Source organism: Ovis aries, chromosome 6 (genome assembly GCF_016772045.2).
Source record: "Ovis aries strain OAR_USU_Benz2616 breed Rambouillet chromosome 6, ARS-UI_Ramb_v3.0, whole genome shotgun sequence".
NCBI lineage: Eukaryota > Metazoa > Chordata > Mammalia > Artiodactyla > Bovidae > Ovis > Ovis aries.
In genome coordinates this window covers 55,223,900-55,295,988 of record NC_056059.1, presented here as the reverse complement: position 1 = coordinate 55,295,988, position 72,089 = coordinate 55,223,900, and positions in this window count along the sequence as shown.

Genomic DNA, 72,089 nt, shown 5'->3' with positions numbered 1-72,089 from the left:
AGGCTCCTCCATCCATGCAGTTTTCTAGGCAAGAGTGCTGGAATGGGTTGCCATTTCCTTTTGCAAGGGATTTTCTTGACCCAGGGATCAAATGCAGGCAGATGCTTTACCATCTGAATACAGCGAGCAAATATTAATACTTTTGTATAGTTCATTTAACTTTAAGCTCTTTATATAAAGGCAATATACTCCAACACTGAATTCCCATTTTATTGTCTCAATTACCAAATATTTATTAAACACTTAATGTGTGCAAGGAACTCCCTAAGCTCTAGCTATACTGTAGGTAACCAAATAGACAAGAATTCGTGCTCTTGTATAATACACATTTTAGTGGGAGAAAATGTGTTATAAGCAAACAAGTTGTAAATATGTACCATAAGATGTGTAGAATCCTGCAAAGGGATATAGAACAGGAGAACAAAGATGGCTAGAAACTATTTGCAGTTTAAAAATCAAATAATTATGGTAGGTTTCAAAAGACAACAAGGACATTTGAGCAAAAAATCTGAAGGTGAGGCAGTAAACAGTGAGACAGGGAAAGTACTTTCCAGATGGAGAAAAGAGCCAGTAGACTGGATATGTGTGTAAGAGAAGACAAGAAATCAAGGTGATTTAAACATTTTGTTCCTATGCAACTATAAGAATGGAATTTCCAATTATTTTAAGAAGAGAGAGAGTGAGAAAAGAGAAAATTATAAGGAGAACATAGGAACATCTAGGGACCATTGGTTTTAGAGATTAATACTGCTGCTGCTGCTGCTGCTAAGTCGCTTCAGTTATGTCCGACTCTGTGCTACCCCATAGACAGCAGCCCACCAGGCTCCCCCGCCCCTGGGATTCTCTAGGCAAGAACACTGGAGTGGGTTGCCATTTCCTTTTGCAATGCATGAAAGTGAAAAGTGAAAGTGAAGTCGCTCAGTCGTATCTGACTCTATTAGTAAATATTAAACAATATAAATATTAGATAACTATTAAATATGGGTAGAGATATTGAGAAAGTAGCTAACACAAAAGGCAGAGCTCAGGGGAAGTGCTAGGCTAGAGATAAAAGTTTTAGAGTGACATGTATAGCTATAGGTAGCTACTTTTTAAAAAAATTTTAAAAACTGATCCTAAGTATCTCATTTTTACCTTGCTTTTTTACCTAAATATTTCAAATTCCTTAAGATTTAAGGTATGCATTTTCTCCTCTTGGAAGCCAGATCAATCTGAAATAAGTTTTTCTTCAAAATCTATTACATGTACATCCATTATTTTAATGTTTATTGCTCTTTATTATAATTAACTGAATTTAGCATCTTCACTCTGGTAAATTGAGAACTCCCAAACTGAAGAATTTGCATCTCATTTCTCTTTTCAGGTCCAGGTCCTAAGGAAGATTTTCAATTTAAGACTGAATAGTGCTATATAATCAGGGAACATTTTCATGTGCATTAATTAAACACTTTATTATTAAGAAAATCATACAGAGCTGGTGAAAAGAGGCTGGACTTTATATATACAGATGAAAGGAGTTAGCCAGGTTGCCTGAAGAGCATGAAATTCTAAAGAATATTGAGCAACTAATTTGCAATTCACAAAACAATTATTTTATGACTCAATGGAAGATGCCCTGGATTTATTACCACCATGGATTGACTACAATGGTGGTAATATATCAATACTTTGAGAAATGGCTGATGTTGCTTAAATTAGGGTGTGGATGCTGTTGCATCAAGTGAAAAAGTCTATATACTTGCAGAGAATGAGAATCTGGGAATTAATATGGATGGCAGTTGAGATAATATTTACTTTGGGATGCTGCAGAATAACAACTGACAAAGGACCGATTTTTATGGAAATACTAAAAATTGTGAAAAGAAAGTTAAAGTAAGGAATACAGTGAAAAAGAGGGAGCTATAGATATGAAGAGAATGACCAGAAGAAAGCTGTACCATAAGAAAGAGAGAGCTTCAAGGAGAAAGAAATAGCTTAATATGAAAATTTTCAAAGAGAGATGAATTACATAAAGAACATTATTTACTGAATTTGACAGTAAGTTCATTATTGGAATGTTTAGAAAAAATATTTTAGTAATAATAAACTTAGGAGTGAATGGAAAGATTAAGAAAAGGATTTAAAAATGATATACCATTATAAAGCTTTGAGGTGAAGGAAATGATATATCACCTGAGGGCAAAAGGGCTTACTCAGGCTTTCTGGGTTTTGTTTACTTGATGATGGGAGCAATATGAGCAGTTTTATTTTCCAAAGGGTCAGCCCTGGGATTTCTTTGGAGGGAATGATGCTGAAGCTGAAACTCCAGTACTTTGGTCACCTCATGCGAAGAGTTGACTCATTGGAAAAGACTCTGATGCTTGGAGGGATTGGGGGCAGGAGGAGAAGGGGACAATAGAGGATGAGATGGCTGGATGGCCTCACCGACTAGAAGGACATGAGTTTGGGTAAATTCTGGGAGTTGGTGATGGACAGGGAGGCCTGGCGTGCTGCGATTCATGGGGTTGCAAAGAGTCGGACATGACTAAGTGACTGAACTGAACTGAAGATCACTCAGAATACTTTACCATGGTTTAAAATGCTCTATCTGTTATAAAGAGATAGTGATAAAAATAAAAATGTTCACAAGCTCTGGGCTTCCTCTGGGAAATGAGTTTCTCATTTTTGCTTTTACTGTAGGTTGAGTAAATTTCAAAATTTGATATTTCTAAAATAATTGTCTCTGTCTCTCTGGGTACCTGGAATGATAGCTGTTTGAATTAATGGGGCATCTGCTTTATATTTAATTCTATGTATCTCTTTTCAGGACTCCCTAGATGAAACCTGCACTTTTTTTATATTCTAAGGCTGATATTAATTCAACAAAACAGTTCCTGAACTTAAAACAAGTCTTCTCCGAAATGTCTTAACAACAAGAATCTGTAATCCATAGTTAGGTCCCGAATAAACTATTAAGAAGAGTGTAATCAGTCAAACTAATTACGCCACTGTAGCCAAGGGCTCCTCCAAAGTAGTACCTGTTTAGTTGTCTGTGCTCAATCCCTCCAGCTACTTTTGAGCATTTCTGTTACAATAGCTTAAACAAATCTGTTCTCACAAATACTTATGTTACAGTGTTCTAAGAGTTCACATACACACAAAAAGTCATCTGTCTGCTTTGAAATTAAAATATGAAGCTTATGTAAATGTAATAGCCCAAATAATTATATGACATAAAGATCATTCTATTAACAAGAAAATCATCTTTTAATTATATAAAATCCATCTATTTGGACTAAATGAACAATACAATCAAACACATATTTTTTGTGAATGTGTGTGTACAACACATCGTGGCATAACTTACACTAGTTTCTAAGGGGCCAGTGCTAGAAACCAGAGGGCTCTTCCTTTGCTGAGTGCAGTGATGGCTGTGAATATGCAAGTATTTAAAAGATACTGAAGCAGAGCAAATTTGCTCTGTGTAACAAATCCAGGAGAACAACTGGCTTTGCAGTGGGAGAATTCAAGAGGAGTAATAGAACCACTGAAACTCTGGACACTGAACTGAGAAGAGGTCAAAATACAGAGAGAAACTTGATTTGCAATGCAGACATGAGAATTCATACTGGCAATGTGGCCTGGAGAAGTGGAGATTGAAATGCTGAGCACTTGGAAAAGAGGAAGTGGTGGAGGCCCATTTATTGGTGCAGATAATACTATGACAGATTTGGAATATGTAGAAAATAGTACAGGCATATAGATACCTTCATAGATTTGTCTGAAAGCAAGCATTCAATTCAAATTAGACCTTAAAAAAAAAAAAAAGACAATGGACAACTTAGAGGAACACAGCTAGACTTCATTGTCAATTTGTCTATATGGGGCATATTTTTTTTTGTTCTGTTAGTGGAACATACCTGATGTTAACATGGAAGTCAGGGCAAGTTTGACATATTCAGTGTGTCAAAATTTCCTACCTGACTTAGCATCTTTTAGTAACAGCTGAACATTTAAGAATGCTCATGATATGTCAAGAATGTCTACAAGAATTTCAAGAGTGTAGTAATCAAGGCCTGCCTTCTTCTAGCTCTTTATCTTGAATTATTATTCTTCTTTCTATGTTAGACTCTGGAAATGAATACAGGTTCAGATATATTTCAGTCATCTAATAAATCGCTTAATGGTTTCACACTACTCCATACTTCTTATGTCCTAATGTTTGATTTTGTCTTCTTATTAGACTGTATGAACCATGAGTGATACTTCTATCTCACTAGCATCTCAATAACTACCAAAATATCTACAATTATAACAAGTGCTTAATAAATATCTGTAGGTGAAATGGATAAAGAATTGCATTTGATACCCACAAAAATTTTTGGTAGGAAATTCCATTTTTCTACAATAACCAAAAGATGCTTTTGTTTTTTTCTAAGATTTAAAGGGGGCTTCCCTGGTGGCTCAGATGGTAAAGAATCTGCCCACGATGCAGGAGACCCAGGTTCAATCCATGGGTAACGAAGATCCCTTAGAGGAGAAAATGATAACCCACTCCAGTATTCCTGCCTGGAGAACTCCATGGACAGAGGAGCCTTGAGGGCTACAGTCCATGAGATCACAAAGAGTCAGAGACAACTGAATAACTAACACACACACACAATATTTAAAGACAGTCCTAAGCCTTACTCTATTTAAATATTTTGCTTAAGCATTTTACTTCACAAAATAATGAACTTTCATGATATTAATAAATAATTAGCTTTAATTGAGAACAAGTTCTGTTTTAAACTATATATTAATACAATCTCTAGCTCTATATGCTCTCTAGAACTCTCTCAAGTTCTATATATGTCCTCATGCCAATGATACATATGAGATACTGGATGTATTAATAGATAGGTAAACTACATAAGATCACTTCTTTACTCAGTTTCTTTATCTGCTAAAATACCATGTCAGAGAATTAAATGAATTTTTTACACATATAAAATGCTTATTGCAGAGAATTTCACATCGCAAACACTGACTTCACTTTGGTGGATGGACTGAACACTAAACATGCAATCATGCTAAACAATTTAAATGGTCTGGAAAAAAGGAGTAAGGTCTCATGTCAGCATTGACCAAATAACCCATCCTAGCATTACCAAACCACTCTTGGATCCACTCACTTGACATGCAGAAAAGTCAATCTACTGACTCAAGTTTACAACAAAGGAAATTAGTGTTTATAGCAAGGTACCAAGCAAGGAGAACTGTCATCTTGTGCTCAAGAGTTCTGAACTCCCCAATGGCATTCAGGAAAAGGTTTTTAATGACAGTGTGAGGGAAAGGTATCAGGGTGTTTAATCAGCTTGTGCTTAATTTTCAGATTGGTTGATGGGGAGGTAACAGTGGGAAAGATTGAAGGTGGGAGAAGAAGGGGAAAACATTGGATGAGATGGTTGGATGGCATTACAGACTTGATAGACATGAGTTTGAGTAAGCTCCAGGAGTTGGTGATGGACGGGGGAGCCTGGTGTACTGCAGTCCATGGGGTTTGAAATAGTTAGACAAGACTGAGCAACTGAACTGAACTGAGGTAACAGTGATATTTCAAGTATCTCGATCATCAACCTTCTGGTTCTCACCGGACTGAGGTCAGTGTGCCTGTGGTCAGCAGTTTCATCTGGTGGGAGTGTTGTTTTTGTGTAAACTGACGTATGTGCATCACACAATGTTATCTAGGCTTTTCAGGGAAGGACTAACGACGACCTTGTGACTCTGCTGTGTGATTTATGTGTTGCTTAAATTGATACCACTTCTCCTTCCCAACTGCAGTTCTTTGCCTCTGCATGTTCTCATTCCTCTAATCATTAATCCTTGAGGCAGCCATTTTGAAACTTCAGGAAATTGAAATTTTCCTTTAGTGAGAGGTTGGAAACATGAAATAGTCTGTTACCAGAAAGCCTATTGGGGAGTTGCTGGGTTGGTAGTTTTGAGATAAAGGTGGCAAGAAACAACATCTATAGCATAAGGAATGAGTCCTAGAAAGCTAGCCTGTGTCTGATGTGAGATGAAATGTGGTGCCTTCACGGTAAAAACAGAACAAGACTTCATAACAGACAAGAATAAATTCTCTAGGAATCCTTGAGCAATGGATGACCTAAGTTCAACCCATTTCAGAAAAGTATTCAATCAAGAATTGACCTCTCCCTTGAGTGTACACCAAAATAAAACTTTGAGGTTAAAAGAAAAATGGAGATACAGACAAATGCAAGTAACATCTCATCTTAAAACTCTCTAGATAATTGACCTTCCATACATAGTTACAGCTATATCAATTTATTTTCCTCTTTCAGTTTTAAAATGTACCATATAAGCCAGAAATGAGAACAAAACGATACAATATTAAAAGAGTAAACAGAGACAAAGCTAGTGACAAATTACTTTTACTTTCATTTTTGTTTATAAATATCTTTCCCATCATCTAAAGAAATTAAGATCTGTTGATTATATTCTGTCCTGGGAAAAACAGTTTTATAAATTCAGTCAACATTGATAAATACACTGATGCTCATACCTGCCATTTCATAAAGAATAATATATTACTAAGTTATTATCATGTTAGAGTAAATTGGAAACTAGTCATAAAGTAACTCATTAGATAAAGAATGTTAGTTCACTTATTAGCTGGAAATTACAAGGTTACTGGAATAATTTCAAATTTATACACAGTAACGGAAACTCTTCTAGCCATTTCAATTTTATCTATGCCTTTAGAAATTGTTATCAGATCCAGGGATTAGATCTGATAGAGTGCCTGAAGACAACAGACAGAGGTTCATGACATTGTAGAGGAGGCACTGATCAAGACCATCCCAAAGGGGGGAAAAAATGCAAAAAGGCAAGATGGTTGTCTGAGGCAGCCTTACAAAGAGCTGTGAAAAGAAGAGAAGCAAAAGGCAAAGGAGAAAAGGAAAGACACCCATTTGAACAAAGAGTTCCAAAGAATAGCAAGGAGAGATGAGAAAGCCTTCCTCAATGATCAAGCAAAGAAATAGACGAAAACAGTAGAATGGGAAAGACTAGAGATCTCTTGAAGAAAATTAGAGATACCAAGGGAACATTTCATGCAAAGATGGGCTCAATAAAGAACAGAAATGGTATGGACCTAACAGAAGCAGAGCTATTAAGAAGAGGTGGCAAAAATACACAGAAGAACTGTACAAAAAAGATCATGACACAGATAACCATGATAGTGTGATCACTCACCTAGAGCCAGACATCCTGGAATGCAAAGGCAAATGGACCTTAGGAAGCATCACTACGAACAAAGCTAGTGGAAGTGATGGAATTCCAGTTGAGCTATTTCAAATCTTGAAAGATGATACTGTGAAAGTACTGCACTCAATATGCCAGCAAATTTGGAAAACTCATCAGTGGCTACATTACTGGAAAATGTCAGTTTTCATTCCAATCCCAAAGAAAGGCAATGCCAAAGAATATTCAAACTACCATGCAATTGCACTCATCTCACACACTAGCAGAGTAATGCTCAAAATTCTCTAAGCCAGGCTTCAATAGTATGTGAGCCATGAACTTTCAGGTATTCAAGCTAGATTTAGAAAGGGCAGAGGAATCAGAGATCAAAATGCCAACATCGGTTGGATCATTGAGAAAGCAAAAGAGTTCCAAAAAATATCTACTTCCGCATTATTGACTATGCCAAAACGTTTGACTGTGTGTATCACAAGAAACTGTGGAAAATTCTTAAAGAGATGGGAATACCAGACCACCTGACCTGCCTCCTGAGAAATCTGTTTGCAGGTGAAGAAGAAACAGTTAGAACTGGATATGGAACAATAGACTGGTTCTAAATCAAGGAAAGGAGTACATCAAGGTTGTATACTGTCACCCTGCTTATTTAGCTTATATGCAGAGTACATCATGAGAAACACTGGGCTGGATGAAGCACAAGCTGGAATCAAGATTGTAGGGAGAAATATCAATCACCTCAGATATGCAGATGACACCACCCTTATGGCAGAAAGTGATGAAGAACTAAAGAGCTTCTAAATGAAAGTGAAAGAGGATTCATTCCACACTGTTCAGGAAACTATAGGAGCACTTTGATTTCTGAGTCCAACAATCCTTTAAACTATTTAATTTTGAAGAACTGCAAACTAATTATATATGTGACTAATCAGATTTTTGTAGTTTCTTCTCTGATGTGACAAGAATAGAACCAGCAGCTCATGCTCCTGTAGAGATTTCCCTTTATTCTAATCTTCAATTGCATATGAACTATTAAAGTGTTCAATTGCATCTGAAGAGCCCACATAACAAATTTCAGGCACTAAATAAATAACCTGTGGTGAATAAAAATAACTAAATGTAATTAGGTATTTATTAAAAGGGAAATCAACTTGTTAGACCAGCAAATTGACAGTCACTCTGTAAATGATGAAAGTGAAAGAGGAGAGTGAAAAAGTTGGCTTAAAGCTCAACATTCAGAAAACGAAGATCATGGCATGCGGTCCCATCACTTCATGGGAAATAGATGGGGACAAAGTAGAAACAGTGTCAGACTTTATTTTTGGGGGCTCCAAAATCACTGCAGACGATGACTGTAGCCATGAAATTAAAAGACACTTACACCTTGGAAGAAAAGTTATGACCAACCTAGAGAGTGTATTCAAAAGCAGAGACATTACTTTGCTGAATAAGGTCTGTCTAGTCAAGGTTATGGTTTTCCAGTGGTCATGTATGGATGTGAGAGTTGGACTGTGAAGAAGGCTGGGCACCAAAGAATTGATGCTTTTGAACTGTGGTGTTGGAGAAGACTCTTGAGAGTCCCTTGGACTTCAAGGAGATCCAAACAGTCCATTCTGAAGGAGATCAACCCTGGGATTTCTTTGGAAGGAATGATGCTAAAAGCTGAAGCTCCAGTACTTTGGCCACCTCATGCGAAGAGTTGACTCATTGGAAAAGACTCTGATGCTGGGAGGGATTGGAGGCAGGAGGAGAAGGGGACGACCGAGGATGAGATGGCTGGATGGCATCATGGACTCAATGGACGTGAGTCTGAGTGAACTCTGGGAGATGGTGATGAACAGGGAGGCCTGGCGTGCTGCGATTCATGGAGTCGCAAAGACTCTGACACGACCGAGTGATCGAACTGAACTGAACTGTAAATGATTCACTCTTTGATAAACCTTATGTAATATATCAAAGAGAATGAATAAATACTATTTCTTATGTCAACTTAGTCAACTTACTTCTCCTGAGACCTCGAGAAAAGACAAATTTAAGTATGATATTTTTGTTTTACATTCCATATGGAAAAAAAAAAAAAAAACTGGTTTGAAAGAAAATAGCCACAGACTTTGTAATAACAGTTTAAAAGTGAAAAATGAAAGAGAAAGTCACTCAGTCATGTCCAGTTCTTTGTGACCCCATGAACTGTTACAGTCCATGAAATTCTCCAGGCCAGAATACTAGAGTTGGTAGACTTTCCTTTCTCCAGGGGATCTTCCCAATCCATAGATTGAACCCAGGTCTCCCACACTGCAGGAAGATTTGCTACCAAGCAAGCCACAGGGGAAGCCACAGTAACAGTTTAAACTTTACCAAATGTCATTATTACTATTTTTAAGTATAATCCCTAAAAATGTTATTATATCAAAATAAAATATGAAGCTTGGTAAAGGATTAAAAATGTATCTAATAACACAAGAACATTTATGTACTCTAAATAGATGTCACTCATGAGATAAAAGATACAGGGAGGGAGGAGGGAGGTGGGGTTCAGGATGAGGAACACATGTATACCTGTGGCGGATACATGTTGATGTATGGCAAAATCAATACAATATTGTAAAGTAATTAACCTTCAATTAAAATAAATAAATTTATATTAAAAAAAAAAAGAAAGTGAAAGAGGAGAGTGAAAAAGTTGGCTTAAATCTCAACATTCAGAAAACTAAGCACCCAGTCCCATCACTTCATGGCAAATAGATGGGGAAACAGTGGAAACAGTGGCAGACTTCATTTTGAGCGGGTTCCAAAATAACTGCAGATAGTTACTTCAGCCATGAAGTTAAAAGACACTTGCTCCTTGGAAGAAAAGTTATGACCAACTTAGACAGCATATTAAAAAGCAGAGACACTACTTTGCCAACAAAGGTCTGCCTAGTCAAAGCTATGGTTTTTCCAGTAGTCATGTATGGATGGGAGAGTTGGACTATAAAGAAAGCTGAGTGCCAAAGAATTGATGCTTTAGTACTGTGGTGTTGGAGAAGACTCTTGAGAGTCCCTTGGACTGTAAGGAGATCCAACCAGCCCATTCTAAAGGAAATCAGTCCTGAATATTTATTGGAAGGACTGATGCTGAGTCTGAAACTCCAATGCTTTGGCCACCTGATGTGAAGAACTAACTCATTGGAAAAGACCCTTATGCTGGGAAAGATTGAAGGCAGGAAGAGAAGTGGACAACAGAGGATGAGATGGTTGGATGACATCACCAACACAATGGATATGAATTTGAGTAAGCTCCAGGAGTTGGTGACGGACAGGAAAGCCTGGAGTGTTGCATTCCATGGGGTCACAAAGAATTGGACAGAACTGAGCAACTGAACTTAACAGATCCAGGTCCAAGTCAAAAACTCCTTTTTGTAAACACTCACTTAAATACATGGATAAAAATTATAATGTTTTATAATCAATGCTGTTAGGTAGGTAGAATAGGGAAAATGGTGGTGGCTACAAGACAAGGAAGGGAAAGGCCCACGAAAATGAAACAAAAGAAGGTCCAAGGACCAGAGTGAAGACTTCAGGTAGAACAAACAGCACTCCTGGCTAAGCCTAATTTGCATAGGGTAGGCCCAGGTGGAGGGGAAAACATATAAAAGGAGGAGCCAAAGCACTTTCTTGCTCTCTTTCTCTCCCACGTGCGTGCGCTCTTTCTCTCTCTCTCCCTCTCTCCCTCCCCCATGCACTCCTCCACTCTTTTCTGTTCAAGTCTTTGGGTTGGCATGCCCTCACGCTTTGAGGATGCATTCTCCTGCTATCTTCTAAATAAAATAAAGCTGTAACACTGATTTGCCTAAGAGCTATAACACGGTTTGTCCAAGACCCGAGAGCTGTGAAGGGCTGTCGCTTTAATGTCCGTCGCTCCAAATCTTTGTTGTGATGAGACAAAGAACTGAGGAACATACACCAGCATGACAATACTATAATATAAATATCTGAACCAAGATAAAACAATCATAACTCTTATTGTTGAATTAAACTATAATTTTAGAAATAGACTGCAATTTTAGTTTAATGTGTAACAAGTTGTGGCACAAATCAATTTATTCTAGTAACTTTCAGTCATCTATTTATTTATAGAAGTTGTGATATTGATAGGTAATGGTGAATGGCATCAGATTCTTGATCTCCGATGATTTATCTTCAGGACCAGGGATCAGGCTTGATCACTCAAGAGCTTCTGTTTGGCAGAATTTTATTAAAGTATGAAAAGGGACAGAGAAACCTTCTGACACGGACATCAGAAGGGGGACAGAGAGTGCCCTTCTCGCTAGTGTTAGCAAGGGAGTTATATACTTTTTAAATTGGTTATTACAATAAACCAAAAGAATATCTTAAGTTTGTGAAAATTTTACCAGACCCAGTTTCACAATTTACATTTTAGGATAACAGTATTAGAGTTTAACAATAGAAAGATCCTACAGCACCCAATCCCATAATACACATTCTAAGATATCAGGATTAGTCAGAAGGTTTTTCAGGAAGGAGAAATTGTCCTCAAGCAGGATACAGTGTTGCTATATAATGCCTAGTACAGAGTTTAAACTGAGTTGTTTGTTGTGTAATCATCAGTTCTGGGTTTAAAGAAAAAAAACGTTTTGTGTGATTAAGACTAAGGAATGTAGAGGGGGAAAAAAAAGTTTGTCCTTTCCTCTCCTTGAGAATTCCAGATGCTTATCTCCTCCTTGAGAGCCTCAGACCCCTTTCGCCTCCTTGGGGACCCTGGACTTATCAACCTGCCTAGGAATTGACCCTCTCAATATGACACTTTTGTGTATACAACTATCAAGATGCCCTAATATGATAAAGAACAATATTAGTCCCTTCAAAGATTTCTCCATTAAATAACGTTAGTGACCGAGTTATTTGGTAGACCCCAAAGGACACTGAAGTCACTGCCTATCATCTTAGTCTTCCCTTTGCCCTCCATGCTTTCACTCCTCTCTCATGATCCTTTTCCCTCCACCATTACTCAGGACCTTCTAACCTGAACACTGTTTACATGCCTACAGTGAGGGTGAAGACCATGCAAACCGGATGGGGAGGAAGCTAGGAGAGAATGAGAGGCATGTGGAAATACACTGAGCTAATTGCTGGACCCAGGAGTTTGACTCTTTTTAACCTGATTCTATCAAGGGAGTGAGATAGATGCATGCCTTGCACAGACCGATTCAGTAAAAGATTCCACACACAGAGGCAGTTGTTAGCTGAGCATCTGTTGTGAAACCAGAGTAAAACAAAGAAGAAAGAAGGGGTAGGTACTGGAAACTTTAAGCAGTCATTACTGAAAGACTGAGTCAAAATTCAAGGGCTCTCCTTGAAGCTAACTGTTCAGGGCACAGAAGGGAGCAAGCCGGTGAAGGGGAGGTGGTGAGCTGGAGGGAAGTTCCTTGGTTTTGCAGGAAGAGGGGGAGAGAGAGGAGGGTCATCAAGGTATGTTGAGGTGTGTACCTGTTAACATGAATGTGCTGCTACTGCTGCTAAGTCGCTTCAGTTGTGTCCGACTCTGTGAGACTCCATAGATGGCAGCCAATTAGGCTCCTCTGTCCCTGGGATTCTCCAGGCAAGAATACTGGAGTGGGTTGCCATTTTCTTCTCCAATGCATGAAAGTGAAAAGTGAAAGTGAAGTCGCTCAGTCATGCCCCACTCTTAGCGACCCCATGGACTGCAGCCTACCAGGTTCCTCTGTCCATGGGATTTTCCAGGCAAGAGCACTGGAGTGGGGAGCCATTGCCTTCTCCGGATAACAGGAATACAATGTATTGTTTCCCCTTCCACAGATCTTATCACAATGAATCACAAGGGCCTGCACTCATCCTTGCCAACACCACAAAAGGACAATTTTCCAATAAGGAAAGAACTTCAAACTTACCTAATGAATGAAGGCTCTGCACACATACACCGTGCATAATAAGTGTTCAATATCCTTGGGTCCTCTGCAGTCAGGGTCTGAGCATTTCTTTGTATTTGTGTGTGAGCATATGCACAATAAACCTTCCTCAGCTCTGTGGAACAGCCTTCCTGTCCATCCAAGAGCTTTTCAAGCTAGAGACATCTCTTCATATCTGGAATCCTTAAAATATCTGCAACATCCTTCGCCCTATACCCCACACCTCACAACATCCATATATTTCAAAATCTGTGCTCCAATTTTCAAACTAGAATTTTAGAACAAGTTCTGTGTCCTAGATGACTCTGGAAATAGTAAATAATTTTAATGTATTGTAATTATTATATATTATTCACCAACCCATTTCACACATTGTGTTTCAATATTTTAATGTTCGCTGAATCTGTGATTGTGCAAGTTGCCTCTATGTAAGCCACATATTAATTACACTTTGTTTGGCATGTGTTCAGTGCTCTTATTTGCTTTCAGCTTTAAATTAATATTAAAGTGGTTATTAAAAGCCACCCCTCAGTAGTTTACTCCATTAAAGTCATGTACTCCAACAAAGTCATGTTGTAATTTAAGATGGTGCTATTGAAGATACTGGATACCTTCTACTTTGTGTTTGCTTTGTCAGCAGAGTTTGACTAAAGTACACTACTATCCTTGCTAAATTTTGTCTCAAATAACTGAAAACATGTGTGTCTAAAAGGTGACTAGAATTAACTTTATCCCTTAGAAACATTTTAACTTAGTTGGTTTTTAAGACCCTTGTCTAGGAGGATATGATAAGTTATTTTGTCTAAGCCATCATTGTTGTGATGCGTGCATGCATGCTCAGTTCTGTCCAACTCTTTGTGACCCCACAGACGTAGCCCATGAGGCTCCTCTGTCTATGGAATTTTTCAGGCAAGAATATTGGAGTGGGTTGTCATTTCCTACTCCAGGGGATCTTCACAACCCAGGGATCAAACCTGTGTCTGACTGCTATTACAGACATTTGGTTTCCAGTTGGAATATATTGATGGATTTTCACAGTTCTTTCATATAAGATTTTTTATCACTATTATCTATATCATCACTTACCATTGAATGAAAGAGAATTTGAACTCTTCTGAGATTTGAAAATGTTAAAACACTAACTATGTTTTATAACTGTGTTAGGGGATATGGGAAAAATAAAAAAAAAGGCATAGAAATTCAACTTATTGATTCTAGTTTACCAACAAATGAATTTGGGTACTAAGAATAACTGAACATATAAATTTATAAATTATACATTTTAAAAAGGTCAAACAGAATTATATGCTGTCATGAATGATAGGCTCTAAATATCAGACTTTAGGAGTTGGTCATAATTTGAAATTTGATGTTTTCATTATATGAAAATGTTAAATAGTTATGTGTACATTTCTGTGTTCCAAAGTGTAAAGTTAAATTATTCTAACTCTGTGAACAAAAGTTATATTCTGAGATTTACTGATGAAAAGCACGTTGATCCTAATAAGAAATCTTATTAAAAAAATCTCTTAATTATGTTAACAAGTGAAAGAGATGAAGCTGAAAAGTTAATGAAGAGACTTCAAAGGGCCTTTCCAAAACTGTGAAGTTTTTATTTTATCCTGAGGAAAATATGGAGTCAGTAATGACTTTTAGCTCTCACATCATTAGCATCTCTGCCAAATGTCACTTCCTCAGAGATGTATTCCTGACCACTTGATACCAAAATGAAAGATCCTCTAATTTTTTCTTATATTCTTTTTTATTCATTGGCACTAACTACCATTAATTTATTTATCTAATATTTTGGCCACCTTATGCAAAGAGCTGACTCATTGGAAAAGACCCTGATGCTGGGAAAGTTTGAAGGCAGGAGGAAAAGGGAATGATGGAGGACAAGATGGTTGGAGGGCATCACCGACTTGAAGGACGTGAGTTTGAGCAAGCTCCGGGAGATGGTGAATGATAGGGAAGCCTGGCATGCTGCAGTCACAGGGTCGCAAAGAGTTGGACATGATTGAGCAACTGAACAACAAATATTTTAGATATTTGCTTAATGTCCAACTTTCCCATTTTCTTGTTAGAATTTAAGCTTCATATAAGTAAAGACTATATTTTCTTATTTCTGTTGCTATTGTCATTCACTGCTGCATTTGCAGAGCTTACGATACTACCTGGAAATAGGCATGTTGAAATGAGTACTGGTATAATGAACACATGAATTGTATATAATCAGTAATAGCTCAACTGTCTGAAAAATACATGGATTACTTCAATTTACCTACTAGAAAGTAGGTAAAATGTGAAAGTAAAGACACAGTAGTCACAAAGAAGCCTAAAAATGCATAAAGTATCTAATACAAATAATTTATGAGTAGTGTGGAAGATCTATATCTTTCTCATAGGGCTTATTACATATGATTCTAATTCAAATAGTGATCATATTTCTAGCCCTGCATCAAGTTACAAAAGCAGAATATTGGAGAAATAGGAAGGTGGTATACTTTGCAGTGAGTGCAGTCTTTTGAAACTCAGGATCACATTACTCCTTATTCTAGGTTGTATAGTGTTCCCCCCAAACTTCATGTCCACCTAGAACTTGTGAATGTGATCTTATTTGAAAATAGGGTGTTAGCAGATGTAATCAAGTTAAGACGAGATTGCCGGGGTCCAGCCCTGGTGGATCCAGGGAATTCAAAGGTGGGGACGGCATCAGCGTCCTTAGAAAAATACATATTTAATTACAGATATATAGAGAGATTAGAAACGGATAGTGTAGTAGGAAAATTAGTGGAGAAAAAGAGGCTGAATAACTTGGTTTACATGGAATAGCATCCATGCTCCAGATGGGAATTCAGCCAGAGAAACAGGGAGCAAGAAAGAAGTGACATGGGGGAATCAGTCTTTCCGGAAACTGATCCCATTTCTTTATTTTTGGGTTTGCTTATATACCTTTTGTTACACATAGGGATGAATACAGAGTCATGCGGGGGTCAGCAGTCCTGACCTTTATCAAAATCAGGTGCTTCACACAAATGTATAGAAAAAAGGTCTTAGGGATTTTACATCTTCTGACCATGAGACCTGCTGACATTTTATGATCCTTTCTTTCTGGTAACCAAAAAACTTATTTTTTCCAAGGGTGTTTTTTCTTAAACCAGGCACCACCCTCCAAGTAAAGTTGCATTCCTATAGGGTGAGGGTGTAGTGAGTTACAGTCAAGAAAGGAATTTATTTAACCCAAGGTTAACATGATTAATCTTAAAGGTTAATACTTATTTCTCCTATATGATTAAAGGTTAATACTTATTTCTCCTATATGTCTGTTAATTATATTCATTATAAGGGCAGGGAACATGGAAATTTAGCAGCAAACATCAGCCCAACAAATGAAAATCCTTTCAACAATGCTCCCCTTAAGAGCTATTTAGTCTTAAGATAGTGATAAAGTTACATTTTTACAAAGCAAGGACACAGTGATTTATAACAATGTACAGTGATCTATTACAAAAGAGAAAATTCATTAACTCAAAAAGTCTAGCATTGCTAACCTTAAAAAACTACTATATTTCCTTTTCTATATTCCAAATACATTGATTAATATATTCCCAGGTGCCTAAGGATATGGAGGCCTGGTGGCAATCATTGACTCAATAATAAGAAAAGCCCTATGCTAATTAAGACTTTCAAAATACTCCAAAATCCTCTGTGCTGTTTATGGTTGAGAGGTAGTAAACAATCATGTGTGTAGTGGCAGGAGTATGGATAATCCTGTCACACAAGCTAGTCTGTCAGCAGAGAGGTTTGACTTAAGACACCCTTGTCACACCTAGGGCAGGGAATTAGCAGCAATTATTGGCACAACAAATGAAAAACCCTTCACCAATATAATTCCTAACCAACCAGCTATACTAATAATTTCCAACTCCCCAGAAGAATTTGCCTTTAGTAAGTCTAAAACATCTCGTGCCTCTCAGATTGGGAGGCTGTAAACAATCACATGTGGCTGGACGAACCTATACAGGTGGGCTAGATAACCTTCAAAGGAGTCCGTAAGCTGAAACACTCTTGTCATACCCATGAATTTTTATTGACTTGGAGCTGCATGTTAACTCCTTCTCCGAGAGAACTGGTGGGGAACAGCCCCCCCATAAAGTCAGAGGTGTAGGCGAGAGCATGAAACAGTAAAGTAGATAGACTCTGATTTTGGGGGTAGATGCTCGGGAACAGGGGGTTTCCTGAGGCTTGATCACGCCTTTGCGTATGTCAAGCCTCCTTCCTCATGACCTTTGCCATGGGCGGAGTTCCTCACGCTGGCCCCTGGAAGGAGATCATATTAGATTAGACGGGACATAAAGCCACTGATTCATATTCTTACAATGAGAGGGCTGTTTGGAGACATAGAGCCACAAAGAGAAAAGATAACTTTGTGAAGACAAAGGTATGAAATGGAGTGAGACAGTTTTCAGGAGTTGTAAGGAAGGTCAAGAATTGCAAGCACCCACCAAAAGCCAGGAGGATGCAAGGAAAGATACGTTGCTAGAGTCTTTAGAGGGATTATGGGTCTGCTGACATCTTGATATCAGACTTCTAAACTTTAGAGCTGTTAGGGAATAGTTTTGTCATTTTAAGCTACCTGAGTGCTAAGAGTGCTAATCATTTCAGTCATGTCCAACTGTGCAATCTCATGGCCTGTAGTCCATGAGGCTCCTCTGCCCATGGAATTTTCTAGGCAAGAATACTAGAGTGGGTTGTCATTCCCTTCTACAAGGGATCTTCCTGACCCAGGGATTGAACTGCATGTCTTATGTCTCTGCACTGGCAGGCAGATTCTCTACCCCTAGTGCCACCTGGGAAGTTCACCTAGTTCATGTAATTTGTTACAATGGTCATAGGAAATTAATACATCCACTTCCTTGGAATGCTTCAGAGGCTTACAGTTGTATGAGCAATAGCAGTAAAGAGTGTGATATACATATCATATATACTTAACAAATGTTTGCTGAACATGGAATATTCTCAAAGGGAAAGAGTTGACTGGCTATATTAAGATTATTCAAGTCAGTAGGAGAGATCTGGGAATTCTGTAGAGAGAGATTCAAATTGCCCTCAGTGTCTATGTTTGTGAAATATATGTCAATATTCTTGAGTTTGGTTATAGAATACCAAACTAAAGTGAGCTAAAATAATGAAAGCCATAATCGTTTATATAAGATGTTCTTCCCATTGGATAGTACTGCCAGAGTTGGGTGGCTCAGTGTTATTAAAGCAGTTCAAATTCTATAAAATTCCACTGGCTTTTACCTTTATTGTGGCAAGATGGACACAGTAATTCTGAATATCACATCTTCATTTAAGTTATCCACAGGGTAGATTCTAGGCTTATGTTTGTGCATGTGTGCCTGTGTGTGTGTGTTTGAAGAAACATGTTCCATAATCTACCCAGAACAAATTCTCACTCAGTTCTTTATAACTAGCATTTTATCACATGCCTATAAGAATCTGCCTGCAATATAGGAGACCTAGGTTCGATCCCTTGGTTGGGAATATTCCCTGGAGACAGGAATGGATACCTGCTCCAGTATTCTTGCCTGGGGAATCCCATGATCAGAGAAGCCTGGCAGGCTACAGTCCATGGGGTCACAAAGAGTCAGACACAACTGAGTGACTCTCATTCACTCATTCATGTCTTAACTACTTGTTTGCAAGAGGGAGGAACTAGGTATAGCTTAAACCCATCAATATTTCCTCCATGAGGCTAAGCTGGAGGGCACTGTCCTCTTCTCTCTTAAAGGTCAGTTTCAACTGTATGGTGGTGAACAATCTGGGTTCATCAACATAAACCCAAGAAAGATTTTGCATATAGCTGTTAAGTAGAAAACAATGGTGTCTACCACAGAGTTTGAATGTGGTAGCCTTGTGGTACCACAAGACTGTGGCAAGACATGAATGTCTTGATAACATGATGTTCAACATCTCAGTTTCTTCATCTTTCTTATTATAATAATTAAACTCTTCCTAGAAAGTTAATCAACATTTCTGACTTCTGGAAAACAGAGACTGTCTTCAGAATCCTTTCTGTACAATAATGAAAAGTTTAAAACTTAGGGTATAACATATATGGTTGCATAAATAAGAATGCTGGGTGGCTAGTGATTTTTATTCCCTTCATTCTAGAAAAATGGCCAACAAATAATAGGTTTCAACTCCAACAAACATTAACCCATTTTTTTTTCCTTTTCTTAAAGGAGTTTGATTAAAATATGTACACATGTTGCCAAATGTGGATTATTTCTTAGCTCTAACAGCAATGTTATATAATTATTTTGATCTTATAACCACTAATAGGATAAGAGAGGTACTTAAATAAAATTAAAGTTATTGGAAAACAGATTATAAATTCACTAAGCTAATAAACATTTATTAAAGTAAAAACAAGTACTTAAAACTGTGTTCAAGCAAGATGCATATGTGGATATAACAGCTTAATATCTGAACCACTGATCTGGTAGGAATGGCAAGATCTCTGCTTCCTAACCTGGCTCAATCCAGGGATGTTGCAAAGGTGTTTCCCAAAGCCCAGGGATTCCTCACAGTTCTCTAAAGTTGTCCTTGCCAAGTAGAAGAAGGGAATCCAGTCAAGCGGGCTCCAGGGCCCATTCAAACTCCTCTTATCTAAGGCAGATCAGGCTTATTCACCAGAGTGACCAGGAAGAGTTAAGGAAGAAGGAATATAGAAAAGAAGACTAGGTGAAAGGAAGAAAGAGAAGGAATTTTTCTAATTGGAGACTACTGTCTCTTGATCCATTCTTTTAGAACAAATATATAATTATTGGTCAGCTTCTAATTTAGAGAGTTTTTGTAAGTCATATTACTCTAAAACAGAGTTATGTATATAGAAGATTTATTGGGGAGTTCTCTTTAGAACAACACGAAAGAAATGAGGGAATCAGTGTCATCAAAGGGAAAGGATAAAGTGTAAATGCATTTGTAACAAAGATCTCAGCAGATTCCTGAGGATGCTCTGGAGTTGAAATGGCCCTTCAGAAGAGTTTTACTGAAGCAAAGAGCTGGACTTTGTTCCCCTACTTGTCTTTAAATACAGGTTGCTCTGGAGAGCTGGTCTAACATTAGATGACCTGGCTCATTATACTGAGAGACGGATTTGGCTAGCAACACTCCAGTCAACCAGGGGAAGGAACACCTTGGTCCTAAAGTTGGAGGGGGAGAGTACATCAAGGAATCCACTACAGGATCTAGACTTTATTGGTTACATATTCAGAAAACAGAATAGGCTACCTCTTTACTTTACCTCCCCACACATGCATATTTTCATACAATGACAATTTGTCCTCTGTACTTCTGGCTAGGAGAGGGAGCTAGGAAACCCAAGGCTTACTAAGCATGTACTACGATGGTTATTGCAGAAATATGGAGGGGAGAAAAAAAAGCAATTTTCAATTACTGACTTTCAAATTTACATAGAGGAATATAATCTCAAGATAAAGTTTCCTTCCAAAATCCAGGACTTGTTTTTACAAAAAAAGGGTCCTGAAAGACTCCAATATGTATCACAAAGAAAATGCATATTTTCCCCATTTGCCCAGACTAGAGGAAAATGGGCTACTCTGGTAGTTCAAACAGTAAAGAATCCACCTGCAATGCAGGAGACCTGGGTTTGATCCCCGGGTTGGGAAGATCCCCTGGAGAAGGGAATAGCTACTCACTCCAGAAGATACCAATGGCTTAGAATAAGGACAGTGTAAAGAGAAATCAATAGATCAAAAATTTGAGGTGCTGCTGTAGAAATACATGCCACTTCTGTCACTAGATGAGCACTTTGCAGATATGAAGATGGAGAAAGACCCTTCTGATGGCTTGTGATTCTAGAACAGAACAAAGCTATGCATGGCTTTCACTATATACTCATGGTAGGCACAAGCTCCTAAAATTTCTTTTTCCATGGCAAAAGGGACTAAATTTTGAGGTTTGCCATGCCTACATTGATGGGGTTCAGGTAGCCTTATGTATGCATACTTGTGTGCTCACTCTGAATTCTTTGCAGCCTCATAAACTGTAGCCTGCTAGGCTCCTCCATCCATGGAATTCTCTGGGCAAGAAAACTGGAGTGGCTTGCCATTTCCTCCTTCATAGGATCTTCTCAATCCAGGGATCTAACCCATGATTCCTGCATTGGCAGGTGGATTCCTTACCACTGAGCAAACTAGGGGGCTTCCTAAATGCAGCCTTATAAAATTTCTTTAACTCCTAAAAGTTTGCTCGAACACCAAACTTTACTTATGGGGTTAAATCTGACATAAACACAATACTAAGACCAGGCTAACATAAAAAGAGCTTGAAGCTTGACAAAGTGATAACATCAGTAAATAAGTCATAGATTGTTTGGCTGGGGACCATTTGGAAAAGGCCATGCCTTAGAAATGCCACTGTGGAGGAACAACTATGTTCAATGGGGTTAAATGTAATCCATCTCAATGGAGATGTATATTGAACATGTTCAGATGTCTTTCTACACAGCCGCGCTACACATTAGATGAAATTCAGATGTAGGGGTTGATAAGTAGAAAGAATTGACCAATGGCAGAAAACTCAGTAAAAGTGTAACTTAATCACTGAATTTAAGACATTTCTTCAAATTTTGTAGATTATTTACCACTACTATACAACATAAAATCCAGATAGAGACAAGGTTGAAATATTGAAAAATAAAGGCAATTGCATACATATATTGATGATCTGAATAAAGAGCTTGCAAATATAGTTCATATAGGGGAAAATAAAGCCAAAATTTATAGTGCAAGAAGAAAGCAGAGAGGAAATAGGAACAACTATAATACTGAGAGATACAATCATGTCAGCCTAAAATTGAAAGCAATAAGGGCTGAATGTAGCATTTTACCTCTGTGAGAAAATATTTTTCAAATTCCCAGGTTCTGAGGAATATGCCTGCTTAAGAAAGTTTTTGCCTTACTGTTGTCAGGAAAGGTTTTCAAAGAATTAGAATTTGACCAAAGATATTATTATGTGTCTTTTCAGTAACTGTTGGGTATTGGTTAACATAATCTCTGAGGATTATCTGATTGCACAAGTTTTTGCAGTGGCTCAGACAATAAAGAATCTTCCTGCAATGCAGGAGACTCAGGTGCAATTCTTAGGTCAGGAAGATCCCCTGGAAAAGGGAATAGCTACCCATCACAGTATTCCTGCCTGAAGAATTTGATGGACAGAAGAGCCTGGTGACCTACAGTCCATGGGGTCACAAAGAGTTGGACATGACTGACTTTCACTTTTTCACAGGGTTTTGTCCTTCTAGTTGTCTTTCTATTGATCACTCTATTTCACAAATCTTAGGTATAGAAGTTAAGTTGCAGAAAATTGATAGTATAAGTGCATAAAAATTCTGTTTACAGGAATAAAATAGACTTTCATACTGTAGAAAATATGAGTCCAAATATTATATTTTATTGCCCTTGAATATATATATATAATGATATTAACTAGCTTTGCAGCTATTAGCAAATTTATTATTTTGCCATTCTTTATACATGTGCATCGGAGAAGGCAATGGCACCCCACTCCAGTACTTTTGCCTGGAAAATCCCATGGACGGAGGAGCCTGGTAGGCTGCAGTCCATGGGGTCGCTAGAGTCAGGCACGACTGAGTGACTTCACTTTCACTTTTCACTTTCATGCATTGGAGAAGGAAATGGCAACCCACTCCAGTGTTCTTGCCTGGAGAATCCCAGGGACAGGGGAGCTTGGTGGGCTGCCGTCTATGGGGTCACACAGAGTCGAACACGACTGAAGCGACTTAGCAGCAGCAGCATACATGTGCATAAGTATGTTTTTCATATTTTGAATTACTTTTAACAGCTTAGTGTTTTCCTCACTAATGAGCATTTAACATACATGATTGAAAAACATTCACTTTATACTTGTATAAATGTCTTGGTTTTGCATTTTGCAAGTTATGCTTACCATTCCATGTTCAGCTGAAAAATAACTCAGAGTTTTTTATTATTTTTATCTTTTTTTAAATAAATTCTTGAATTAAAATCTCTAATGCTATATTTGTCACTAGAGGTACAGGTTTATATCTCAGCCATGTTCTAGGCAAAACATTGTTTTTGAATTCAATGAATTTCTTAAATATATTTTCCTCAGGAATAAGCAATACCGAAAAACCTGCCTCATTTGAGCGCCCTGAGCAATTCTTTGAATATTTTCAAGAACCTAATTTTATAGACAAGCTACCTATTTTAAACAATTTCCTTCAATCCCCACCTTGACCCTTAATGCAGAAGAGAATCTGGAACAGCTGATAACAGTTTTCCAACACAAGCCTAATATGTCTACTGCATCACACTAATACAGGGTTGTCATAAAACACTGAAGGCCCAGTTAAAACTGAAACTCAGATAAACAGCAACTACTTTTTTAGTAAAAGTAGGTCCCATGTTTTAGGGCACATACTTATTTACCTATACTATAACAGTATTTATTTTAAATTAATACTCAAAAATGGCATATTATGCTTGCTTACTAAACCTGGTAACCCTACCCAGGTAAGGGGGTACTATGTAATACATGCTGAATGGAGCAGTCTTGACGTTTTAAATCAAACAGAAAAATCTAGAGCAAGAGGAGCTCTTTTCTTTGTAATTGAATTACTACCTAAGCCACATCTATTATTTAATTTTGTACCTGAGTGTTGAACTGTGGTAGACTATACTTTAAAGTCTGAGCTAGCTAGAGTGCCTCTGGCTATGCTGCCTATAATAAATATATGCCCCAGCAGTCCCTATCTAACTGTCTCAGTTGGGCTACAACAAAATACAATAAACTGGATATAAACAATATGAATATATTTATTACAATTCAGGAGGCTGAAAGTCTGAGATTAGCATGGTCAGGTTCTGCTGAGAGTCCCATTCCAGACTGCAGACTGCTGATGTCTCCACAAATCCCTCAAGGTAGAAAAGAGAGCAAGTCAGCTCACTCGGCCCTCCTTGGAGTCCCTGGTGGCTCAGAGGTTAAAGCATCTGCCTGGAATGCAGGACACCTGGGTTCGATCCCTGGGTCGGGAAGATCCCCTGGAGAAGGATAATGGCAACCCACTCCAGTACTCTTGCCTGGAGAATCCCATGGAGGGAGGAGCCTGGTAGGCTACAGTCCATGGGGTCACAAAGAGTTGGACAGGACTGAGCGACTTTACTTTCACTTTCAATCCCATTCAAGTGGGCTCCGCCCTTGTGAGCTTATTACCTCCCAAGGTCTCCAACTCCAAAGATCATCACAGTGTTAAGGGAGAAGGAAATGGCAACCCACTCCAGTATTCTTGCCTGGAAAATTCCATGGACAGAGGAGGCTGGTCGAGATTAGGATTTCAACATGTGCCTTTGCAAAGGATGGCAAACATATAGTCTATTGCGCTTAGAACCCAACAGCTTGTAACTGACATGCTTTTCTGGCCTTCATTTATACTTCTTGCCTCTGCTGCCCGCACACAGCCATCTCTGAGGCTACTGAGACTGTCAACATCTGTAAATTTCAGAGGTCCTCATCTTTGCTTAAAGGTTCCCAACCTTCTCTGCACCTTGGAATCACCTCCTGAGTTTTAGGTCGCTACTTATACCTGGGCCCTACCCTTAACAATTGGGTATGAGATACCCCCAGGTGACTCTAATTGCATCCCAAATTGAGAAGTCTAGATGATACTGATGCTGCTAATCTAAGGACTCGCTCCTCTGTAAAACAATGTCATTTATGGATAAGACCAAGGTCAATATACTAGGTACTGTAAGGTTTAAAATTTCTTTCCAATGCCTCAATTCAATTGTAAAAATGCAATCAACCTGATTTCTACACTTTTCAAGGTGAAAATGCCTCATTATCCTATAGAAGTCTATATTTCAGAGTCAAATGGCCAACCTCATTAAAAGCCTATCCACACATATACTTCTTTTTTTTGGTTTCTTTGTTTTTTTAGATTTATTTATTTTAATTGGAGGTTAATTACTTTACAATATTGTATTGGTTTTGCCATACATCAACATCAATCCGCCACAGGTATACACATGTTCCCCATCCTGAACCCCTCTCCTTCCTCCCTCCCCGTGCAGTCCCTCTGGGTCGTCTCAGTGCACCAGCCCCAGGCATCCAGTATCATGCATCGAACTTGGACTGGCGATTCATTTCATATATAATATTATACATGTTTCAATGCCATTCAACTCATTTTCATTTCTCTTGCTTTAGTTTTAGGACTTTTTAGGAACCCTAATAAATATTATTCCTCTTCCCCACTCAGGTCCTACGTAATTTGAGAAATAAAATATCATCTATTTTTGACAGGTATCAAGTTAAATGACTTGACTTTACCTCTGCATCTGGTCCATGACTGCTGAGTAAGTTGGTCTAACTCTATTGTTATTAAGTTGGTACATTAGCTTCTTATATTTTAAAGACTAAATAAAGGGTCAGATTTAATTAGGGGGCTGATTGATGTACATAAGAGAAAATTATATCATGACACCAGAATAGCAGTCTGAATAAAAGGAATTAGTTGACCTTACTGAATTGCTAATCAATCTTTGACAGCTAAATTGATCCACTGCCATGTGAATCCTATAAATATCAACTTAACTAGAGTATTCATTTAATCTGAAGTGGTCTGCCTACTTCCTTATTTGTCCTGTTAGATTTTAAGTTTCTTTAAGAAATGGGTTTATTTCTTTTAACTTTATCTCCAGGACCCAGACTAGGTTAATGACACAATAAATATCACTTAATTATAATGCCATATAAAAAAATGGCACTATCAAGTTAGAGACAGAGGGTACCTCTATGATCTCATACATTATAGAAAAGTTTTAAAACACAGAAATGTTAGAAGAACCTTCCCAAGAACAGTTACCATCTCACATAAATTTGAGGAGCAAAATAATGTGTTTGCACCTTTGAAAGTTATTAAGTAGTTAACAGACCTGGAGATCAATGAATATATGAAAGGGCGTGGCAAGAAGGGGCTGGAGCAATCTGATGAAGTGTCTTGTAACATTCTAAGGGACTTGAAGACTTATGTGTTCCTCAAGCAACTGTGGTACAAGAGTTATGCAATTCTCTGAAGGAAAAAGAAAAGATGTTTGTTTTTGTTGTATCAGTGGACTTTTAAAAATACTTAATGATATATTACATTGCTTAAACTAGATCCTGCTCTAATTGGTGGTAAAAGCAACAGATTTGCAGAACTGTCCTTGATTTTTGATACCTTTATTAGGAAGCAACCTACATTTGAGAGGAAAAAAAACCCTTCCTGTTAGAGAATTTAGATCTTTCTCTTTCTGTCTTAATCTAGAATAATGATGATGATGATAGACAATAATGACAATTCTTATGACACTAAGAACCTATAGAGTTTGAGTGAAAATCTAGCATTGCTTTATCTGAATTAGTGATACTTCACCTCTTTGTGTCTCAAACCCTTCACCTACAAGACAAATATATCATAGTATTTATTTCATAGATATCTGAAGAATTCTTGAGTGAATATGTATTAAATATGTAGAGACTGCAGAGAGCAAGTGCTATGTAAATAGTATTTGTTATTAATGATAGCAGAATTTTACAGACTTGCTACTTAAAATAAGCTTATTTTTCAAATATTTACTTACATTTCCAATAAAATAGACTTTGTATAAGTCAATCAATATTTATATCCTTAACTTTGAATATTCCAGTCTCCAGATATTGTTAGAAATTTGAATTATGATTTTTATACCCTATCTGAAAAAGTATGTGATAACAGAAGCCTGATTAGCCAAAGTCTGGAAAGGAAAAGTTTTTCATCCAGAAAAAAAAAAAAAAAAAGCACTTTTCTACATTTAGAAGCAATTTACATTCAGTAACTATTCAGTCCTTACCAGTCCATGTCAGGTGTTATGTGCTCAGAGTATGATAAAGAGTGGATTTATTTAACAATCTCTCTTGGCTTGCCATGTAGAAACTTTATGATATCAAGTGCATATCATTAGCTGAGAACTGGAACAAAAATATTCTCTCAAAAAATAATAGTAAATTCTACAAGCTTGACTCAAAGATATCAAGGCCCTGATGCTAGAAATTTTACAAGTAATATTGATGTTATATGACATAGATAATATTTCTAAAAGTGTAAGATGGCTCTTAAATATAGTTTTATCTTTGACTTACCATTCAATCAGTGTAAAAGCATCACAAATACACAACTAACACAAGATTAATTATATGAGATATATAGAGAAACATACACATTTATGTAACTATTCTTGAAATATCAGATTTGAGCTGTTTTAATGTTACTTCTACCACCTTCCCTGGTGGCTCAGAGGTTAAAGTGTCTGCCTGCAATACAGGAGACCTGGGTTAGATCCCTGGATTGGGAAGATCCCCTGGAGAAGGAAATGGCAGCCCACTCCAGTATTCTTGCCTGGAGAATCCCATGGATGGATGAGCCTGGTGGGCTACAGTCCACGGGGTTGTAAAGAGTTGGACACCACTGAGTGACTTCACTTTACTTCTACAAATTTTCTTAAAGAATTAGAACATACACCTTATGGAAAAAAAAATCATTGAGGATATTAACTGATTAGAATTAAAGTATTATTATGATTAAATAATTTTCTGTTTCCCTCATATTTTTCAACATCAGTAATATTAATGAATATCTGGTCAAAGAAATGATCTGTTTTTTAAAAGATGCAGTTTTGTTTGGAGATGGAAAAATGTGTCTAGATATGAATCACTGAAATTGTACTATAATTTCTGTCACTTGACTCTCTGAATTTGACAAGGACCTAGAGAATTATTTAAATTATTCCTAGTAGTAACCTATGTAAATTGAGTGCTGTGAAGATATTAAAATTATCATTACTCTTCAGTTTGTCTTATAACATTTTTGTGCTAGTATCATATATCAGAATTAATATATTCTTTAGAACTATTTTTCTCATCAACATACTTTGTATTTAGAGAGCAGAACTATATTGACTGACTTAGATATGGGCTAACATAAAATTCTTATGAATATTTTCATTTTCATTAAATGTCACTTTGGGCCAGTGCTGATTTTGCAAAATTAATTGAGGGTAAATAACAATTCTAGAGGGTAAAACTGAAAGTATATGGATTTAAAGGAAAAGAAGAAATAGAAACAAATGCATTACTTTAAAATGTTGTTGTTCAGCCGCTCAGTCATATCCTACTCTGTGACCCCATGGACTGCATCATGCCAAGCTTCCCTTATCTTCACCATCTCCCAGAGTTTGCTTAAGCTCATGTCCATTGATGCCATCTGACCATCTCATCCTCTGTCATCCCCTCTCCCCTTGCCTTCAATCTTTGCTAGCATCAGGGTCTTTTCTAATGAGGAGTTAGCTCTTCACATCAGGTGACCAAAGTATTGGAACTTCAACTTCAACACCAGTCCTTTCAATGAATATTCACGATTGATTTTCCTTTACAATTGACTGGTTTGATCTCCTTGGCCACCACATCCACTATTTTAAAATACTTGCTTGCAATTCAAAACCTGGCAACAAATTCTCCTTTCAGTCTTTTGAAAGTTCAGGTACACTGTGCCTTTCTTTTTCTAGACATATTCCTTAGAAGGAAGTTTGTAAACATTCTTGTTATTAACCTAATTAGTACCCTTTGTGTATAATTTGCTAACATGATCTTGTGGTGGAAAAACTGTTGAGAACAAATGACTTTCCCTCTGCACAGAAATATTTCTAAGAGAACTTCTGATGAGCACATCAAGTTTCAGGCATTTGCTTGCCAAATGCCATCTGTTTTGACATAAAAAATTCTCTAGAAACCCAGAGAAGGGTGTAATGAGGGAATCCAACTCATTTGTCATAACCTTTTAAGATAAAAGGAAAAATGTCCTTAGAAAGAAAATTACTACTTTTTACCATATTATGAATTTACAAAAGAATATCAACTTGTCTTTAGAAGCCCTTTAAGAAGAACATATGAATATATTATAGATGAAAACATCAACATTTAATGTTGTAAAGGTTAAGAGCATTTTTGCTATTATACTGATTGTTACGATATGATTAAAATGGTGATTTCTAAAGCAATCACTTGTGAGAAATATTAAGACATTTCAAAGAAACATAGGTAATGACTCTGCTTTAAATACATTCATCTTATGATGTTTTTGAGAGTTTATACAAATCAACACTTCAAGAGAAATTAACAATTTAATGTGATCAAAACAATTATTTTAATATGACTATTTCCCTTCTTTACATCAGCCCCAATTGTTGCTCAAGTTAATATTACTTCAAACTTGTAGTACATAATGGCACAAACATCCCAGTGATGCAGGTTCAAACAAAATAGCAAAGACACTTCTACTGTGAAAAATATTGTCTAAGATAGCTGCCAAGACTGTGGTCCCCTGGTTTAATAAATAAGATGGGCTATCATTTGCTTGATCATATTCAAATCAGTCAACTTTGAATTAATCAAAGGGAAGATTGTCTGAGGATACCTGACCTCATCAGGTATGTTTTTTAAAAAAGGTTAGAAAAGTCAGAAATTGGAAGTGTAAGGGGCTAAGGAGGGGGCCACCTGGCAAGCAGCTATGGGGAGCAACAAACAGGAACAGATCAGTCTCTGAACAAGAGCCAAAAAGAAAAAACAGGGCCTCAATCTTACAGCAGCAAGGAATGAATTCTGTCAACAACTACATGATCTTAAGAAAGGACCCTGGGCACCAAAAATGGAGGTCAGTTAGCCATCTGATTTCAAGTTTGTAAAACCTGATACAAAGAACTCTGTTCAGTTGTGCCTTGGCTTCTAACATACAAAAATTACAAGATAACAAGCAGGTATTATTTCAGGCTGCTATGTTGGTGATATTAATAATTTGTTAGGAAGCAATAGAAAATTAGTAGTGTACAGAGGCAGGGAAGGAGGGCTTGGTGAGAGGAGAGGTATGGAGGCTAATTCTGGTTAAAATTCTGAACCTACTTTTTAAATTATATTCAGATGGTGCACACAACCAAAGGATATCTCACTGAGCAGTTCTACATAATAGTCCTCTATTTAAATCCTCTATTTATTATTGTATTTCAGAAAGCTATGGAAATTCTTCAGGAATTGCTCAAAATATTTGAAATTTATTCACTAGCTGTTCACCTGTTTGTTACATGTTATTAGACTTATAGGAATTAATAGGTATAATTACTGTGAGGGCTTCCAAAGTGGTGCAGAGGTTAGAGCATCTGCCTGCAATGTGGGAGACCTGGGTTTAATCCCTGGGTTGGGAAGATCCCCTGGAGGAGGAAATAGCAATCCACTCCAGTATTCTTGCCTGGAGAATCCCATGGATAGAGGAGCTTGGTGGGCTACAGTCCACGGGTTGCAAAGAGTCGGACACGACTGAGTGACTTCACTTTCACTGTGAGGTATCAATACAAATTCAAATAAAAATAAACAATGAGAATTTATTTGAAGACATTTAAAATATTAAATGTTAAAAATATTTCTAGAGTTTTAGTAATGTATTTGAAATGGTCTTCTAATTAAGGATAAATTAAAATTAGGACATTATAAAATATGGGATATATGAATACATGACAATGCTAATTAAAGAAGAATTATAGCCTTAGAGTCATAGATTTAAATATATTAAATATATACACACATATCTGTCTCTCATTTGAAACAGAGCATTCAACAACTTTACATGTTTTGACAGACACCAGTGGCTCAACACCTGCTGTTGCACTTTTGTAGACTCAGAGGAGAATATATTGTGCTGTAATCATTCCACCTGTATACCTACAGATCTTTCTAACCAACAAGAGTAGCTTCCTTAAGGGAGATACCAAGCTCTGTAGCTTAGTCCTTTACTATTTCGTCTATTCTTCATTTTTCAGATCATTATGAGATTCCAAAGCACTTTTTTGTGTGCGTGCTCAGCTTTCTTTATTTTATTTTTGGTTTATTTTGATTCCCATAGTTATACTCTTTTTCTGTGATAGTTCAGAAAGAACCAGGCCTAGATCAACTTGGGAAAAAATCAAGAAGGCAGGTGGTTCTGAGAAACATTTCTAGTGAGGTTTTTTTACTTGGAGGTTCATAGCACACTTTTGCCTATGTGCAGTTAGGAGTGTGTGTGTGTGCACGCGCGTGTGTGTTTCAGAGGGTGGGGAGAGTGGGCATCATTTCGCCAAATATTGAGGCAATAAGATTTTTATTTTACATGTAACACCTGAACTCCTGGATATAATGGCCCTTAGGATAATCATTGGAAAAGGCTGAATCAGACTTTGGAGCCAAAATTCTTCCCACTACGGTGTTGCTTTTCAGTGCACTTAAGATTAATGGTCTCTGAGTATTTTAAACCTCTCTGACAATTCTTTGTCTTCAGAGGTCCCTCCTTTTGAGTAACTTTCTTAAGCCTCCTGCAAAGTTGAAGGAATTATATAGGGGTAAATTATACAGGGGTATCAGCTTGGTTCCCTGGTGGCTCAGCAGTAAAGATCTGCTTGCAATTCAGGAGCTGCAGGAGCCTTGGGTTTGATACCTGTGTTGGGAAGATCTCCTGGAGGAGGAAATGGCAACCCACTCCATTATTCTTGCCTGGAAAATCTCATGGACAGAGGACCCAGGTGAGCTACAGTCCACAGGGTTCCATGAGTGAAGCAATTTAGCATGCATGCAACACTAACTTGATAGAAAAAGATTGCTCAGGACTACACAGTTATCTTAAAATTATAACTTATTTTTCTGCCTTATTTTAGGCAGAAAAAAAATTCCTTACCTCTACTTCTAAATGGCCAAGTTCTTTGTAACTCTCTGCAACTCAAAACTTTAACTTCACATATAACTTTTATGACTTCTGTACAATTATAACTCAGATAATATTTTTTAATGGAAATTTGGTTATGTCGTTCTTTACTTTTGGATTGGAAGCCTTCACATTTCTATTTATCTTAGGAATTTTGTATATCTTCTTGAGCACGAAAATCTTCAAAGTGAACTAGGATATTTAAATGGATAGTCTTCTTTCTAGTTGACAAACTATTAAATTAACATTTTTAAGTAAAGATTTGGACACACAGAGATCATACTTGTCTCTTAAAAAACGTTACTGATTTTTTTTAAAGTCTATTAGAGTTTTTACATTAGCAAAGAAAAATAACATAATAAATATTTTCCAGTGAAAGTCTTGTTTTGCAAACTATGACATATAAAAATGCATTCAAAATAATTACCAATATTGTTACATAAAGGGATTATACATCAATGTTTAGTCATTTGAACATTTCAGCTCTGAATAGAAACTAATAACATTCTGAATTTGAAACTGTATGCTGTTGATTTTTAAGCATCTCTGTTGTAAAGAAAAGAGGAAACTAAAAAGCCTAGAAGAATGTTTAATATATCATCTCTTCCAACCACCTGAATTTTATTTTGTTCAAATTACTTTTAAAAATTGAAATATCTTTATGTGAGATCAAGGAAAATATAGGTAATACCAATCCTAGAGTGTATTTTTCTGAATAACATGAACAAGGGAAGATTTGGGAATTTAAAAACAGGAGAATATTTGGACAGTAACTTTCTAATTAGTGTTTCTTATTTTCCTATTACACTGGAGAGTTATCTGCCAACTATTGATTTTAATCTCAAAAATTAGATTCTATACAGAAAACACTGTATAAGTGTAAGGGATTTGATTTAGGTCATATCTGAATGGCCTAGTGATTTTCCTTACTTTCTTCAATTTAAATCTGAAGACTTTTGAGAGTCTCTTGGATTACAAGGAGATCAAATCAGTCAATCCTAAAGGAAATCAATCCTGAATATACATTGGAAGGACTGATGCTGAAGCTGAAGCTCCAATACTTCGGCCACCTGATGCAAAGAAACAACCCAATCTTTCCCTGATGCTGGGAAAGATTGAAGGCAGGAGGAGAAGGGAACGGCAGAGGATGAGATGGTTGGATGGCATCGCTGTCTCAATAGGCACGAGTTTGAGCAAGCTCCAGGAGGTGGTGAAGGACAGGGAAGCCTGGCATGCTGCAGTCCGTGGGGCTGCAGAGTTGGCCATGATTAAGCTATTGAACAACAACACGTAAAACACATATTTTCCATTAAGTTTCTTTTTTACATATTTTATGCTCAATAGATAACTTTCATTTATATCACAAACAAACAAACAAAAAACCAAACAAACATAAAAACCAATAAGTGTGCACTCAAACACAAATCTAGTTATTTCTGTGCAGTTATTTTGTATATGTGATTAGCATTTATAATTAATTGACTTTAAGGATGGCATCAACACAATGGATGTGAGTCTAAGCAAACTCCAGGAGATAGTGAGGACAGGGAGGCCTGGTGTGCTGCAGTTCATGGGGTTGCAAAAATTCGGACATAGTTTAGTGACTGAACAACAAGAAAAGTAGATTATCCTGGATAATCTGAGTGAGACTAATCAAATCATTTGAAATGATGTAAGAGCAGAACTGAAGTTTTGCTAAAGGGGAAATTCCATCTCTGGACTATAGTATAACCCCTTTCCAAGAGTTTACCTCTTACCTTCCTTATAGTGTGCTCTGTAGAGTTCAAATTTGCCTAACATTTCCCCACGAACATGAAGCTAATTTGTGGTAATAAATCTCTTTAAATATATATATACTTATTTGGATTTATGTTTAATATACATAATTAACATAATATTGCATATTATAGTATAAATTATATAATTACATTAAATAATATAATACCTATAATTTACAAATATATGTTTTAATAGTATAAAATATTATCACATGTAAATATATACTTCCTCTGTTTATGCATAAAAAGTCTACTGGTTCTCTCAGCAAGCTCTGAGTGATATACCCTTGCTTATTTTTCTGTCCTATACCCTCATGTATTTTCATCTTTTCTATTTTCCACCCTATATTGCTTTTTAAAAGTTCCACCCACTTCTCTTTAAAATATAATGCAAATTTTCAGTCTATATTTCAAATTGTTTATATTTTATTATATGTCTCTGAAGACCCTCTGACTTCTTCTCTACTTGATTTTAATGACAAAACTTCCTAAAGGAGGTCTCAACTCTTGCTGCTCAGAGTTGGTCCACAGGCAAAGCATCATCATTTTCCAGGAATTTCTCAGAAATGTACATTCTAGAGACACATCCAGATCCTTGATATCAAAATCTCTTTTTAACTATGTCTTATGGTAATTCATATGCATAGTAATGTTTGGAACTATGAGACTGACAACTGATTGAACTTTCTTCTTTGGCATGCTAAATTCTATAACCACCATTATTCTGTATCAGGATCTCCAAAATTAATCTTTTAATTTTAAAATCTAATGCAAATTTTCAGTCCATATTTCAAATTGCTTACATTTTATTATTGAGCTTATTTCTAGAGGCCTCTTTTCATGTCCTCAGAATCATTAAATGTCCTCAGAATCATTAAAGAATCTCATCCTTTCTAAAGCTTAAGTTGTCACCTATAGAAGATCTCTCCAAAATTTATTCCAACATCTATTAGCAGGTCAAAACAGAAAAATGAGGAAAAAAGAAAACCAGAATATTGCTATATCCCAGAAACCATGGTATGTAAAGTATTTAAAGATGAAAGGAAAAGTCAAGTACATAAATATTCTGTTGAAAAGTTAAGTAGAGTGATACTGACAAGAAAAACTTCTAGAGTGATGAAGACAAAATCAGATAGGAATGTGGTCAAGAGAGGTCACATGTAGGCACATATTTAGTGCAGCTTTACTCTAACAGAGGATGGGACTGTAGCTGGGGTGAGTGATAGGAGTTAGGAAGGTTTCTTTTTTTTTTTAAAGACAAGATATTTCAATGTGTTTTTATTCTTATTGAGAACTAGTGATATCACAAATAAGAGAGTGGATCATAACTGAATCAAAGGCATTGATGACATGATGACATGCATATGACCATTGCACTAAGGAGCAGTAAGACTGAGATGAAGGAAAACAGAGACTATGGGTACAAATGTAGGTAGGTTAATAATATAATGGAACAATAGTGAAGTTCAATTCTGTTTGTTTTTATTTTCTCAGTTAAATAAGAAGCAAGATAATCCTCAAAAAAGAGAGAGGAACAGAGAGAGAGAGAGAAAGAGAATGTATGTGTGTGGCATGTTAGAGACAAGAATGCTATGAAATAACTGCCTGATAGAAGTTAATGTATATTGAAGGTACACTGGAAAAAAAAAGTGAAAAATAAAGTGCATTGTATGTAACTGTAATCTTTATCTAAGCCTTTTATTAAAATACCAATAATTAAAACATTTTTCAGGATTTTCAAAAAAGTATTTATATTAGATAATTCAAAATAAGATTTTGAAATATAACCCATAATACTTTAAAATTATACATTTTAATTTAAACTCTATTTTGTTATATCTTTGGAAAATAACGTGTCTTATTTTATTGGATTTTCAGTGCCTTATCTGAGAACATTTAAAACTAACTGTTCTTATGGGCAATAAGCCAAACGGCTTGCAATTTGTTCATTCATTCACAGCTAGCTGAAACTGAATTCTAACTATCCCCAGTGGTAGAAGTTTAATCATTTGGATCACTGCTTACTCTGGAAACAAACTGAGGAGAAATTGAAATTATCATCCTCTCAAACCCAAGAAACATTCTCAGGGGCATTGACCTATTTTAGATTTCCTGGGTAAACGGCACTAGACTTCATCCTAAACTCAGACCATGCTACCAAAACACAATAATGACCACATAGTACACAAGTGTCACAAGGCCAGCACTTTATTCTTCTTAAAGAAAAAAAAGAAAAGTCATGGTATTATTACTCCCCTCTCTCCATAGGTTTATTTATTCTTCTCAACAGGTAGAAACATTTCATTCAGTATTTATTGAACATCTCCAGTGGGCACAATACCAGGAAACTAGTGATAGTAAATGAGCCAGATTATATTGTTAGCAAGCAGATGTTCCAGCATTATTTGTCACCTGTGACTAGTGGGGTGCTTGACTTAGCTGATGTTTGAAAATTCAGCAAAGCAGCTGGAATCTTTTATGAGAATGTGTGTGTTTTTTTTTGCAAAATATGTTAGTAAAAATGTAGTTCAGTAGAGATTGGTTTCCCAGTGTATAAATTCAGAAACTCGTAACTTCAAATGTCAGAGTTGTGTTTTCATCAGTAACAATGAAGACATCCATAGAAGTTTATAGGAAATATTTATGTATTATTGTTTCCTTTCCACCACTTCTCTTCTGAAAATGAGTTTTACCCAAAACAAAGATGAGCTTACAAAATGAAATCTGAGACTAAGCCAGGCTACCATTGTAAATATCAAATGGATTTTTTTCATATTTCTTTTCATCCATACAATGTGCTATTAAATTAGAACAACCAAATGGATCCTAAGATATTGCCTCTCCAAACACTGTAAAAATGTGTTTGGCCCTATAAAAATGAGTCTCTTTATAAATCATATAAACCAACTAATTTCCCATGATCATCCAGAAATATTGACTCAGGAAAATAAGTTTTATTGACCTAGATCATCCTTTCACTTTTAACTGTATATTTCAAAAATCTTTATTTTTAGCAGTGACTCTCTCACTTCCTTTGCCTGCACTCTTCTTCTCTCATTTTTTTCCCTGACTCTCTCTGAAATACAAAATTAGAGTAAAATTTTAAGATATATATATATATATATATATAACAGATAGAAATCTGAAGTACACTTATATATAATTATACTTCTGATCCAACCTTCACCTACTCAAATTTTCTTTATCAGTCTCAGCAAATGACAGCCTAATTTTTCAGATTACTCAAAAAAAATTCTAAAGTTATCTTGCTATAGTGGTCTCCTTGTTTCATTTCCTATGCTCAAATTATCAGCAAGTTTTTGTGGCTCCATCTTTCCAAATTTTCTGATCCCAACCACTTCTCACCAAATATGCCAACAACATTCTTGTTCAAGCCACTATTTGTCTCATTGTAATAACACCCAAACTAGTCACCTTTTGTTTGTCCTTACCTCACCTCTTCTGTTCATTCTCCACGTGTCAAAATAATTGCTTTAAAATTCAAATCAGATCAGGTTACAGCTACTCTATACTCCTCAGTGACCTTCCATCTCTCAAACTGGCCTATGAGACCCTACATGTCTGCTTCTTCACTGATTCTCTGATCTGATCACTCTACCAGACTTTTATTTTCTTGCTTTAGGTTAGTCATTCACCACCTTACTGCTCTTTGCTCATGTCTCATACAAAGCATGCTCTGGCAATCATGTCACACTTCCCTCTAGGTGGAATCTCTTCTCTGAAGTAAATTCAAAGCTTTTACCTCTCCTTCCATCAAGTGTCTGTTCAAATGACACATTATTGAGACAGCTTCCCAGGTGGCTCAGTGATAAAGAATTCTCCTACCAATGCAGGAGATGGAGACACAGGTGAGATCCTTGAGTGAGTTAGTTATTTAGGTATGATCCCCTGGCGTAGGAAATGGCAACCCACTCGAAGTATTCTTACTTGAAAAATTCCATGGACAGAGGATCCTGGCGGGCTACAGTCTATGGGGTCACAAAGAGTTGGACACAACTAAGCACGCAGACACACTTCTTCATTCACTACTCCATGAAAAAATATTAATGTTACCTAATCTCCCTATGTTGGAGAAGGCAATGGCACCCCACTCCAGTACTCTTGCCTGGAAAATCCCATGGACGGAGGAGCCTAGTAGGCTGCAGTCCATGAGGTTGCTAACAGTCGGATAGACTGAGCGACTTCACTTTCACTTTTCACTTTCATGCATTGGAGAAGGAAATGGCAACCCACTCCAGTGTTTTTGCCTGGAGAATCCCAGGGACAAGGGAGCCTGGTGGGCTGCCATCTATGGGGTCGCACAGAGTTGGACACAACTGAAGCGACTTAGCAGCAGCAGCAGCAGCAACCTCCCTATGTGCATTTTTATCCTCTCTCTGAAATATTTTTCTTCATAAACCTTTTTTGAGAAAAAAAAGTTTATTTATCTATGTGTTTTCTGTTTCCTTTGATGTAACTGTAAATTTTGTGGCAACAAAGCTTGTATGTGTTCCCTTCAATATTATATGCAGAGCCTCTAAAAGAATGGCTTATATGTAGGAGCCATGTTAAAAATTGCTTAATTTTAAAATTTATTATCTCTAAGTCACAATCTATTTATTACTTCAACTTTTTCAACATATCTTTTAACATTTTCAAAATTAGGTTGTATTTTTAATGGTCTAAGACCAAACCTACTTTATGCAACAAATAAATATACTGTATTTCACATCAAGTTGAAGCATTGAACCTAACTTCCGTAATCCATCTACTTAACAGTGGGAAAACAGTGAAATGAAGAACCTCAGTTTCTCAAAGAGATCGTTATTAAAGAAAGAGTCCTCACAACAAGCATCTTTGCTAAAAAGCTAAGGTGGGAAGAAAGGATTATGGATGCCTTATTGTTAAGTGAAGGGAATAAAGATTAAAGAAGATAAGAGAAAATGAATGTAACAGCTATGAACAGAAATATTACAAGAGAGTCTGTCACTGTGTTTCATGCAACCCCTATGAGATTTTGCTTCTAAATAATGATGAGGAAAATATTTTTATAATGTTGAGAAAAATATAAATTATGTTGAGGAAAATTTTCTCGTGGAAGTATAATTACTTAAGAACAAATTAAAAAAATTAATAAACTGAGTTATCTCTTATAACTATATTCTATAAAAAATAATTTGGAAACATTCTTAAGGGATATGAGAGCCTGGATCATATTACACAGTCTGGGAACCTCTTTCTTTTAGTCAAACGACACATAGCAACTATGGAAAAAAAAAAAAAAAAACAGTAAAAAAAAGGCAATAGAAGAAAAAGAAGTGATAGGCAAAGGAAAAACATTTGGAATGAAATAAAATATAATTCCATTTATAATCTTTAAAATTTTTGAGTATGTGGCATAAAAATATTGTGTTTCCAAAAGACTGCAACATATCAATAAGAAAACAGAAATTTAAAAAACCTGTTAAAAAATTTTTTTATTATATAGATATTTATAGGGATTAAGAAATTGTTAAAATAAGATGATTGCTGTGTTAGTTATAACCTTTTAATGTTCTTATTCAGGATAGAGTGTTTTAGAGTCAGGTGAGGGAAGCTTTATACTTGTCTCTGGAGATGCTGGGATATCTGGTTTGATTCTTGGCCGAAATAAGGTCTATTTTACTAATAATTTGTGATTACTCTGTCAAGTCTGAAGCTCCTCTGGTATGAGGAAAGATTATTTATGGATGGCTTTCTCCTGGAGTAATAGATTAGAAAACTTGGCTTGGCTGAGTGACCAGAGAGACATAAAATACACTGCTGAAAATATCTGTCTGGGGTTCTCTGAAATTAATATTCATTGTACAAATCTTAAAAGTTCAACCCAAAGGCTATGCATATCTTTGTGCAAATAAGAAGGATCTTAGGCAACATAAGGTTTGATGTCTGTTGGATCTCCTTCAAAGTTTGCTGAATTCTCCTTTTGTTGTCCTATATTTTTTCTTTTATTAGAACACTTGAATATGTTCTATAGAGTCTCATGAATCTGAGCAATTATCCAAACCTCTGTCATATTTACAATTGTACACAATTAAAAGCAAAGAAAAAATAAAACAAGCAAGAATACACACACACACACACACACACACACACACACACACACCCAAAAGAACAAACAACAAAAATTAGATAGCCTTTGCTGATATCTTCTTTAGGAGAGAAAATCTTTGTAGTTCTACTAAGCAACATGCAAAACGTAACATGTAAATTTATGTTATTTTGGCTCTCATTGAATAGTAAGTAGAAAATCAAAAAGAAAAATAATTTACAGAATTAAATACTCCTTTCAGTTCAGTTCAATTCAGTCGCTCAGTCGTGTCTGACTCTTTGCGACCCCATGAATCGCAGCATGCCAGGCCTCCCTGTCCATCACCAACTCCCAGAGCTCACTCAGATTCATGCCCATCGAGTCAGTGAGGCCATCCAGCCATCTCATCCTCTGTCATCCCCTTCTCCTCCTGTCCCCAATCCCCAAATAATCCTTTAGAGGCTTGCTAAACAGTGCTCCAGTAAGAATGGAAAAGAAACACTGTTTAACCTTTATCTTATGCCATATTTTAAACGACCTTCCTTAATAAGAGTAAAAGCAAGTAAAATTTATATGATCTAGTAGTTGCTATATTTTCTCATTTTATGATAGTAAAGTGGTAATACTTGCTTATTTAACTTCTGAAGAATGACATTTAAAGAACAGAGATAATAAGACCCAGTGCAATTTACCTAATGTGTTATACTTAAAATTGTTGATAATGATTGAGTCCTACAAGAAATTATACATTATACTTTTGTTTATATAGATACATTTTAGCATGAGAATATTTATTGTGATCAAATTGTTCAGAGAGCTTACACAGTGCTGATCAAGACAAACCTGACATAGTTCAGTTCAGTTCAGTCCTTCAGTCCTGTCCTAACTCTTTGTGACCCCATGAACCCATCCATGTACTGCAGCTTGCCAGGCCTCCCTGTCTGTCACCAACTCCCAGAGTTCATGCAAACTCATGTCCACTGAGTCAGTGATGCAGTCCAATATTCTCATTCTCTGTCGCCTCCTTCTCCTCCTGCCTTCAATCTTTCCCAGCATCAGCGTCTTTTCAAATGATTCACGTCTTCACATCAGGTGGGCAACATATTGGAATTTCAGCTTCAGCATCAATCCTTCCAATGAATGTTCAAGAATGATCTCCTTTAGGATGGACTGTTTGGATCTTCTTGATGTCTAAGGGAATCTCAAGAGTCTTCTCCAACACTACAGTTCAAAAGCATCAATTCTTCAGTGCTCAGCTTTCTTTATAGTACAACTCTCACATCCATACTTACTGGAAAAACCATAGCCTAGACTAGATGGATCATTATTGACAAAGTAATCTCTGCTTTTTAATATGCTGTCTAGGTTTGTCATAACTTTCCTTCCAAGGAGTAAGTGTCTTTTAATTTCATGGCTGCAGTCATCATCTGCAGTGATTTTGGAACCCCAAAAATAAAGTCTGACACTGTTTCCACTGTTTCCCCATCTATTTCCCATGAAGTGATGGGACCAGATGCCATGATCTTAGTTTTCTGAATGTTGACCTTTAAGACAATATTTTTACTCTTCTCTCTCACTCCATCAAGAGGCTTTATAGTTCTTCTTCACTTTCTGCCATAAGGGTGGTGTCATCTGCATATCTGAGATTATTAAGATTTCTCCCAGCAATCTTGATTCCAGCTTGTGATTCTTCCAGTCCAGCGTTTCTCATGATGTACTCTGCATATACCTTAAATAAGCAGGGTGACAACATACAGCCTTGAAGTACTCCTTTTCCTATTTGGAACCAGTCTGTGATTCCATGTCCAGTTCTAACTGTTACTTCCTGGCCTGCATACAGATTTCTCAAGAGGCAGGTCAGGTGGTCTGTTATTCCCATCTCTTTCAGAATTTGCCACAGTTTATTGTGATCCACACAGTCAAAGGCTTTGGCATAGTCAATAAAGCATAAATGGATGTTTTTCTGAAACTCTCTTGCTTTTTCAATGATCCAGCGGATGTTGGCAGTTTGATCTCTGGTTCCTCTGCCATTTCTAAAATCAGCTTGAACATCAGGAAGTTCATGGTTCAAATACTGCTGAAGCCTGGCTTGGAGAATTTTTAACATTACTAGCATGTGAGATGAATGAAATTGTGTCGTAGCTTGAATACAAGATGTTCTCATTATTTCTGTGGGCAGGAATCCCTTAGAAGAAATGGAGTAGCCATCATGGTAAAAAAAAAAAAAAAAAAAAAAAAAGAGTCCAAAATGCAACCTCAAAAATGACAGAGTCATCTTTGTTCATTTCCAAGGCAAACCATTCAATATCATAGTATTCCAAGTCTACGCACCAACCAGTAATGCTGAAGAAGGTGAAGTTGAATGGTTCTATGAAGACCTATAAGACCTTTTAGAACTAACACCCAAAAAGGATATCCTTTTCATTACAGGGGACTGGAATTCAAAAGTAGGAAGTTAAGAAACACCTGGGGTAGCAGGCAAATTTGGCCATGGAATACGGAATGAAGCTGGGCAAAGGCTTATAGAGTTTTGCCAAGAGAAGGCACTGGTCATAGCAAACACCCTCTTCCAACAACACAAGAAAAGACTCTACACAAGGACATCACCAGATGGTCAACACCAAAACAAGATTGATTATATTTTTTGCAGCCAAAGATGGAGAAGCTATATACAGTCAGCAAAAACAAGACCAGGGGCTGAACGTGGCTCAGATCATGAACTCCTTATTGCCAAATTCAGACAGAAATTGAAGAACGTAGGGAAGACCACTAGACCATTCAGGTATGACCTAAATCAAATCCCTTATGATGACATGGTGAAAGTGAGAAATAGATTTCAGGGACTAGATCTGATAGAGTGCCTGAAGAACTATAGACAGAGGGTCCTGACATTGTACAAGAGACAGAGATCAAGACCATCCCCATGGAAAAAAAATGCAAAAAAGCAAAATGGCTGTCTGGGGAGGACTTACAAATAGCTGTGAAAAGAGGAGAAATGAAAAGCAAAGGAGAGCAAAGAGAGAAAAATCAAATCAATAAAATTAGAAATGAAAATGGAGAGATCACAACAGACAACACAGAAATACAAAGGATCATAAGAGACTACTATCAGCAGTTGTATGCCAATAAAATGGACAACGTGGAAGAAATGGACAAATTCTTAGAAAAGTACAATTTTCCAAAACTGAACCAGGAAGAAATAGAAAATCTTAACAGACACATCACAAGCACGGAAATTGATACTGCAATCAGAAAACTTCCAGCAAACAAAAGCCCAGGTCCAGATGGCTTCACATTTGAATTCTACCAAAAATTTCGAGAAGAGCTAACACCTATCCTACTCAAACTCTTCCAGAAAATTGCAGAGGAAGGTAAACTTCCAAACTCATTCTATGAGGTCACCATCACCCTAATACCAAAACCTGACAAAGATGTCACAAAAAAAGAAAACTACAGGCCAATATCTCTGATGAACATAGATGCAAAAATCCTCAACAAAATTCTAGCAATCAGAATCCAACAACACATTAAAAAGATCATACACCATGACCAAGTGGGCTTTATCCCAGGGATGCAAGGATTCTTCAATATCCGCAAATCAATCAATGTAATTCACCACATTAACAAATTGAAAAATAAAAACCATATGATTATCTCAATAGATGCAGAGAAGGCCTTTGACAAAATTCAACATCCATTTATGATAAAAACTCTCCAGAAAGCAGGAATAGAAGGAACATACCTCAACATAATAAAAGCTATCTATGACAAACCCACAGCAAACATTATCCTCAATGGTGAAAAATTGAAAGCATTTCCCCTAAAGTCAGGAACAAGACAAGGGTGTCCACTTTCACCGCTACTATTCAACATAGTTCTGGAAGTTTTGGCCACAGCAATCAGAGCAGAAAAAGAAATAAAAGGAATCCAAATTGGAAAAGAAGAAGTAAAACTCTCACTGTTTGCAGATGACATGATCCTCTACATGGAAAACCCTAAAGACTCCACCAGAAAATTACTAGAGCTCATCAATGAATATAGTAACATTGCAGGATATAAAATCAACACACAGAAATCCCTTGCATTCCTATACACGAATAATGAGAAAGTAGAAAAAGAAATTAAGGAAACAATTCCATTCACCATTGCAACGAAAAGAATAAAATACTTAGGAATATATCTTCCTAAAGAAACTAAAGACCTATATATAGAAAACTATAAAACACTGATGAAAGAAATCAAAGAGGACACTAATAGATGGAGAAATATACCATGTTCATGGATTGGAAGAATCAATATAGTGAAAATGAGGATACTACCCAAAGCAATTTACAAATTCAATGCAATCCCTATCAAGCTACCAGCCACATTTTTCACAGAACTAGAACAAATAATTTCAAGATTTGTATGGAAATACAAAACACCTTGAATAGCCAAAGCAATCTTGAGAAAGAAGAATGGAACTGGAGGAATCAACTTGCCTGACTTCAGGCTCTACTACAAAGCCACAGTCATCAAGACAGTATGGTACCGGCACAAAGACAGACATATAGATCAATGGAACAAAATAGAAAGCCCAGAGATAAATCCACACACATATGGACACCTTATCTTTGACAAAGGAGGCAAGAATATACAATGGAGTAAAGACAATCTCTTTAACAAGTGGTGCTGGGAAAACTGGTCAACCACTTGTAAAAGAATGAAACTAGATCACTTTCTAACACCGCACACAAAAATAAACTCAAAATGGATTAAAGATCTAAATGTAAGATCAGAAACTATAAAACTCCTAGAGGAGAACATAGGCAAAACACTCTCAGACATAAATCACAGCAGGATCCTCTATGATCCACCTCCCAGAATTCTGGAAATAAAAGCAAAAATAAACAAATGGGATCTAATTAAAATTAAAAGCTTCTGCACAACAAAGGAAAATATAAGCAAGGTGAAAAGACAGCCTTCGGAATGGGAGAAAATAATAGCAAATGAAGCAACTGACAAACAACTAATCTCAAAAATATACAAGCAACTTACGCAGCTCAACTTGTGGTACATATACACAATGGAGTATTACTCAGCCGTTAAAAAGAATTCATTTGAATCAGTTCTGATGAGATGGATGAAACTGGAGCCGATTATACAGAGTGAAGTAAGCCAGAAAGAAAAACACCAATACAGTATACTAACACATATATATGGAATTTAGGAAGATGGCAATGACGACCCTGTATGCAAGACAGGGAAAGAGACACAGATGTGTATAACGGACTTTTGGACTCAGAGGGAGAGGGAGAGGGTGGGATGATTTGGGAGAATGACATTCTAACATGTATACTATCATGTGAATTGAATCGCCAGTCTATGTCTGACGCAGGATGCAGCATGCTTGGGGATGGTGCATGGGGATGACCCAGAAAGATGTTATGGGGAGGGAGGTGGGAGGGGGGTTCATGTTTGGGAATGCATGTAAGAATTAAAGATTTTTTAAATTAAAAAAAAAAAAAAAAAAAAAAAAAAAAAAAACTCCAGAAAAATAAACGACCCAATCAAAAAATGGGCCAAAGAACTAAATAGACATTTCTCCAAAGAAGACATACGGATGGCTAACAAACACATGAAAAGATGCTCAACTTCACTCATTATCAGAGAAATGCAAATCAAAACCACAATGAGGTACCACTTCACACCAGTCAGAATGGCTGCGATCCAAAAATCTGCAAGCAATAAATGCTGGAGAGGGTGTGGAGAAAAGGGAACCCTCCTACACTGTTGGTGGGAATGCAAACTAGTACAGCCACTATGGAGAACAGTGTGGAGATTCCTTAAAAAATTGCAAATAGAACTACCTTATGACCCAGCAATCCCACTTCTGGGCATACACACCGAGGAAACCAGAATTGAAAGAGACACATGTACCCCAATGTTCATCGCAGCACTGTTTATAATAGCCAGGACATGGAAACAACCTAGATGTCCATCAGCAGATGAATGGATAAGAAAGCTGTGGTACATATACACAATGGAGTATTACTCAGCCGTTAAAAAGAATTCATTTGAATCAGTTCTGTTGAGATGGATGAAACTGGAGCCGATTATACAGAGTGAAGTAAGCCAGAAAGAAAAACACCAATACAGTATACTAACACATATATATGGAATTTAGAAAGATGGCAATGACGACCCTGTATGCAAGACAGGGAAAGAGACACAGATGTGTATAACGGACTTTTGGACTCAGAGGGAGAGGGAGAGGGTGGGATGATTTGGGAGAATGCCATTCTAACATATATACTATCATGTGAATTGAATCACCAGTCTATGTCTGACGCAGGATGCAGCATGCTTGGGGCTGGTGCATGGGGATGACCCAGAAAGATGTTATGGGGAGGGAGGTGGGAGGGGGGTTCATGTTTGGGAATGCATGTAAGAATTAAAGATTTTAAACTTTAAAAAATAAAAAAACTAAAAAAAATTAAAAAAAAAAAAAGAAAAGCAAAGGAGAAAAGGAAAGATATAAGCATCTGAATGTAGAGTTCCAAAGATAGCAAGGAGAGATAAAAAAGCCTTCGTCAGTGATCAATACAAAGAAATAGAGGAAAACAACAGAATGGGAAAGACTAGAGATCTCTTCAAGAAAATTAGAGACACCAAGGAAACATTTCATGCAAAGATGGGCTCGATAAAGGTCAGAAATGGTATAGAGCTAACAGAAGCAGAAGATATTAAGATGAGTCAGTAAGAATACACAGAAGAACTGTACAAAAAACATCTTCATGACCAAGATAATCACGATGGTGTGATCACTCACCTAGAGGCAGACACCCTGGAATGTGAAGTCAAGTGGGCCTTAGAAAGCATCACTATGAAAAAAAATAGAGGAGGTAATGGAATTCCAGTTGGCTATTTCAAATCCTGGGAAGATGATGCTGTGAAAGTGTTGCACTCAATATGCCACCTAATTTAGAAAACGCAGCAGTGGCCACAGGACTAAAAGGTCAGTTTTCATTCCGATCCCAAGGAAAGGCAATGCCAAGGAATGCTCAAACTACTGCACAATTGCACTTATCTTGCATGCTAATAAAGTCATCTCAAAATTCTCCAATCCAGGCTTTAGCAGTACATGAACAGTGAACTTCCAGATGTTCAAGCTTGTTTTAGAAAAGGCAGGGGAACCAGAGATCAAATTGCCAACATCCGCTGGATCATCGAAAAAGCAAGAGAGTTGCAGAAAACATTTATTTCTGCTTTATTGACTATGCCAAAGCCTTTGACTGTGTGGATCACAATAAACTGGAAAATTCTGAAAGAGATGGGAATACCACACCACCTGACCTGTCTCTTGAGAAATCTGTATGCAGGTCAGGAAGCAACAGTTAGAACTGGACATGGAGCAACAGACTGGTTCCAAACAGGAAAAGGAGTACGTCAAGGCTGTATATTGTCACCTTGTTTATTTAACTTATATGCAGAGTACATCATGAGAAATGCTGGACTGTAGGAAGCACAAGCTGGAATCAAGATTGCCAGGAGAAATATCAATCACCTCAGATATACAGATGACACCACCCTTATAGCAGAAAGTGAAGAGGAACTAAAAAGCCTGTTGATGAAAATGAAAGAGGAGAGTGGAAAAGTTGGCTTAAATCTCAACATTCAGAAAATGGAGATCATGGCCTTTAGTCCCATCACTTCATGGGAAATAGATGGGGAAACAGTGGAAACCATGTCAGACTTTATTTTTCGGGGCTCCAAAATCACTGCAGATGTTGTTTGTAGCCATGAAATTAAAATACGCTTACTCATTGGAAGGAAAGTTGTGACCAACCTAGATAGCATATTGATAAGCAGAGACATTACTTTGCCAACGAAGGTCCATCTAGTCAAGTCTATGGTTTTTCCAGTGGTCATGTATGAATGTGAGGGTTGGACTGTGAAGAAAGCTGAGCACTGAACAATCGATGCTTTTGAACTGTGGTTTTGGAGAAGACTCTTGAGAGTCCCATGGACTTCAAGGAGATCCAACCAGTTCATTCTAAAGGAGATCAGTCCTGGGTGTTCTTTGGAAGGACTGATGCTAAAGCTGAAACTCCAATACTTTGGCCACCTCATGTGAAGAGTTGACTCATTGGAAAAGATTCTGATGCTGGGAGGGATTGAGGGCAGAAGGAGAAAGGGACGACAGAGGATGAGATGGCTGGATGGCATCAACGACTTGATGGACATGAGTTTGAGTGAACTCTGAGAGTCGGTGATGAACAGTGTGTCCTGGTTTGCTGTGATTCATGGAGTTGCAAAGAGTTGGACACGACTGAGCGACTGAACTGAACTGAACTGAAATGAGAAAATCTAGTATTCTGCTAATCTATTCATAGCCACTATATAGTTAAAGAAGGAAAAAAAAAGAATAATGTGAACACTTAACATGGAGTTAAGAAAATGGAATTCTTTTTCTTAGATTTTTTTCATATTTTATATATGTGTGTGTATATGTGTGTGTGTGTGTGTATATATATATATATATATATATATGCATTTCCCTGGTTGCTCTGATGGTAAAGCATCTGCCTGAAATAGGGGAAACCTCCTTCAATCCCTGTGTTAGGAAGATCCTTTGGAGAAAGGAATGGCAATTCACTTCATTTTCTTGCCTGGAGGATTCTATCAATAGAGGACCCTTGCAGGCTGAAGTCCATGGGGTCACAAAGAGTTATATACAACTGAGCTACTAACACAGGCACACACACACAGACACACACACACATATATACATACACATACATATACATATTTACATATGTATGTGAGTTTTGTGTATGTTTATCACTTAATAAAATGTAAAATTTAAGATGTGTGATATATCTAATATACCTCCATACAGTTTTCAGTACTGTAAATTTAACTTCCAAATTGTTGTTCAGACACTAATCGGGTCCAACTCTGCAATCCCATGGACTGTAGCATGCGAGGCTCCTCTGTCCTTCACTATCTCCCAGAGTTTGCTCAGTTTCATATCCATTGAGTTGGTAATGCTATGAACCAATCTCATCCTCTGCCACCCCGTTCTCCTTTTGCCTTCAGTCTTTCCCAGTCTTTTCAAATGAGTCAGTTCTTCACATCTGGTGGCCAAACTTCTGGAACTTCAGCTTCAGCATTAGTGCTTCCAATGAATATTCAGTGTTGATTTCTTTTAGAATTGACTGGCATGATCTCCTTGAACAAAGGGACTATAAAGAGCCTTCTCTAGCACTGCAATTTGAAAGAATCAATTCTTCAGTGCTCAGGTTTCTTCATGGTCCAACTGTCACATTCTTACACGACTATAGGAAAAACCATAGCTTTTAATAGATGTACCTTTGTTGGCAAAGTAATGTCTCTGGATTTTAATATGCTGTCTAGTTTTATCATAGCTTTCCTTACAAATATTCAAATAATGCATTTAATCATATACATTTTAAAAAGAATGGAAATCATAGATAAGGAAAATGACATTGCAAATGTGAGATATTACTGGTGCACGGGGATGATCCAGAGAGATGATATGGGGTAGGAGGTGGGAGGGGGGTTCATGTTTGGGAACTCATGTACACCCGTGGTGGATTCATGTCAATGTATGGCGAAACCAATACAGTATTGTAAAGTAAAATAAAGTAAAAATAAAAATTAAAAATAAAATAAAATGCACCTTTTAAAAATTGAATATATATATATATATATATATATATATATATATATATATATATATATATATCTTTTATGGAAAGCACTCTGTGACAATTCCGTTAGTTCTTAGAGTGAAGTGTGAACCAATCAACAAATCTTATACACAAGTATATGTTGTAATGTTTTACTATAATGGATACTCAAGGAATTATATTTTATATAATTTAAAATATGCTGCCATCCTTTGAATAAAATGCAAACTACAAACTTTCATATAGGAAATTTTGAAGGTCATGGTTAACCAAATGTAGTTTCAATATAATTTCAAGTTTTTCCTTTATACATTTATGCTCCTAAAAACTACTTCAAAACGTGATATATTATTAAAACTATCCTATTATTTCCTTTGTTGCTTTTTTCCAAATTTTCACCCTTTATAATTATTACTAGTTATTTAGGAGTAGCTACATTTTACCCATTTTGTTGCTAATGGCAAAGAGATCTAAGAGCCCACAGTTAACTTTGTTCTATCAAGAATATTTTTAAAGTATTTACATAAAAGCCTAGTCAGACATTTTTTTTCAGAATAAAAGATTGATTTTTAAACTTTAAAGAGAAATATTTTTACTAGAAATATATCCTATTTAAATTCTCCAGAGATTTCATTATGATAATCATGAACTCTCCTTTTGGTATACTCACCTCTAAAATTAAATTTTTGTAATTAACTGAAAGTAATGTGCTGTGGTGTTTTCTAGTAGTAAAAACAGTTGGGTCTCAATGAATAGAGTACCTCATTAAAGCTCAAATATAATGATCACCTGACTATTCTACTAACAGACTTTTACTTTACAACTATAATGGTATCACATTTATTGCAATATCTTATCACACAGGATAAATAAGTACTTAGATGTTTAATTGCTGACAACATGAAAAACACACATAAACTCCTACTCCATGTCTGGAGATGTTCTGGAGGTCAGAGGGAAATCTAAAACTATGAGTTACAGAAAAAGCAGTGGGAAACACCTGAGGAAATAGAAGAAACTTTGACCTGATGAGAAAAGGAAAGGGCTTTCCAGCATTGAGCAGAATCAGTCTCCAGATTTGAGTGAGAGAGAGAGAGAGAGAAAAAAAAAGACCCCAACCTTATCATTTCAGTTCAGTTCAATTCAGTCACTCAATCTTTGTGCCCCATGAATTGCAGCACGCCAGGCGTCCTTGTCCATCACCAACTCCCGGAATATACTCAAACTCATATCCATCGAATCGGTGATGCCATCCAGCCATCTCATCCTCTGTCGTCCCTTTCTCCTCCTGCTCCCAATCCCTCCAAGCATCAGGGTCTTTTCCAAAGAGTCAACTCTTCGCATGAGGTGGCCAAAGTATTGGAGTTTCAGCTGTAGCATCAGTCCTTCCAGTGAACAACCAGGACTGATCTCCCTTAGAATGGACTAGTTGGATCTCCTTGCATTCCAAGAGACTCTCAAGAGTCTTCTCCAACATCACAGTTCAAAAGCATCAATTCTTCGGCATAGCTTTCTTCACAGTCCAAGTCTCACATCCATACATGACCACTGGAAAAACCATAGCCTTGACTAGACATACCTTTGTTGGCAAAGTACTATCTCTGCTTTTGAATATGCTGTCTAGGATGGTCATAACTTTCCTTCCAAGGAGTAAGCAGCTTTTAATTTCATGGCTGCAGTCACCATCTGCAGTGATTTTGGAGCCCAGAAAAATAAAATCAGCCACTGTTTCCACTGTTTCCCCATCTATTTCCCATGAACTGATGGGACCAGATGCCATGATCTTAGTTTTCTGAATGCTGACCTTTAAGTCAAGTTTTCACTCTCCTCTTTCACTTTCATCAAGAGGCTCTTTAGTTCCTCTTCATTTTCTGCCATAAGGGTGGTGTCATCTGCATATCTGAGGTTATTGATATTTCTCCTGGTAATCTTGATTCCAGCTTGTGCTTCCTCCACCTCAGCATTTCTCATGATGTACTCTGGATATACCTTAAATAAGCAGGGTGACAACATACAGTCTTGACGTACTCCTTTTCCTATTTGGAACCAGCGTGTTGTTCCATGTCCAGTTCTAACTGTTGCTTCCTGACCTGCATACAGGTTTCTCAAGAGGTATGTCAGGTGGTCTGGTATTCTCACATATAGTCTTACCACCCCAGTATTCTTGCCTGGAGAATTCCATGAGCAGAGGAGCCTGGTGGACTACTGTCCGCGGCGTTGCAAAGAGTCGGACACAACTGAGCAACTAACGCATAAACATACACACACACACATATATAAAGATAGACTATATATATATTTATATATAGAGAGAGACTATCAGTTCAGTTCAGTTCAGTCGCTGAGTCATGTCCGACTCTTTGCGACCCCATGAATCATAGCACACCAGGCCTCCCTGTCCATCACCAACTCCCGGAGTTCACTCAGACTCACATCCATCGAGTCAGTGAGGCCACCCAGCTATCTCATCCTCTGTTGTCCCCTTCTCCTCCTGCCCCCAATCCCTCCCAGCATCAGAGTCTTTTCCAATGAGTCAACTCTTTGCATCAGGTGGCCAAAGTACTGGAGCTTCAGCTTTAGCATCATTCCTTCCAAAGAATTCCCAGGGCTGATCTCCTTCGGAACGGACTGGTTGGATCTCCTTTCAGTCCAAGGGACTCTCAAGAGTCTTCTCCAACACCACAGTTCAAAAGCATCAATTCTTCAGTGCTCAGCCTTCTTCATAGTCCAACAACCATACATGACCACAGGAAAAACCATAGCCTTGACTAGACCGACCTTAGTCAGCAAAGTAATGTCTCTGCTTTTGAATATACTATCTAGGTTGGTCATAACTTTTCTTCCAAGGAGAGAGCGTCTTTTAACTTCATGGCTGCAATCACCATCTGCAGTGATTTTGCAGCCCAAAAAAATAGAGTCTGACACTGTTTCCACTATTTCCCCATTTATTTCCCATGAAGTGATGGGACTATATATAGTCTGATTCACCTCTGATGTTTGATTGATTATTAAAATGTGACATTTTTCATTTAATCTGGTTTGAACCTGTTCATAAAAGTCATTGAGGTAATCAAATGAATGATGCCTGCAGCCTGTAAAGAAGGTGATATTTCTAAGGGATGTCTTATTCAGGAGCCCAACATCTTACATTCTAAGAAGTGAAAAGAGTGTTTTGGCTACTATCAGTAGTGCATGGAATTCCTCAAAATGTTGGTGTTATGGAAAATGATAAAGGTAGGAGGAATGTCCTAAAGAGACAAAGATATATGTTAATTAATTGTTCTTGTTTAGATCAGGCAGGAGATGTATGTATAAATTGGGGGATGGAAATTGTAGATATGACACTGTGTTTCCCTGGTGGCTCAGTTGGTAAAAAAATCTTCCAGCAATGCAGGAAACTACCTACAATGGAGGAGAACTGGGTTCCATCTCTGGGTCAGGAAGATGCTCTGGAGAAAGAAATGGTACCCTACTCCAATTATTACACTACATATTATTTTTTCAAAATATTATTTTATATGATATTTGTGATGTGAAGCCTTAGGAACATACATATCCTTAGTAAACACATACTGCAGTATTTGATGTGATGGCTGGATGTCTGTGACTGTAAATGTAGCTTTCAAAATGCACACACATATGTACACAGAAAGAGAGAAATGAGGGAAATGAGTGTGGTAAATATTAAACATTGATACTTCTATTTAAAGGGCTTAGGATATTCACCATTCTATTCATGTGCCATTTTAGTAGGTTTGGAATTTTTTAATAAAATTTAAAATTTGTTTTATATGAAAATGAGTAATTTATGGAAAATAATATGAAAGGTATATGCCAAACTACTTTGAATTTAACATATCTTAAGAAAATTAGGAAGCTTCCCTGGTGGCTCAGGGATAAAGAATCTGCCTGCATTGCAGGGTATGTGGTAAGTGTGGGTTTGATCTATGGGTCTGGAAGAGCCGCTGAGGAAGAAATGGCAACCCACTTCAGTGTTCCTGCTGGGAAAATCTCATGGACAGAGGAGCCTGGGGGGCTGCAGTCCATAGGGTAACAAAGAGTCAGACACGACTGAGTGACTGAACACACAGCTGAAAACACATGAGAAAAATTAAAGTAGATTATTAGGAACAGGAGTAGTAGAAAGGAGATCATTTATGAAGACCCTGAAATAATTAAGGTGAGATATTTCAATGGCTGGCGAACAGAAGTATAGGAAATTAGAATCACTTGAATTCAGGGTACATTTTTAAAATAGAAGACTCTATAATTGTTGAATGATTGAACACAGTAGACAGATAAGAGAAACAGAGACTCCAAGGATGTGTCTAAAGAATAGGATGAATAAGGTGTCTTATTTCAAAGCTGGAACAGTGAACATTTTGACCTGAGTATTTGAAATCCTTGCAGAAAAGACTCATATGCAATTATGTATTAGAATCCAGAAATGGTGACAGAAGTTTAGGGTGAATCAAATATCAATTTGAGTCACCAGCCTATATCAGAACCATGGGAGTAGCTTACAAAGTCTTAGTTAACACTAACAGTTCATTAGATTTACTTGAGTGATTTTAGTTCAGTTCAGTTCAGTTCAGTTGCTCAGTCATGTCTGACTCTTCGCGACCCCATGAATTGCACCACGCCAGGCCTCCCTGTCCATCACCAACTCCCGGAGTTCACTCAGACTCACATCCATCGAGTCAGTGAGGCCACCCAGCCATCTCATCCTCTGTCGTCCCCTTCTCCTCCTGCCCCAATCCCTCACAGCATCAGAGTCTTTTCCAATAAGTCAACTCTTCACATCAGGTGACCAAAATACTGGAGTTTCAGCTTTAGCATCATTCCTTCCAAAGAAATCCCAGGGCTGATCTCCTCCAGAATGGACTGGTTGGATCTCCTAGCAGTCCAAGGGACTCTCAAGAGTCTTCTCCAACACCACAGTTCAAAAGCATCAATTCTTCGGTGCTCAGCCTTCTTCACAGTCCAACTCTCACATCCATACATGATCACTGGGAAAACCATAGCCTCAAATAGACGGACCTTAGTCGGCAAAATAATGTCTCTGCTTTTGAATATGCTATCTAGGTTGGTCATAACTTTTCTTCCAAGGAGTAAGCATCGGGGCATTCATAGCCAAGCTCTATACCAGACCAATTAAATTAGAATCTGAGGATATGGGAAACAGGCATTTGTATTTGTTCCTAGCTTTATTGAGATATAATTGACATTTAACATTAACCTGTACAGTGTGTTAATTTGATACATTGAATCGACTCATTGGAAAAGACTCTGATGCTGGTAGGGATTGAGGGCAGAAGCAGAAGGGGATGACAGAGGATAAGATGGCTGGATGGCATCACGGACTCGATGGATGTGAGTCTGAGAGAACTCCGGGAGATGGTGATGAACAGGGAGGCCTAGCATGCTGCGATTCATGGGGTCGCAAAGAGTCGGACACGACTGAGCGGCTGAACTGAATTGAACTGATAAACTGTGAAATGATTATTACCGTACTATTAGCTACCTCCTCCATCCCATTACAGAGTAACAATTTCTTTTTTGTGTGTGTGGTAAGAATATTTAATATTTATTCTCTAGCCAATGTTGAAATATATGATATATAATATTAGCAATAAAGCTTTTTGGATGGTATGATAATGAAGCCCTGTCTAGAAAACTCTTGATCTAGGTAGACGGTCTAATAAAATATCTGGTCTATGTCCTAAGACACATCAATAATCACAAATCTAGAAGGGTAGGAGAGAAACCAGTACAGAATAGGTCTGGAATAGGCAAGCAAAGATGGGAAGAAAACAAGAAAATATGATACTTCTGAAACCAAAGGAAGAAAGAATGCCATTAATGCTTCTGGAAGACAGAATAAAATAGACTAAGACATTTTTTTCATGGTTGAACAAAGTGAAAATCCTTAGTTACCATACCATATGTTGTTTTTAATTAGATTGGAAGAGATACATGTGTGATTCAAGTAGTTTATAGAGATTTGAAGAAAAGAGATTAAGAAAGCTAATAATGATGAATGTACTTGACTTTAGGCCTTCTCTGTGAAGAATAACAAAGGAACAGTATTTGGCTAGTGAGAAGTGGGGTTATTGTAGTGTATTTTTTGTGGTAGATAATTTAGCATATTTATTTTCCATTTATAATGCAGGTAACAGTAGGAACATTCTTTTCATCTTGTAAAAATCACAAGACATATTACAGAAGGTCAAAAGACGGCCCTGGGAAGATAAGAGATCTTTTAGCAAAGAAAGGATGTCATAGTATATGGATACATGTGAAGGAGAGATTTTCTTCTAGAAATAACACCCCCCAAAGATGTCCTTTTCTTTATAGGGGAGTGGAATGCAAAAGTAGGGAGTCAAGAAATACCTGGAGTAACAGTAAAATTTGGCCTTGGAGTACAGAATGAAGCAGGGCAAAGGCTAATAGAGTTTTGCCAAGAAAACACACTGGTCATAGCAAATACCCTCTTCTAACAACACAGGAGTAGACTCTGCTGCTGCTGCTAAGTCGCTTCAGTCATGTCCGACTCTGTGCGACCCCCTAGAAGGCAGCCCACCAGGCTCCCCCATCCCTGGGATTCTCCAGGCAAGAACACTGGAGTGGGTTGCCATTTCCTTCTCCAATGCGTGAAAGTGAAAAGTGAAAGGGAAGTCACTCAGTCATGCCCGACTCTTCACGACACCATGGACTTCAGCCTACCAGGCTCCTCCATCCATGGGATTTTCCAGGCAAGAGTACTGAAGTGGGGTGTCATTGCCTTCTCCAGGAGAAGACTCTATACATGGACATTACCAGATAGTCAATACAGAAATCAGGTTGATTATATTCTTTGCAGTCAAAGATGGAGAAGCTCTAAACAGTCAGCAGAAACAGACTGGGAGCTGACTGTGGCTCAGATCATGAATCCCTTATTGCCAAATTCAGACTTAAATTGAAGAAAGTAGGGAAAACCACTAGACCATTCAGGTATGACCTAAATAAAAAACCTTACAATTATACAGTGGAAGTGAGAAATAGATTTAAGGGACTAGATCTAATAGAGTGCCTGAAGAACTATGGACAGAGGTTCATGGCATTGTACAGGAGGCAGTGATGAAGACCATCATCAAGAAAAAGAAATACAAAAGTGCAAAATGGTTTTCTGAGCAGGTCTTACAAACAGCTATGAAAAGAAGAGAAGCAAAAGGGAAAGGAGAAAAGGAAAGATATACACATCTGAATGCAGATTTACAAAGAATAGCAAGGAGAGATAAGAAAGCCTTCCTCATTGATCAGTGCAAAGAAATAGAGGAAGACAATAGAATAAGAAAAAATAGAGATCTCTTCAAGAAAATAAGAGATACCAAGGGAATATTTCATGGAAAGATGGGCTCAATAAAGGACAGAAATGGTATGGACCTAACAGAAGCAGAAGATATTAAGGGAAGAGGTGGCAAGAATACACAGAAGAACTGTACAAAAAAGATCTTCACAACCCAGATAATCACAATGGTGTGACCATTCACCTAGAGCCAGACATCTGGAATTTAAAATCAAGTGGGCCTTAGGAAGCATCACTATGAACAAAGCTAGTGGAGGTGAAGGACTTCCAGTCGAGCTATCTCAAATCCTAAAAGATGATGCTCTTAAATTGCTGCACTCAATATTCCAGCAAACATGGAAAACTCAACAGTGGCCACAGGACCAGAAAAGTCAGTTTTCATTCCAATCCCAAAGAAAGGCAATGCCAAAGAATGCTCAAACTACCACACAATTTCATTCATTTCACACACTAGCAAAGTAATGCTCAAAATTCTCAAAGTCATGCTTAAGCAATTTGTGAACCATGAACTTCCAGATGTTCAAGCTGAATGTAGAAAAGGCAGAGGAACCAGAGATCAAATTGCCAACATCCATGGGATCATGGAAAAAGCAATAGATTTCCAGAAAAACATCTATTTCTGCTTTATTGACTATGCCAAAGCCTTTGACTGTGTGCATCACAACAAAATATGGAAAATTCTTAAAGAAATTGGAATAACAGACCACCTGACCTATTTTCTGAGAAATCCGTATACAGGTCAGGTAGCAACAGTTAGAACTGGACATGGAACAACAGACTGGTTCCAAATGGGGAAAGGAGTACATTAAGGCTATATATTGTCACCCTGCTTGTTTAACTTCTATGCAGAGTACCTCATGAGAAATGCTGGGCTGGATGAAGCACAAGCTGAAGTCAAAATTTTTGGGAGAAATATCAATATCCTCAGATATGCAGATGTCACATTTATGGCAAAAGTGCAAAAGAACTAATGAGCCTTTTGATGAAAGTGAGAGAGGAGAGTGAAACAATTGGCTTAAAGCTCAACATTCAGAAAACAAAGGTCAGGGCATCCAGTCCCACCAGTTGATGGCAAATAGATGGGGAAACAGTGGAAACAGTGAAAGACTTTTTATTTTTATTTTTTTGGTGGGTTGTGGGGCTCCAAAATTACTGCAGATGGTGACTGCAGCCATGAAATTCAAAGACGCTTACTCCTTGGAAGAAAAATTATGACCAACGTGGACAGCTTAATAAAAAACAGAGACATTACTCTATCAACAAAGGTCCATCAGGTCAAAGCTATGGTTTTTCCATTAATCATGTATGGATTTGGGAGTTGGACTGTAAAGAAAGCTGAGCGTCAAAGAATAGATGCTTTTGAACTATGGTGTTGGAGAAGATTTTTGAGAGTCCCTTGGACAGCAAGGAGATCCCACCAGTCCATCCCAAAGGAAATCAGTCCTGAATATTCACTGGAAGGACTGATGCTGAAGTTGAAACTCCAATACTTTGACCAGGTGATGTGAAGAACTGACTCATTTGAAAAGACCCTGATGCTGGGAAAGATTGAAAGTGGGAGGAGAAGGGAACTTCAGAGGATGAGTTGGTTGAAGGGCATCACTGACTCAATGGACATGAGTTTGAGTGAACTCCGGGAGTTGGTGATGGACCGGGAGGCCTGGAGTGCTGCAGTCCATGGTGTTGCAAAGAGTTGGACACGACTGAGTGACTGAACTGAACTGTACTGAGAGATGCTAGATTGCATAAAGAATAGTGTAGTTCTTGTTCAATTATTTTTACTTTCTAAATGAGAGAATGTCTAAGCTTTGGCAGTAGAGAAAAGGAGGAAGCGTATTTAGGAAAGAGTGAAATTTTCACTTCAAAGAGTGGAATTTAACAAATTCAAATGGGAAAAAAAGTAAGATGTCCTATGTGCTACACTGTGCTTTGCTTAATTGCTCATACAGACCACAACTAAACATCAAGTAAGCAACTATCATGGTTTTGCCCAGTCATCTTAAGTGACATACAGGAAGATATCATAGGATTTGCAGTTTTAAAAGGTTAGTAGTAGAGAAAGAGGAGAGAGATAATGGTTGATTGGTTATATTCCATGTGAGAGTGTGACAATGATGAACAATGGAATCTCAGCTATTGGGAGATAAGATAGCTGGGGAGTAATATGGAAAAAGGACAGGAACAATGAACTAGATTTCTTAATGAACTGAACAATTTTGACATGAGAAAGTAGGATAGAGCAAGTGGTTGGGAAATGGTGATCAGAATGTCATATTTGAAATTAAGATTTTAGAGTTGATACAGTTAATATTGATATGACAGACCAACATCCAGAGTATGGATATGGAAGTGAGTAGCTGAGGCTTAGGAAAGGAGAAAATGTTTGAAAATTTTAATTCTGAAAATAGAAGGAAAATTATTACATACTATATTTAGAATTTAAGAGCCTGGAAATAACATCTCAAAGACATGATTTCTATCAAGGGGACCAAGACAATTCAGTGAGTGAAAGGAAATAGTCTTTAAAACAAATGGTGCTTGAACAACTGTATACCACAGTTGTAAAGTTTTACTGTTTCCTCACACCATACATTAAATAATTCCTTAAAATGAATCATACATCTGAATGTAAGAATTAAAGCTCTAAAAGACTTATAAGAAAATAGGAGTATATATCTAATATGGAAAAAGGATAGGAACATGAACAAGATCGTCATGACCCAGATTAACCACAATGGTGTGACCACTCACCTATAGCCAGACATCCTGGGATGCTATGTATGGATGCGAGAGTTGGACTGTGAAGAAAGCTGAGTGCCAAATAATTGATGCCTTTGAACTGTGGTGTTGGAGAAGACTCTTGAGAGTCCCTTGGACAGCAAGGAGATCCAACCAGTCCATTCTAAAGGAGATCAGCCCTGAGTGTTCTTTAAAGGAATGATGCTAAAGCTGAAATTTACTTTGGCCACCGCATGCAAAGAGTTGACTCATTGGAAAAGACTCTGATGCTGGGAGTGATTGGGGGCAGGAGGAAAAGGGGACAAGAATGAGATGGCTGGATGGCATCACTGACTCGATGGACATGAGTTTGAGTGAACTCTGGGAGATGGTGATGGACAGGGAGGCCTGGCATGCCGTGATTCATGAGGTTGCAGAGTAGGACACGACTGAGCGACAACTGAACGAGGAAGCATCACTATGAACAAAGCTAGTGGAGGGGATGTTTCTCCACTTGAGCTATTTCAAATCTTAAAAGATGATGCTGTTAAAGTATTGCACTCAATATGCTACATGAATTTAGAAAACTCAGCTACACAAATTTGAAAAACTCAGCAGACCTTTTCCATAGGACTGGAAAAGTTCAGTTTTCATTTCAATCCCAAAGAACGGCAGTGCCAAAGAATGTTCAAACTAGCACACAATTGCACTCATTTTACATGCTAGCAAAGCAATGCTCAAAATTCTCCAAGCCAGGCTTCAACAGTATATGAACCATACACTTTGAGATGTTCAAGCTGGATTTAGAAAAGGCAGAGGAACCATAGATCAAATTGCCAACATCCACTGGTTCATTGAAAAAGCAAGAGAGTTCCCGAAAAACATCTGCTTCTGCTTTATTGATCATGCCAAAGCCTTTGACTGTGTAGATCACAATGAACTGTGGAAAATTCTTCAAGAGGTGGGAATACCAGAACACCTTGCCTGCCTCCTGAGGAATCTGTATGCAAGTCAAGAGGCAACAATTAGGACCAGACATGAAACAACAGACTGGTTCCAAATCAGGAAAGGAGTACATCAAGGCTAGGATTGTCACCCTGCTTACTTAACTTATATGCTGAGTACATCAGGTGTAATGCCGGCCTGATGGAGCACATGCTGGGATCAAGATTGTCATGAGAAATATCAACAACCACATATACACAGCTGATACCACTCTTATGGCAAAAGTGAAGAGGAATTAAAAGCCTCTTTATGAAAGTGAAAGAGGAGAGTGAAAAAGCTGGTATAAAACTCAACATTCCAAAAAACAAAGATCATTGCATAAGGTCCCATCACTTCATGGCAAATAGATGGGGAAACTGGAAACAGTGGTAGACTTTATTTTTGGGGGCTCCAAAATCACTGCAGATGGTGACTGCAGCCATGGAATTAAAAGACGCTTGCTCCTTGGAAGAAAAGCTATAACCAACCTAGACAGCATATTAAAAACAGAGACATTACTTTGTTGACAAATGTCTGTCTAGTCAAACCTATGGTTTTTCCTGTAGTCATGTATGGATGTGAGAGTTGGACTTTAAAGAAAGCCGAGTGCTGAAGAATTGATGCTTGGGTTTGGAGAAGACTCTTGAGAGTCCCTTGGACTGCAAGGGGTTTAAACCATTCAATCCTAAAGGAATTCAGTCCTGAATATTCATGGAAGGACTGATGCTGAAGCTAAAACTACTTTGGTCACCTGATGTGAAGAACTGACTCACTGGCAAAGACTCTGATATTGGAAAACTTTGAAGGCAGGAGGAGAAAGGGACGACAGAGGATGAGATGATTGGAGGGCATCACTGACTCGATGGACTTGAGTCTGAGGAAACTGTGGTAGTTGGTGTTGGACAATGAAGCCTGGCATGCTACAGTCCCTGGGGTCAGAAAGAGTCGGACACGACTGAGCTACTGAACTGAACTGAAGTAATCCATCCATGTATCCCAATACGCATTCATACTAATAGTCAACCATTATACATGGACAGATTGACCATCTATTAAAATCCAGGTTAACTTAATAAATATTCTAATCAAAGACAGCACAAGATGTACAACAGTTTTTCTTTTCTTTAAGGAAAAATTTTAATAAGTTATTTCTGGTTTATGTTTGCTTTCTTTGGAATATTTTGATGACATTCAATTATTCATCAGTTGAGTATGTGATTAAATTTAATATACATTTATAAACTAATTATACATGGGGAAAGGTTAGACCAAATATACAAATAGATACAAATATCATAAACTAAATCAATTAACCAAGCGAGTATAAGTCATACAATTGGTACAAAAGAAAAAATAATATGTAATGAAGTTGTCTTAAAAATATTCCTCTGTGATTTCTTTGTAGCCAGTTTCTGCTACTCTTTATGTAATGATTTAGCTGTATTTTTTTCATTCTGAGGGTTGAAAACTTCAACCAACATTAAAGTAGACTAGTATAACAAATTTCTGCATTTGTTCAGTTCAGTTCAGTTCAGTTGCTCAGTCGTGTCCGACTTTTTGCGACCCCTTGAATCTCAGCACGCCAGGCCTCCCTGTTCATCACCATCTCCCGGAGTTCACTCAGACTAACGTTCATCGAGTCAGCGATGCCATCCAGCCATCTCATCTTCTGTCGTCCCCTTCTCCTCCTGCCCCCAATTCTTCCCAGCATCAGAGTCTTTTCCAATGAGTCAACTTTTGCATGAGGTGGCCAAAGTATTGGACCTTCAGCTTTAGCATCATTTCTTCCAAAAAATTGCCAGGGTTGGTCTCCTTCAGAATGGACTGGTTGGATCTCCTAGCAGTCCAAGGGACTCTCAAGAGTCTTCTCCAACACAACAGTTCAAAAGCATCAATTCTTCGGTGCTCAGCCTTCTTCACAGTCCTACTCTCACATCCATACATGACCACAGGAAAAACCATAGTCTTGACTAGATGGACCTTAGTCGGCAAAGTAATGTCTCTGCTTTTGAATATGCTATCTAGGTTGGTCATAATTTTTCTTCCAAGGAGTAAGCGTCTGTTAATTTCATGGCTGCAGTCACCATCTGCAGTGATTTTGGAGCCCCCCAAAATAAAGTCTGGCACTGTTTCCACTGTTTCCCATCTATTTCCCATGCAGTGATGTGACTGGATGCCATGATCTTCGTTTTCTGAATGTTGAGCTTTAAGCCAACTTGTTCACTCTCCTCTTTCACGTTCATCAAGAGGCTTTTTAGCTCCTCTTCACTTTCTGCCATAAGGGTGGTGTCATCTGCGTATCTGAGGTGATTGATATTCCTCCTGGCAATTTTGATTCCAGCTTGTGTTTCTTCCAGTCCAGCGTTTCTCATGATGTACTCTGCATATAAGTTAAATAAGCAGGGTGACAATACACAGCCTTGATGTACTCCTTTTCCTATTTGGAACCAGTGTGTTGTTCCATGTCCAGTTCTAACTGTTGCTTCCTGACCTGCATACAGCTTTCTCAAGAGGCAGGTTAGGTGGTCTGGTATTCCCATCTCTTTCAGAATTTTCCACAGTTTATTGTGATCCACACAGTCAAAGGCTTTGGCATAGTCAATAAAGCAGAAATCGATGTTTTTCTGAAACTCTCTTGCTTTTTCCATGATGCAGCAGATATTGGCAATTTAATCTCTGGTTCCTCTGCCTTTTCTAAAACCAGCTTGAGCATCAGGGAGTTCACGGTTCACGTATTGCTGAAGCCTGGCTTGGAGAATTTTGAGCATTACTTTACTAGCGTGTGAAATGAGTGCAATTGTGCAGTAGTTTGAACATTCTTTGGAATTGCCTTTCTTTGGAATTGGAATGAAAACTGACTTTTTCCAGCCACTGCTGTGTTTTGCAAATTTGCTGGCATATTGAGTGCAACACTTTCACAGCATCATCTTTCTGCATTTGTTACTCAACTTTAAATGTCATCCATAGGAGAATAATAAGGTTTCATTTATACTCCACCCTCTACATTCTCCAATATCATATCCTTTGATTCACAGATATTTCACTAGGTATCTCAAAAAGTTAAGAACTTAAAGAAGTAATCATGATAACTATAACATGTATCTGAATTAAAAGTCTGAACATCTTAATATGAAATGTCTTTCACTCAAATAAGCAGTTGCCTTATAAATGTCAAATGTTTTCTTGTTTTTGCCTTTATTGGTTTTATTTATTAATAGATCAGGTCAAAAACAAGTCTAAACATTAGTATTAGCTGATGTCTCTTTACACTCTTTATTTATATATATATATATTTTTTTCCCTCTATTTCTCATGCTTTTCGTTTTCCCTATAATTTATTGGATGAAGAAACCAAGTTATTTCTAATACAGTATTACCACAAACTTTTGTGTTTCTAAATTTTTCTAAATTTCCTTTAAATTTTAGTTGATTAATTTCAAGGCATATAATTATCATGATGCATGTAAGTAAACTATAGTTAATATATAGTATATAAAACCTAAAACTGAATCTCTAATTGAGATAATTATGCTTAGGCCATCCTTGAATATTTTTTCTGTACCTCTGTGGCTTTCAATTATTTAAAAAATAAAAACAAAAAAACTAACAGATATTTGAAAAAAGAATGATTGAAAACCCAACTGTATTTAAACTCCCTATTAAGAAATACTTTAATACATTAAAATATATATGCATATACTCATTTTTGAATAATCTGATAAGTAAAGAAATGCAATACTCTCTACTGTTTTATTATGAATAAACAGTTTAATTTTTTTTTTTTTTGGAAAATAACCTCCTGTATTTAACCTGAAGTGATTCACAGTGGCCACTAAAATTTGGAGAAAATTATTCTAGTTGCTAATATAATTCTATTTATATGATAAAACTACAATTATCTCAGGAATTATTACTGCTCTCAATCTTGGGGTATTTAACTGAATATTTTTAATTGAAAATGGCCTTTCTCCTGACAAGTAATGCTAGGTAAACATATTATTAATTACACAAAGATACTGCAGAAACATTGTTAGTATATAGAAACGCAACTAGTTCTGATATATTTATATTGTACCCTGTAGTTTTACTGAATTTATTAGCTAGCTTTAACTGTTTTTTGGAGGTATCTTTAGGATTTTCTGCATATTAAACATATCATTTGCAAATAGAGACAATTTGTCCTTTTCAGTATGGATGTCTTTATTAAATTTTTTTTTTTGATTGATTACTCTAGCTTGGTGTGCAGGACTCCGTTGAATAGGAGTAATGAGAGTGGACATTCTAGTCTACCCCTAATCTTAAGAGGACAGCTTTTCTTCTCGATGTGATGTTATCTGTGAGCTTGTATACATGGCATTTATTCTGTTAAGGTATGTTCCTTCTGTAGGGAGTTTTTATCATGAATGGCCATTAATTTCATCAAATATTTTTCTGAATATATTGAGATGATCATATGATTTTTACCCTTAATTATGTTAATGTTCTGTTATCATATTAATTGATTTGCTGATGTTAAACCATCTTGTCATCTCAGTGATACATCCCACGTGATCATGCATTTAATCCTTTAATATGCTATTAAATTTTGTTTGCTAGTATTTTGTTGAGAATGTTTGCATCTATATTCATCACTGATGTTTTCCTATAATTTTCTTTTCTTGTTGCATCCTTGTCTAGCTTTGCTATTGGGGTAATTCTGGCTGTTAAAATTAGTTGAGGAGTAGTCTCTTTTCTTCAGCTTTTTGGAAAACTTAGAGAAAAGTTAGTGTTAATTTTTCTTTAAATGTTTGCTAGAATTCCTTAATAAAAGCATCTGCTCCTAGTACTTTTTAAGAGGGGAGGCTTTTGATAACTGATTTAATCTGTTTGAATAGACATTTTTTCAAGGAATACATTCAAAACGTGCCTGTTTGCTAACAGACACATGAAAAGGTGCTCAACATCATGTATCGTCAGGGAAATGCAAATCAAAACCACGATGAGATACCACCTTACATCTGTCAGAAAGGCTATTATAAATAAGACAAGAGGTCACAAGTGTCACTGAGGATTTGGGGATAAAAAGGAACTCTTCACCATTGTTGGGGGGAATGAAATTGGTACAGCCACTAGTGAAATAACATGAAAGTTTGTTCAGAAATGAAAAATAGAGCTGCCATATGACCCAGCACTCCCATTTCTGGGTATATATCTAAAGGAATTAAAATCACTACTTTGTAGAGATATCTACACATTCATATTCACTACAGTATTATTCACAATGGCCAAGACAAGGAAACAATCTAAGTGTCCATCAACAGATGAATGGATAAGGAAAAGTGAGACATTTGTATTATTATATACCATTGTATAATAATATATAGCATTATTCAGCCATAAGACAGAAGGAAATATTGCCATTTATGATAGAATGGATGGACCTTTAGGGAATCAGACTAAGTAAAGTAAGTCACACAGAGAAAGAAAAATACTGCATGATATAATTTATATGTAAAATTTAAAAAGCCAAATTCATAGATACATAGAGTAGGATGGTGGTTGTCAGGGGCTCAGAATTAGGGGGAAAAGAGAGGTTGGTAAAAGGGTACAAACTTCCAATTATGAGATGAATAAGTTCTAGAGAATCTGATCTACAGCAAGATGACTATTAGTTCAGTTCAGCCAGTCAGTCATGTCCAACTCTTGGTGACCCCATGGACTGCAGCATGCCAGACGTCCCTGTCAATTACCAACTCCTGGAGCTTACTCAAACAAATGTCCATGGAGTGAGTGATACCATCCAACCACCTCAACCTCTGCCGTCCCCTTCATCCCCCAGCTTCAATCTTTTCCAGCATCAGGGTCTTTTCAAATGAGTCAGGGCTTCACATCAGGTGGCCAGAGTATAGGGGTTTCAGCTTCAACATCAGTTCTTCCAGTGAATATTCAGGACTGATTTCCTTTAAGATGGACTGGTTGGATCTCCTCGCTATACAAGGGACTCTCAAGAATCTTCTCCAACAGCACAGTTCAAACGCATCAATTCTTCAGCACTCAGCTTTCTTTATAGTCCAACTCTCACACCCATACATGACTACTGGAAAAACAATAGCTGACAAGATGGACCTTTGTTGACATAGTAATGTCTCTGTTTCTTAATATGCTGTCTAGGTTGGTCATAGCTTTTCTTCCAGGGAGTTAGCATCTTTTAATTTCATGGGTACAGTCACCATCTGCAGTGATTTTTGAACCCAAGAAAATAAAGTCTGTCACTGTTTCCACTGTTTCCCCATGTATTTTCCATATGTGATGGGACCAGATGCCATGATCTTAGTTTCTGAATGTTGAGCTTTAAATCAGCTTTTTCACTCTCCTCTTTCACCTTCATCAAGAGGTTTTTATCTCCTTTTTACTTTCTGCCATGTGTGGTATCATCTGTGTATCTGGGGTGGTTGATATTTCTACTAGCAATCTTGACCCCAGCTTGTGCTTCATCCAACCCAGGGTTTTGCATTATGTAATCTTCATAAAAGATAAATAAGCAGGGTGCTAGTATACAGTCTTGATACACTCCTTTTCTTATTTGGAACCAGTCCATTGTTTCATGTCTGGTTATAACTGTTGCTTATTGATATGCATACAGATTTCTCAGGAAGCAGGTAAGGTGTTCTGGTATTCCCATCTCTTGAAGAAATTTCAGTCTTTTGTGATCTACACAGCCAAAGACTTTGGTGTAATCAATGAAGCAGAAGTAGATGCTTTTCTGAAATTATCTTGCTTTTCCTATGATCCAAGGAATGTGAAAAGGCAAAAAGATGACTATAGTTAACAATATATTAGTAATATACTTGAATGTTTCTAAAAAGTAGATCTTAAATATTCTAACAACAAAAAAAGGATAACTCAGTAATTTGATAGATGTTTTAACTAAGTAATCTTATTATGGTAACCAGTTCACAATAAGGACTATCTTTAAATATTGTGTGTGTGTCTTAGTCATTCAGTCATGTATGACTCTTTGTGATCCATCCCATAGACTGTAGCATTCCATGCTCCTCTGTCCATGGGTTTTTCCAGACAAGAATACTGGACTGGGTTGCCATTTTATGCTCCAAGGGCTCTTCCCCACCCAGAGATCAAACCCACATCCCTTGCACCGCTTGCATTGCAGGTGGATTCTTTACTAGTCAGTTCAGTTTACTTCAGTTCAGCCACTCAGTCATGTCTGACTCTTTGTGACCCCATGAACTGGAACACAACAGGCCTCCTTGTCCATCACCACCTCCGGGAGTTCACTCAAACTCATGTCCATCGATTCTGTGATGCCATCCAGCCATCTCATCCTCTGTTGTCCCCTTCTCCTCCTTCTCTCAATCTTTCCATGCATCAGGCTCTTTTCAAATTAGTCAGCTCTTCAATTCAGGTGGCCAAAGTATTGGAGTTTCAGCTTCAGCATCAGTCCTTCCGATGAACACTCAGGACTGATCTTCTTTAGGATGGACTATTGGATCTTCTTGCAGTACAAGGGACTCTCAAGTGTCTTCTTGAATACCGCAGTTCAAAAGCACCAATTCTTCAGCACTCAGCTTTCTTTAAAGTCCAACTCTCACATCCATACATGACTACTGGAAAAACCATAGCTTTGACTAGATAGACCTTTGTTGACAAAGTAATGTCTCTGCATTTTAATATGCTATCTAGGTTAGTCACAGCTTTCCTTCCAAGGAGTAAGCAGGTTTTAATTTCATGGCTGCAATAAACATCTTCAGTTTTTTGGAGCCCAAAAACATAAAGTCATACACTGATTTGATTGTTTCCCCATCTATTTGCCATGAAGTGATAGGACCAGATGACACGATCTTAGTTTTCTGAATGATGAGCTTTAAGCCAACATTTCCACTCTCCTCTCACTTTCATCAAGAGGCTCCTTAATTCTTCTTCACTTTCTGCCATGAGGGTGGTGTCATCTGCTTCACTGAGGTGATTGATATTTCTCCCAGTAATCTTGATTCCAGCTTGTGCTCTTTTCAGCCCAGCATTTCTCATGATATACTCTGCATATAAGTTAAATAAGCAGGGTGACAATATACAGCCTTGGCATCATCCTTTTCCTTTTTGGAATGAGTCTGTAGTTGCATGTCCAGTTCTAACTGTTGATTCCTGACCTGCATATAGTTTTCTCAAGAGGCAAGTCAGTTCAGTTCAGTTCAGTTGCTCAGTCGTGTCCGACTCTTTGCGACCCCCTGAATCGCAGCACACCAGGCCTCCTTGTCCATCACCATCTCCCCGAGTTCACTCAGACCCACTTCCATTGAATTCGTGATGCCATCCAGCCATCTCATCCTCTGTCGTCCCCTCCTCCTCCTGCTCACAATCCCTCCCAGCATCAGAGTCTTTTCCAATGAGTCAACTCTTCGCATGAGGTGGCCAAAGTACTGGATCTTCAGCTTTAGCATCATTCCTTCCATAGAAATCCCAGGGTTGATCTCCTTCAGAATGGACTGGTTGGATCTCCTTGCAATCCAAGGGACTCTCAAGAGTCTTCTCCAGCACCACAGTTCAAAAGCATCAATTCTTCGGTGCTCAGCCTTCTTCACAGTCCACCTCTCACATCCATACGTGACCATAGGAAACACCGTAGCCTTGACTAGACGGACCTTTGTTGGCAAAGTAATGTCTCTGCTTTTAAATATACTATCTAGGTTGATCATAACTTTTCTTCCAAGGAGTAAACGTCTTTTAATTTCATGGCTGCAATCACCATCTGCAGTGATTTTGGAGCCCCACCCCCAAAAAGTCTGACACTGTTTCCACTGTTTCCCCGTCTATTTCCCATGAAGTGATGGGACCGCATGCCATGATCTTCGTTTTCTGAATGTTGAGCTTTAAGCCAACTTGTTCACTCTCCACTTTCACCTTCATCAACAGGCTTTTTAGTTCCTCTTCACTTTCTGCCATAAGGGTTGTGTCATCTACATATCTGAGGTGATTGAGATTTCTCCCGGCAATCCTGATTCCAGCTTGTGTTTCTTCCAGTCCAGCGTTTCTCATGATGTACTCTGCATATAAGTTAAATAAGCAGGGTGACAATATACAGTCTTGACATACTCCTTTTCCTATTTGGAACCAGTCTGTTGTTCCATGTCCAGTTCTAACTGTTGCTTCCTAACCTGCATACAGATTTCTCAAGAAGCAGGTCAGGTGGTCTGTTATTCCCATCTCTTTCAGAATTCTCCACAGTTTATTGTGATCCACACAGTCAAAGGTTTGACTTAGCCAATAAAGCAGAAATAGATGTTTTTCTGGAACTCTCTTGCTTTTTTGATGATCCAACAGATGTTGGCAATTTGATCTCTGTTTCCTCTGCCTTTTCTAAAACCAGCTTGAACATCTGGAAGTTCATGATTCACATATTGCTGAAGCCTGGCTTGGAGAATTTTGAGCATTACTTTACTAGCATGTGAGATGAGTGAAACTGTGCAGTAGTTTGAGAATTCTTTGGAAGTGGCTTTCTTTGGGATTGGAATGAAAACTGACCTCTTCCAGTCCTGTGGCCACTGCTGAATTTTCCAAATTGCTGGCATATTGAGTGCAGCACTTTCACAGCATCATCTTTCAGGATTTGAAATAGCTCAACTGGAATTCCATCACCTCCACTAGCTTTGTTCGTAGCAATGCTTTCCAAGGCCACTTGACTTCACATTCCATGATGTATGGCTCTTGATTAGTGATCACACCATCATTATTATCTGGGTCTAGAAGATCTTTTATGTACAGTTCTTCTGTGTATTCTTGCAACCTCTTCTTAATATCTTCTGCTTCTGTTAGGTCTGTACTATTTCTGTCCTTTATCGAGCCCATGTTTACATGAAATGTTCCCTTGGTATCTCTAATTTTCTTGAAGAGATTTCTAGTCTTTCCCATTCTGTTTTTTTTTTTTTTTTTTTTTTTTTTGTGTGTGTTTCAAATTTTTTTTTTTTATTTTTTTTTTTTAAATTTTTTAAATTTTAAAATCTTTAATTCTTACATGCATTCCCAAACATGAACCCCCCTCCCACCTCCCTCCCCATAACATCTTTCTGGGTCATCCCCATGCACCAGCCCCAAGCATGCTGCATCCTGCGTCAGACATAGACTGGCGATTCAATTCACATGATAGTATACATGTTAGAATGTCATTCTCCCAAATCATCCCACCCTCTCCCTCTCCCTCTGAGTCCAAAAGTCCGTTATACACATCTGTGTCTCTTTCCCTGTCTTGCATACAGGGTCGTCATTGCCATCTTCCTAAATTCCATATATATGTGTTAGTATACTGTATTGGTGTTTTTCTTTCTGGCTTACTTCACTCTGTATAATCGGCTCCAGTTTCATCCATCTCATCAGAACTGATTCAAATGAATTCTTTTTAACTGCTGAGTAATACTCCATTGTGTATATGTACCAAAGCTTTCTTATCCATTCATCTGCTGATGGACATCTAGGTTGTTTCCATGTCCTGGCTATTATAAACAGTGCTGCGATGAACATTGGGGTACATGTGTCTCTTTCAATTCTGGTTTCCTCGGTGTGTATGCCCAGAAGTGGGATTGCTGGGTCATAAGGTAGTTCTATTTGCAATTTTTTAAGGAATCTCCACACTGTTCTCCATAGTGGCTGTACTAGTTTGCATTCCCACCAACAGTGTAGGAGGGTTCCCTTTTCTCCACACCCTCTCCAGCATTTATTGCTTGCAGATTTTTGGATCGCAGCCATTCTGACTGGTGTGAAGTGGTACCTCATTGTGGTTTTGATTTGCATTTCTCTAATAATGAGTGATGTTGAGCATCTTTTCATGTGTTTGTTAGCCATCCGTATGTCTTCTTTGGAGAAATGTCTATTTAGTTCTTTGGCCCATTTTTTGATTGGGTCGTTTATTTTCTGGAGTTGAGCTGCAGAAGTTGCTTGTATATTTTTGAGATTAGTTGTTTGTCAGTTGCTTCATTTGCTATTATTTTCTCCCATTCAGAAGGCTGTCTTTTCACCTTGCTTATATTTTCCTTTGTTGTGCAGAAGCTTTTAATTTTAATTAGATCCCATTTGTTTATTTTTGCTTTTATTTCCAGCATTCTGGGAGGTGGATCATAGAGGATCCTGCTGTGATTTATGTCTGAGAGTGTTTTGCCTATGTTCTCCTCTAGGAGTTTTATAGTTTCTGATGTTCTTTTCCTCTATTTTTTTGCATGGATCACTGAAGAAGGCTTTCTTATCTCTTCTTGCTATTCTCTGAAACTCTGTATTCAGATCCTTATGTCTTTCCTTTTCTCCTTTACTTTTTGCCTCTCCTCTTTTCACAGCTATTTGTAAGGCCTCCCCAGAAGCCATTTTGCTTTTTTGCATTTCTTTTCCATGGGGATGGTCTTGATCCTTGTCTCCTGTACAATGTCATGAACCTCATTCCATAGTTCATCAGGCACTCTGTCTATCAGATCTAGGCCCTTAAA